Source organism: Battus philenor, unplaced genomic scaffold (assembly GCF_028537555.1).
Source record: "Battus philenor isolate CCGP_79_NKW_IND1 unplaced genomic scaffold, ilBatPhil1.0.hap1 SCAF_28, whole genome shotgun sequence".
NCBI classification, from domain to species: Eukaryota; Metazoa; Arthropoda; class Insecta; order Lepidoptera; family Papilionidae; genus Battus; species Battus philenor.
Window position 1 is genome coordinate 8,444,917 of NW_027181691.1, and position 72,089 is coordinate 8,517,005.

The 72,089-nt window shown below is 32.6% G+C and overlaps 1 protein-coding gene across 1 annotated transcript; it reads left to right on the plus strand.

Moving 5' to 3' along the window:
- Nucleotides 1-23,754: 23,754 nt before the first annotated feature.
- LOC137925842 (myrosinase 1-like) lies at nucleotides 23,755-36,664 on the plus strand. The gene is made up of 7 exons (XM_068769303.1): nucleotides 23,755-23,798; nucleotides 24,416-24,543; nucleotides 25,119-25,786; nucleotides 27,179-27,487; nucleotides 28,249-28,487; nucleotides 29,462-29,612; nucleotides 36,602-36,664. Exons 1-7 carry the CDS (start codon nucleotides 23,755-23,757, stop codon nucleotides 36,662-36,664), a joined length of 1,602 nt encoding a protein of 533 aa, XP_068625404.1.
- Nucleotides 36,665-72,089: the final 35,425 nt, after the last annotated feature.

Consider the following 72,089-nt stretch of genomic DNA (forward strand, 5'->3'; position numbering starts at 1 on the left):
ATTGTACATTACATTTATTAATATTAAAGTAAAAGGAATAGTATAATACATTAATATGAAACTATTAGAAATATATGTAGCTTATTCGAAGTGGACTCCGCTGGTTGAAATACAGTCCTTTAATAGTTTTGGCTGGTTATCAATAGCACCATGCACTGTTTCTACGGGAAAATTCTTCACTTTTAATCGTATGAATCGTCCTAGGGACCCCAAATTATGTATGATAATGACGTTTAGAGCAAGCCTTAATACAGTGGATTAAGGTCAGGCCTAGATGACAGCAAGTCTTCAGCTCTGATGAAGTCCAGAATGTTAATTTCTAAGATTGGGAGGAACGAGCTTTATGACTCAGTTCCGAGTCTTGCTTAAAAGACCATTATAGGTTTCTGAACCTTTTGTTGTAAAGGGGCTTAACTACCTTTTTCAGAATATTATCTTGATACACATGTGTCGATGTTTTGTTACCTTTCTAAAAATATGGTTCAGTCACTTTTTCATAGCTAACACAACACCAAACTATCATTAAATTCGGATAAAATACAAGATAAGATTTTATTCATTCATTCAACATTGGAACTTTTAACAGAACTCTCATTATTCTACCATAAATCTATTTTATTTTTGTTCCTACTCTGCTTTCCAAGGTGATATAATCATGGAGAAGAAGCAGGCAGAAACTCTACAACAACACACCTTTTAATAGTTTAACAAAACAGATTTATACACGATACGAGATACGTTTATTAGATATAGCTTTAATAAAATCAGAATTATCAAAGGTCATCATCGCTAATGATTCTTGTCGTTTAGATATTCGTACATTGAATAATAAACCTTTTCCGTCAATTTTCTTTTTAATATGCGTTTGAATTTTGTTAATGTTAGTTCTATAAAGTTTTTCGGCACTTTTTGCAGTCGAAACCTTGGCATTGCCAGTTTTTCACGGTGCCTTGTAAGTTTATTACAGTCGTATCCTATTTTTTTTAATTTATTTTATAATGTCCACGTTGTATTCTGTTGAATAAATAGGAAGATTCTTTAGAGATTTAAGCATAAATATGGTCATTTTGTTTCTAATCTACATTTGCGGTCGGTTTAAGTATTTGTCATGATTTTAACCCGTTATTCTTTTTTTAATTATTAATTGAGAAACGACCAGTGCGTCGTAAGTCCTATATCATCTTTTAAAATACGCGACTTAGTTCTATCTTCGGCCATTGAGATATATTATTTTTTTGTTTTCGGAGAAGATTTCTTCGAATTATTTCCCTTACTATTTCCTTAGTATATTAACATTTAGCTATTACCAAGCGTATGAATGATTTAAAAAGAACTGTATTAGGCACCATATTTACTTTAGTTCACCACCAGATCCACACGGTTTGTGTCCAACCCCATACCTCTTCAATTTGTCAGTCCCCTATGCGATGTCTACGGATTTCCCCATTCTTTATTTGACCTCATCGATGACTACTCAATATAGACTCTCCATCCTCTGTATAAGAGACAGAAAGCAAGTGACGCCCTCAGTAAAAGATCACGATTCATTGCAGTAAGTCACTAATGGTAACACAATACTTATAGAACTTTATCTTAAGGCAATGAAGGATATTGGACGAGAAGATATTTCAAAGTTTCTCGAAGTTTCTCATTATATAACTTATGATTTTTTTTAAAGAGAGTTGACGATTGTAGTGAAAAAACAGGTTTTTCAGTGACGGTTAATGCACTCTTATGAGAGGTGGGAAAGTATATTGTAACAAAAGATGTTCATGATAATTAATTAGTTCTCTGTCGCAAGTGTATTTTGTTTTCAAGGTTTTAGTAGTTGCATTTGCCACTTTAAACTCCATCCAGCTGTAGCATATCATATGTACATGTGTGAAATGAAAGTATGTTTAGACTACAGACAATGCATAGTTAACAGAGACAATATAGAAAAGAACAACGGTTCTCGGAAAGCACTCTGTACAATTCAGATGATTCTAGAACAATGGTCGTACATTAACGGTGTCTATTATACATTCTCATTCTACCTTTATAATTCGATGCGAAAGATGTTTGTATTTGATTACTGCGTATTAACAATTATAAGAAAAATATATAAACGCATTAACATGAACAATCATTTGGAAGATAGGTTAAGTAACATAAAAAAATGTTATGTCATTGACTTAAATACAATTTACAATAGACTTATTAATATCAAATATTTCATTCAACATATTCCAGAAATTCTAAGTTACCTACTTCAGATTCAGACTCGGATGTTTCTTTTGTTACTACAAGTGTCATTGAGGAATATGTCTATATTCCAAAAAGATATTCCTCTTTCCCTTCCTTATTAATGTTGCATTGCATCGCCCTCTACTTTGAAAACGATGCATCAATACAAGAACTCACACATTACCAGTATATACGAGTACAGGGGTGTCGAATACTTCACCAGCGATAGCTTTCACCATCGATGACTAAGTTGATCTCGCTTTTTTTACTTAACCATCTTAAGCTTTAACAATCTTTCCACTTAGCTGTCATACAACGACAGTAGTATTTTCTGTAGCTCAAAGTAGAACATAACTCTAAGTAGAACTAGCCTTCCTGGCTAGTTGTTCTTTTCTGCTTTCTCGGTTTCATTGGTAGAGAATGCCTATAAGTTTTAAGTCTGCCATTGCACAATATAAAAATTTTGCTTCCGTGTAAACATATCCTTACCTTGTTATCACTGACCAGTATTGTCCAGCGAATACAGTATACAATTTGTGTAATATTTTCATATTCATATTGTCTATTGAAAAACGCTATTCAAAGAGAATCTATTTGTAAAGGTCGCTAGTTATATCCGCAATCTAATTTAATCTATTACAAGGCTTTTGATAAAAAGATAGTAATTTTGCGATCCCGAATCAAGCATTTATATAACAAAACAGTTTATTTCATATTGTTACACATCTTTTTTATTTCGTTACTTGTGTCCCGAAAGCTTAAGGTTCTTATTTTATTAAGGAAACTTTTTATATTGTGTTCTCCTCGCCGAAAATAAAGTCTCTTTATTACGTTGACCGCCATACGTAGCACGATGTTGCTATAAGGAAAATAAATAAGTTCCTTACAAATGTTAAGTAGTCCGTCCATGAATGTCTTTTATAGAATCACACAAATGAAATTTTGTATATTGTTTTATTTATTTGAAAAATCATTACAGAACCAAAAAGAACTAACGCTACAGACGTTGCTAGAATAATTTCTCTATATAGGGTGTCAGTGGACGGGACATATTGCTCTTTCGACTTATGCGCGTATCGACCGAAAGGTTTTCAAGTGGCGACTATAAGCAGGTAACCACGGCATAGGTAAACCCTACACTGGGTACACCGACCGAAACTTTGCAGGCTATGCCTTACAGGAGGCGTCTGTAGCCTGAAAAGTATAAAAAGAAAACCAAACCTTTTATATACGTGTACGATTTTGCAAAAATATACAAGTTATTATCTTATTATGAGAATAATTAAAAAACATTAATGGTAAATTGAATAAAACTGTTTGTATCTAATAGATTCAAGCGTTATATTGCGGGAGTCCATTCTAAGTAAGAAAAGGACTAATATATAGCTACTTCCGCTATGTGCACGACTAAAACTGTTTGTGTTTAGTGGTATTACCTAAGATATTATAATTTATTTTTTATAAACAATATATTTATGTTCATTACAATATTAATATGTAAAAAAAAATGCAAAGTATATAAGATTGTTACTAAAAATTTATATTAGTTTATAACTTATACATATGTCTAGGCAGTATCTCTTTTGTGTAATACGGTATAATTTTATCTTGCACTTGGATAATGTCACTGAACTTTCATGTAATAAATTTAAAAATCTGGGAATTATCTGCTTTAACTATGAAAGTATATTAAAAAAAAAAGATTACGAAAAAACATATCTAAGTTTTTTTGTGGATGATCTCATCAGAGCGCTTTTGGAATCCCCTAGATTTAAGTTGAACCACGCCGCTATAAGGAAGTTAAATTTTATTTAAGTTTCTATTAAAATGGGCTCCAATGGCATACTTCCCATAGCGTTATCAATTGATCGAAATCAATCAAATGAAATGAATAATTAATATTATTGTCTTGTAATCTTCATGTTATATGTTTTTATTTTTAGTATACTTATATTATTAGTTCCAATAAGGACAAAATTTTTGTTTTACCAAATTTGAGTGTAGATAGTTATAAACGCATCAGACCGCATCATGTTCTTCGTTCATCCCATACACGCTCACTGCAAAGTACAGACACCCAAAAATATACATGAGATCGTTGTGTGGTATTATGGTACGCAGGGGACATTGCTGCCCGTCCTCTGAAAACTTTGCGAACAGTGGCAATCCATATATATAATTAATGCGCGAAGTGTCAATAATATAAGATTGTGTACCAGGAATCGAACCCGCGATCTACGATCTGTGGTCTTAGTCTTTACCGCTAGATTACCAGATGTCTAATTAGAAATCAATTTACAAACAAAGCAAGAGATAACATGCATTTTCTGAAGCGAATGCTTTAGTAAGCTGTGTCTAAGATTGTGTATGTAACCGAGGTTCTGTTTGAGAATAGCTTGAGGGGCACCAGACGATGCTTCCATAAGTTCTAACTTAGATTTCGGGGGTATCGCTACTATTACTTACGTCGTTATACTCACAGAGTCTTAAAATAAAAAAAAAAAACTCGCGGGATTTCTCCATAGTAAAAGAGCACATAAATCGGTTCTTAATAAGTTTATTTAAACAGTCTTAAAATTTGACTAGATATTGTGCACTGTTATTAACGTATGTACTTGCTTTAAGATCTATAATGTTTTTCTATATGTTTATGTTTACGTTTTTGACGTGCTTCAGAAATAAATAATAATAAATTTAAATAAAATTTAATTTATTAGAACCGCAGTTTGTTAAATAGTTGGGTACACATAGTTACGTACGATTTAATAAAACAGCAATGAGTTGCATTGGTTGAATAATATTTGAATTAAAACTTTCTTTTGGTCTAAAACTAAAAAAGATGTCATTTTCAGTGAATAGCAATATCAAAAAATAAAAAATATGAATTAAAAAGTATAAAATTTAAGAGAAATGTATTTTCCTAGTTGTTCTAAAAGTTGATAATGGAATTTTAACCTAGAAATTCGCACAGCCTCGACTCAAAAAAGTTGATGTAATTGTACGAGTTTACTGGGTGATCGTGTACTACCATCCGAGCTAGAATCTGTACCTTCATAAGGGCGAAATGATCACCCCTATTTGTTATTTTAAATCAAACCCAAATGCAATGACAACGGTCACATCACTTCGGCTTTTGAATTCAAATTTGCGTTCGAAATTGTATTCGAATTAGCAAGAACGATTTAAAAAAAAAAGTATTGTTGCCGTAGTAAAATAATAAAAATAAAAAAAAGTTAAAGATTCGTCTTTTATTTAAAAAAATTACCAACTAAAATAACTTTTTATTGTATGAACGAAGCATCATAATGATGTACCGTGTCGAATCGTATCGAATATACAATTGACCAATTAAATTTTGTTTCGTAATTAAAGCCAAAGTATAATTACTGCGCCTTTGCTCCTTTTTAATTCACAAAATTACATTAACTTGTTGTTTTTAATCAAACCTTGCAAATTCCGAACGTTGTTTAAAGTAAATTATAATTTAATTTTTATTAGTAATATAAGTAAAAGCTTTAAAGTTATATTAAAGTTATATATTTCCAATCCTCGTATAAAGTGGTGATATGTTACATTAATTAATTTTTAGTCGAATATGTTAATCTAACTGTTCGCAGCACAAAGCCGGCAACGACAGATTATCAATTTCATCATCATGTTTGCTGATAGACGCTCACAGCCTCCCTTTCCTTCCATAGATCTCCACGATGACGGAACCGGTAATAAAAAGTAGTTAATTTTAAAACTTAGTAATCTGGATATCTAATAGATTTAGGCGTTACTTTGCGGAAGTCCATCCTAAGTAAGAAAAGGACTAATATATAGCTATTTCCGATATGTAGTAGTAGTCATGCAATAAAGTTCACCGCCTGCCTGCTCGCTTATAAATGCGCATGCGGCAAACAATGCGGAATGATAAATTGTCGAGTCAATGAGTCGGATTCACTCTGTGTTTGGCACTAATCGGTGTAACATTACTCCTGAGGATAGTCCCGTGAAGGGGTGAAACACGTGTTGAGTGATTTAACGGTGGTAGTTGTGTAATTTGCATTGTTTGCCGTTTGCACATTTATAAGCGGGCTGGCGGGTGGTGTACTTTATTGCATGATTACTGCTACATAGCGGAAGTAGCTATATATTAGTCCTTTTTTTACGTAGTAATCTGGATTTAGAATACGTTCTTTCTTACTATATAATTATTAAATCATTTTTTATTGAGTATAGGCAAAGCATTTAACCTCTTTCTTGCCTTATGTAAATTGATGACGAGGTCTACAATTCTACTGAGAAATCTTTAGTTATAGTTAGCCGGAAACAATAACATCAGTAGTTTATTCCATACCTTGGCTGTTCATATAAAAATAGTATCAAAAGTGCAGATCGAAGGACTCAATCGTGGATATAGTAAATTTATGCGTCATCTTGTCTTATGGAAGAAAGGAGATAGGTAAATTAGTAAATTGACAAGTTATTATTTTATGAAACTATTGCTTTTTGTGTGGGTGTACCATTGATGCAAATGAACTATACTCATACATTCAATTCTAAAGCTTTTATACCTGTAACTGATCATCCCGTATATAAAATACCTAGTTATAGTGAGTGATATGATTCTTATTTAATAGTACTACATATGTTTAATCAAAATCTCGTAACTCTGCATCTGAATTTCTTACACATTTGTAGCGTTCGCGCCTCGCATTTCAGGCCACTACAACCGCAGTGCTTTTATGATAAATCACTCTTGCGCGTTTAAATTTGAATTTGAATTCGATACTACGAATTGAAATTCGAACGCCGTTATAAATTTAGTATGAATAAAAATAAAAAAGATGGCATATTGTAAATACGCTATATTTATGGGAATACATCTCGATATCTAATTTATCTCCGCCAGTAAGCCGCGTGTACTTTTATACAATAGGACTTTAGTTGATTTCCTTTTTTAAAAAAGGAACTAATTTTTGTAACTAAAAAAAACAGTTGCGCACGTTTTGAAAAGACGCCATTATACTAATAAATCTTTAATTAAAATTACATTTATATTTTTAGGTTATAAATCATATTCTATTGCAATATAATATAGTAAAAAATGTAGGTGAATGTATTTTATTTTTGATAACTTTCAAAAACATTATGTCAAAATAAAGCCGCTGTATTTAATATTGAATTTTGATCGAAAAGGCTTTTAGGCCAGCCATCGTGTATTACATCTGAAAGCCTTGTCGCACGAGATTGCAGTGACATGCAGCTGGCTGTCATTGTTGTCTCACTATAGTGACAGCTCGCATAGTGATGATATATGAGCAAATATTTCAATGTAAAATTTATAATAAACTAAACGTAAGTAAACATTGTAGAACATGGCATCTAAGTGACCAGTGGTCTAAAGAAGACCATTGTGCCGCGAAACGTCCCCTGTATGTCCTAAGAATATATTCATATGTACGCACACATCGCATTAGACCACACACACACATATATAAAATTATAATTTATTTATCTATTTATTTACTTTATTGGAGATAGAAAGGCAGTAAAAAAGAACAAACTTAGAAATAAAAGGCAGTAAAAAAAGTACAAACTTAGAAGCTTAGAAATATAAAACTAGTTACAGTTGTTACCTTATAACTATCTCACTGAGAACATATATTGATTTATAGTCAAACAATGAAAAAACAAATAAAAACATTACTAAACAGGGATCAAAGACTATGGTTTATATATTTATATTATGTATGTTTATATTATAGTTTAAATTGCATTGTATGTACCCAATAATTTCGAACGAAATTGTTTTTTAAAAGATTCCAGAGAGCACGAAAATATATCAATATCACTGACATATGAATTGTGGAGGTCACACATTCTGTATAAGGGTGGACGTTTACCTATATTTGTCCTAGCCGTTGATAAAAACGTTAATGTAATGAACGTTCTTTCATTCTTCTTTTTTGAAATTTCATGTGTATTATTATTAGTTTTTTTTTTCTTGTTTTCAGCCGATAGACGCCCACTGCAGAGCATAGGCTTCTTAGGACTTCCCGCGACCTTTATTATGTCGTCGGTTTACCTAGCGAGAAGTCTACTTACACAAACTTTTTATACTATTCCTAAAATTGCTCTAACTTTAGATGCTTAGATTAGTTTAGTTCTTTAAGTGCTATTTTGGTTCATTTTAATCTATTTTTATCGTTTTTTTTTCCTAAATCTGTTGCCGTTGTGTGTATTGTATGCTAATAAATATTACTGTTGTATATTCTTAGTGTTATGGTTGTACAACAGTTCTTGAAGTAGACCATCGCTTGGGTACCGCTTTCAACCGATCCTTGGAGAGGAGTCCGATGTCCTTTTTTATGGCCCCCGCTATTGGGGGCCTCTCGTACCCCTAATTTGTTGGGATCAGGGACTTTATTTACAAATCAGTTTTTCAATTATTTTATCTTTATTCTTCACTCATTTATATACTTCTAAATTTCTTTTGTTCTTACCTTTTATCCTTTGGAGTCCTGTGTTCAGCGGTGGACATTAAACGGTTGAAAAGATGATAATGATGTTCATAAGGATATATTAACATCGTCGAAAGACGTCATATAGGCAATCAAAATGACATGTTAAAATTGTGGTGCTAGCCACATATTGCGCAGAATTGATGGCAGCTGTGGCCCTAATGTTCTGAAATAGAGAGCACAGACCAACAAGCGCAGTGTAAGACATCCTCCCCTAAGGTGCGCAGTCGATCAGTAAAGCTCTTCGGATGCTGGAAGTAGGCCGCTTCCAATTGGTCCTATTGGCCACGCTGATCAAAGACAAGGAAGCAAGACCAACGTTCCTGAAAATGTGCAGAACGATTGCGTAAAACGTAATAAAAAGAAACAGCAAACAAAAATATGTAAATGAAAGTGTAAAAATAGGCAATTAAATAAATAAGTAAATATAATAATACATATAAAAATGTATACTTAGAAGAGATAGAAAATGTGATATGGAATAATAACAAAGAAATTGTAATAGTTAAAGTATAAGGAGAACAAAAAATGGTATCGGATAAAAGGACAAATAGATATGAAAGAGTAAGAAAGCAGAATTGCAGAAAGAAAGAAAATAAAGGAATGAAAGATCACAGGAGTAATGACAGAAGAGCGCGAAAATAAAAATATTACATGAAAAAATTAGTAAACAAAAACAAAATCCCTATCCCACAATAGATAGGGGTCACAAGGGGTCTCCATAGAAGGGAACATTATAAAAAAACTAGTCCTATTGGAAATCTATGGAAAGCTCTATGTTATTATAACCAATTCATCCTTAGAGGAATGATTATAATAGTTTATAGAATTTAATTAATTTGAATATGAATGAAAATTTAATAAATTATAATACTGGTTAACAAGAATTTCCAATGCTAAAAAGAAACGCATCATTTGCGAAATAAAAAGCAAACAGAAGTTAGAATGGATCCCCCCGACTGAGACTGGAGAGGGTAACTTGTTAGTGCAAATATTTGTGAACACCTCGCAATGCTACGTTACGGAAGTGAGGTTTACCTTGTCCCCAAACAAGCGACGGCTTTAGTTTACACGGACTTTTATTTGGCGCAAAGAACATCGTGCACGAACGCTCCTACTTAAATAAAATCAGAGTAATGTTTATACGGTAGAGTGTGAATTCTATTCTTGTGTTTTTCTTTAAACATTCAATAGTTAGCAACAATTATTTGTAATTTATGGCCATAAGAATGATAATCAAGTAAGAAAAGGACCAATATTTAGTGCCAAACACAGACTCTGTGTGTGGCACTAATCGGTGTAACATAACTCCTGAAGATGCCCCGTGGAGGGGTGAAACACGTGTTGAGTAGTTTTGGCGGTGGCGGTTGTGTGATTCGCATTGTTTGCCGCATACGCAAATATCAGCGGGCTGGCGGGCGGTGCACTTTGTTGCACGACTACCACTGCATGTGCGAAAGTGGCTAAATATTGGTCCTTTTCTTACTTAGGATGGACTTCCGCGAAGTAACGCCTGATTCCATTAAATAATGATAATCAATTTAGCAGGAAGTGTAATCTATACAATGTGAACATGAAGCAAAAACAAATCTGAATCTAAGACTTGATATCATCGAGTTAGCAAGTCATTCTACAGGGAATGGAAAAAAGCATTCATTTCTAGATTTATAAAATTCGTCTAAAAACGTTTGAAATATTTCTTCGAAATAGTAAAAATCTCACAGAGATTCAAATTTGAAAACACAAATACCCATTATTGTAACCATCCTTATTATTTTAGCCGTAGGACGTTGACATAAGCTTGCCCCTTTCGGAGTCGCGAGAGTTTAGGGTGGGGGCTTTAAACTTCCACCAGCTTCGGCGACTCTGAGGCGGACGATGGTTCGACGTGGTCTCGAACCATCGTGATAGCACCACGAGGATTTCGGGGGCTGCGTGAACAATACACGTATACCCCAGAACAGCCTATCTAAAAATAGCACGGCGCGAGGGAAGATTGCGTGGCTATCCCCAACCGGGAGATACCGCGGTCCCCCGCAAAGCGCAAAGGGTGACGACCGGGGGGGTTTTAGTGAGTAGGAATCCAACATACCCCTGTCTTCCCCCAGAGGCGGGGCATCTTGAATTACCGGAAGATCCCCCCCCCCAAACCGAAAAAAGGCTTGTCCCTTACAGGATGCCTGGCATGGCAGTCCGAACTACGGATCCTAATGGATGAGATTGGACACAACCTTTCGCTACTCGAGAACCAACATTACAATACATAACACTTTCTGTTTTCATTTTAAAATTGTATCATGCTCCGGTCTCTCGGAGCGCTTTCTTTGTATTGTGGAGCACTCGGTCCTTCTCGTCGCCCTTAAAGCTGAATTTAAATAATCTCCGCTCCCTCTTATCAACGCCAGGACACACGCCTCACATCGAGCCCCGGTGGTCTCGATGCACATATCATGCACTATTCACCTACACATGATACGGCGGCCGCGTCCGCCAAACCCGCGTTCAAGCGAGGGCGATCTGGAGAGGCCCGTGTCTCTCCCGACCGCCGAGTAGTCCTCGCTTCGTGCTACATACTCAACACCCCACTCACTACACTAAACACCTACACGGTTATAGTTCTCCGCGTGTCGACGTCTTCGTCGTAATTGAGGTATGAGGGTGGATCCCCAGCGTAAAATTTTTAGTCCGTGGACCTCTGTAACCACGGGGTCAATTTCGATGAAGCTGTACAAAGCCTAGACTGGCTAGCAGCACAACATCTAATACATCAAATGTCAAATGTTACTCTCTCTCGAACACGGTACCCCGTAATATACAATGGTTTGAATTGTTTTAATTTTGTGTGTTTGCCAAGCCATTAAACGTGTTTGTTTACTTCCTGCTTGTTTCTTTTCGGAGATAATCCCACGTATCACGCTACAGTCCACTAAATGTCTACGTAAATAGCGCCTCAGTGGAACAAGGACTTAGGCGCAATAATCAGTAAGAAAAAAACAAAAGATTTTTTCATACTATTAAGTTAATGATGGTAGTTTTCTCTTTTTTTATTCAAAGTACTATGAGTGGAAACTAAAATATTATCGTTCTGAAATAAAGGGCTTTTGCTCTTTTTTGCGAAAAGAAATTGAATCTGATAAAGTGTTGGAAATAATGTTTCTTTTATAAGCATGATGTGTATTTACTTTACCACCTTACACCTTACAGAATAAGGATGATATTCCTTTGTTTCACTGGAGATGTGTGTAATATCACTCCAACTGTTTCCGATGGTATCACATTTTATTGTCAATAAACATTATGCATTGATACATTGTAAGCGGTCACTGGAGAAAGCTTTCGAGTTTTGAGTATATTTAATTTCGCACTATAATACAGAATGTTTTGTTACAAACGTAAAGGCCTTAAAGATATGTTTTTATAGCTCATTTAATGTCTATTAATATACGCTATACTGAAAGCTACTACAATATAGTATAAAAAAGCATTATAAAATTATAATTACTTCATATATAAATTAATTTTTGCCTAATATTTGTCCCTGCAGACTTTGTACGGCCAAAGGTAATTGACATATCGCATTACAATGGTAACAACATTGATGTAGCGTGTTTTTAGAATGATCACTTTATACAGTGTGATTAAAAATAAGTGTAAAACCTTCAAAGCTTTTTATTAAAACATGATCTATACATACACTCCTTAAAGCATTTATACCTATAATAAATCACCACGTATAACATTTTTAATGATTTCAATAATCACAGCATTATTTAATTTACTTGAATACCAATAAGGATTGTTAGCGCATATTAAAATGAGCTGAAAAATAAGCTGTCCGATCATCTCTTTAAAGTTTTCATCCACTCATATTTTTTTTTATGAATCCTAAATACTAATGAAACCTAAATAAGTTATAAATGCTTAGATATTACTCCTTTTTAGTACATATCTGTAATTATTATCATAAAAATTCTTAACAGAAGGTAATGTTTAAGTTTTTATTATTATTTATATGTAATATTTATGTATATAAACAAGTCATCAAAAGTGTTGCTAAACACATATCTCAACGAAGATTCGCCAATTCGGCTAGTTTTTTTTTTAATTAAGTCTCTAAAAATGTGCGCATGGAGAGGAATATTGAAAAATTTCCGAAAAATAATAAAGAAAACAAATTTCCATTCACGTACAAACCACGGAGAAAATAAAACACATGTGTCATACAGTTGAATATTTGTCAAACACGGTAATCAAAAATGTAATAACATTTTTGATTAACGTGTTTTAAGAAAATATGTTAATATTATTACTAAAGTTTTGCAGAAAAAAAACTTATCGGATCATCATATTATCAGCTGATATACTCCCACTACAAGGTCTAGGCGTCCCCTAAAAATCGTTAAAATAACCGAACTCACGCTACATAGAAGTGGCTGTATGCGAAGCCACTTCTCACGACTTTAATTATGATGTTGGTTAAAAACCTTGTTTCCAAGAGAAACAATAGATAGAATTTATTTATTCTTGTCAACCGATAGAGGCTTTCTGCAGGGTTCCGCTGCCCCCACCCGCGAGGATAACCTAGCCCCAAACTAGGTAGACAGATGTCATAAGACATCTGTCTACCTAGTATGGGGCTTCCCACGCCGCGTCTATCGGGCAGCGTTCGCCACTCGTGAGTCCTTCGGCGCTAGCAGCTGTTGGATACACGAGCAATATAATGTCTGATATGATAGAATAATTACTCTTCAAAATGTTCTATTTTTTTCATATTGAACTTCAGTCAGTGCAATAACATAACAGTACGAAGTTTTTCATCAAGGTAATTTACTTTAATAATTTTATGAATTTTTACGTCGCATCAAATGTGTCAAAAGTGCCAGGACGAAGTAACTTCATTTACGTTCACACTTGAACCTTGAAACATAATGAATGTTTACATAAGACGGCCAGAGAATTTTGAGCTGTTCTGTTTAACTAACCGCTTTGATCTTTACAGTAACAAGGTGAAATGTATCTTGTAGCTTAATAATTTTTTTTTCAGCGTGTTAGCTCATTTACGTCTTTACAATTGATAAAATCGAAAATGTTTTGATATTTTATGTTGTTTAGTATTCACATTTATAAAAGAATTTTATTTTGTTTTGATAAACTGATTGCACCCAAAGATTTATTTATGTTCCTTTATTTATATATTAAACTCCACTAGCGACAGTAATTATGATTACTACAGCCGATGAATTTAAAGTTAAAATTATGTTTATTTATGCTGGAATTTACATGCACTTTTGAATCGTCGATTATTTCAAAATTATAGGTAGTAAGCTACCGCTGACTCGTTATGCAGTTCTGCTGAAAAGCGCTGGCGAGAAACTCAACAGTTGCTCTATTTAAACGAAAGTTAACAATTTCTGATTTATACTTTATAATATTAACCATGTAAATATATCAGATTAAGTTCCACTCGTTTCGATCAATTAAAAACTCTTGAATGTTATTGTAACATTTATTTAGTGATATACATTTTATTTTAAGTTTAACTTGAAAAATCTAAGATAGTCTATATCTTGATAGTAGATATCTTGCCAAGTTTTAATATATATGATACACCCATTCAGGATTGGTTAACATTTTGAAAACGATATTCAGGCTTTACGAGTATATTGTTATTTCTCGTATTAATCATTGTGTTTTTGTGACAAAATTTAAACTTTAGCGCATTTATAATATGTTATTAAATATGTATTTAAGAAAAGGACCAACATATAGCTACTTCCGCCATGCAGCAGTAGTCGTGTAATAAAGTGCATCGCCCGCCAGCCAGATATATAACCTCATAGATATCTTTGGGGAAGCCTAAGAGTCAGCGCCTATAGGCTGAATCGACGACGACGACGATAATGCGAATACAACTATCTAATGGATTTAGGCGTTACTTTGCGGAAGTCCATCTTAAGTAAGAAAAGGACCAATATATAGCTACTTCCGCCATGCAGCAGTAGTCGTGCAATAAAGTGCACCACCCGCCAGCCCGCTGATAAATGCGCATGCTGCAAACAATGCGAATTACACAACTACCACCGTTAAATCACTAAACACGTGTTTCACCCCTCCACGGGGCATCTGATGATACTATCAAAATAACGCCTGAATCCATTAGATATTTAAGATCAGCATGCGTAGCTAAACAGGCGCATTTGTACATCAAATTAGCCAAATTACATCGGGTGGCAGCTTAAAACGTTTGAAGATGTGCGCTTTTATAAAAAACAATTAATTAGAAATTTTTATTTGTAAAATAAATTACAATTGAAAACTTATTTCAAAGTTTGAATATGGAACGTCGTCTTAATTTCGATTCTTTTTAATGTCAACGGTCATGTATTGCGGCATCATTGGTTAGCTCCTTGTGTTGCCACGCCTCGTATCTTTGGATCAGAAATCTACTTACTACCTATAAGTGGATATGATTATGCAACAATTTAATTATAAAAATAATAATAATAATATAAATAGGAATATAAAAATTAAAATTTCAATAAATTATTTTTGTAAAATGACCAAGTATTTTATTATCTATGATCAAATTTTCAATCATATGACGTATAATTGCGGGAAATAAATTTTTAATAGGGCGGATTGGAAGTCGTCATAATGTCTTGTGTTAAGCTAATACGTGAATGTTTTACTGCGTTTGTGGGTTCGTGATTTTTACTGCAGAACTTTAAGATCCCAGGAGACATCATTTCTGCGCGCTATTAAATAAATTCAATAGCCCAGTGGTAGAGGTCTGAGACCTGTCAGTGTAATTCGCGGGTTCGATTCAAGGGATGCAATTTCATATAATTCACACTGTGCATTAATTATATAGGATTGAGACTGCGTATAAATAAGTTTCCATAGGATGGGCAAAAGCGTAATCTGCGTAACATAATACCACACTGCAATCACCAACTCGTCTGCCAAGCGTAACGATTATATTATATACCCTATAAATATCTTTGGCAAGTCATAGGCCTCTAGTCTATGGCTTGAAATAAATTTAATATATATCAAAAGATGTGATCAAGAGAAACATAATGAAAGTTTGCAATTAAATATAACTTTGTTTACAAAGAAGCTCGGCAAAATAAGTTTTATACACACCTCTCGAATTAATTACTCGCGTATTAATTTTATTCTTTATGTACATACATACTTTATAACGTTGCAAGTTAACGTCCAATAAATCTTAGTTAAAATTTTAACCAAAGAAATATAATCACGAGAAACGTCTCATAAATCTCAATACAGCAAAAAATTGTTCAAACCTTAGCGGGTAACGGTACGTCTCAAGTGGCGTGGGGTCGTGGGAGCGTGCTATTGGTTTAACGGATCTTTGTTTTTATAACAAAAATTCCTATGCGCCCGCGCACCAGCGACAGCAGTTCACATTTGCCAGGCAGAAGGATCCTGGCCTCGGTCGCGTTCACTAGCTAGGTGTCGTCTCACGCACCGACGCACACTCTTTGTGTCGGTTGCGTTCACCAGCTACGTGTCTTCTCACGCGCCGGGGCCAATTAGAATTTACGTTATAAATTCACGCCTTGGTCCTATTCATTCTCCGGGCATCATTTAGTTCACGCCACAACCTTTACATCGTCTCGCACCCCAAGGGGTAAGTGTTGAACAAATATTATAAAGACATCATTATTAAGTAGCGTTCATCTATAAGTTAGAGCTCAACATTTTGTCTGTGTCCATAGTTCCATCATTATGTATTCATTATTACTTTTCAATTTGTTTATTTATTTATCTCTTCTATTATTGTTTTACATGCTTTACATTTTGTAACTCCGTTCTGACAGTAAACAATCACATCAACTGCTTTCGGTTTCTGCCCTTACTTCATCGCAAGCCATCTCCGGGTTTACTGTCAGCGGAGCAAATTGTACATATACTTATATATGTATATCATAACTGTGACATTTATTCACAGGTGCAAAGTTTACACTGCGACTTTTATACTGCGAGTTTATGCTGCGACTTTTATACTGCAAGTTTTACACTGCAAGTTTTACACCGTTGAAATTCATATCAACTTTCACCGGAACCATCACATCCTGCTACCTACCGGCGCTCCCTGCTCTCGACTTGCTGCCGCCTGACCAGTCCTGGAAGATCGTGCGGCTGACCACCACCACCATCAGGGGGGTACCGAGCTGCGGTGTAAAATTAGACCAGGCCTTCTGCCCACTACCCTTAGTTAATTAAATAAATACATATATATTTTTCTTTGTGTGCCTTTTTTTGTGGCCAACAATCTCTACCCTTTATTAATTCAAAATATATATTTATTTTGCAAACGGCACAACTTTAGTAAATTTTAGTTGATCGTGAGATGTAATATTTCTTTTGATATGTACATATATTTAAATACTTTTTATTTAAGATTTAGTTAAATATGTAAAAGCTGTAAAGCAAATGTATAGCACGCTTTTAATGTTTGGTATACGACATACTAAAACTAAATGGCTTCAGAAATAATTAATAACGTAATTGTTTCCTATCTCTCCCTACAGGTATTGTACTGCTGAAAGAAGTTATTATTAGAAAAATAATTTAATATAACATTTCCTAGAGCGATCACTTTATGTAGGATTATAAGAAATAGGTGTAAAAGTTTTAATTTTTTTATTGACATTTAAACCATTACACCTAGAACCGATCACCTTGTATTTAACTAGAGTTTTACGGAGTATGAACTCTTATGAAGGAGTCTGTTATTAAATAGAGTCAGAAAAATCGAGCCCACTGCGGTCTACCAAGCTGAAGTCGCAGTAGATAGGTCATATTGCGCGCAGAACAGGAGCCCACTGTGGTCTTAATGGACTGTGTCTAGAGTGGATACCACGGCATGCCAAGCGCAAGCATAGCACGTCCAAAAAACGACCCACAAGGTAGACATACTACATTAGTAAGGTCGTTGGAAGACGTTGAATGTGGTCTGCTTCTAACTTATCCTATTGGAAATCTTTGGGGCGGCCTATGGCCAGCTGTGGACGTGTAACGGCTGAAATGATGATGATAGCAATGGAGTCTTCTTTTACACAACTATTTAATCTCGTTAAGAAAAGAAAGAAGCTAAGAAAATTAGGGAACATACCTTCCTTTTATTTACTTTCATTATGTAAACAAATACTGATAATACAGGTAATAAATACATTTAAATTTTTTTTTAAGTTAAACGGTTTTTTGATACCCATATTGTGGTGGTTGTGGAAAAATATGTACCTAGTCCGCCATATTGGAACGGCGTCCATCTTGAATTTTAAATTTTGACATAAACATCGTGTTTTACTAGTGTAGCCCTTTCATTTGATACCCATATTAAGGGAGTTAAGGAAAAATACGTAATCTGCCATTTTGTATCGCCGGCCATCTTAGATTTACAATGTTATTGATTTTATTATATTGTATTGTCATCTAAATTAAATGTGTGTACCAAATTTCAGATCAATCTGATAACGGGAAGGTGCTTAAAATTCAATTTCTACTTTTGATCTAAATAAGTTTCCGTACGGGTCGAACAAAATAAAAACGTTTAAAAAATTAAAAGTAACCATTACCTTGCTGCAAGTAAACACGTTTCGGTAAAGAGTAACTTTGAATGAGACGTGCACTAGGATAAAGCAAACCGGTGAAATGGATTCTTAGAAAAACAAATCCGAGTGGACAAATATTTTCCCAATTTGCGTATCATTAAACCTTCGGATGCTTTGAGACGGCGCGCTCGTAAAAAAAATACATTAAAAACAGTTTCACATCGTTAGGTAATATCCGGTGAAACGACAGACACAGACGACAGTTTTGCTATAATCAAAAAGCTTATTTACAAAAAAGAAAACCAAAAAATATTAAAACCAATGTTAAAGGCAAAAGGTACAGTAAATAAGCAATATGGGGAGAATATATTATTTCTTAACAAAATAAACTTTAGCATATATATATATATATATATATATTTTGTATCATTTTTAAAACTTGTTTTCATATTAATGTTTTATTATTTTATTAAATAATTAAAGTAGACTAAATTAATAACAAATATCTCTTTATTACCGCTATTAAAGGTCACACACGTACCGTTTCACAAACAGGCTTTTGCGGTTTTCTTGCGATGACAATTTTTTGCTATTTAACACGTGTGTAAAACGAAATGTTATTTGCGTAAATTAAAATTCGTCTGTAACAATTTCAAGTGAAAAGGTTATCTGATATTAGTTCAATAAAACGGTAAAAATATTATTCAAGTATTAAAATATACAAATAATTTATTTACGTGTTAGAAAATATTTACATATACACCAATGCCTCGCTTTGCGTCGTTTCGTTTTGCGTTTTTTTTCAAAGTTGCGTCGCTGCTTAATTAAAACTAATTTTCACTGTGCGTCGTTAGATTTTCGAGGTTGCGTTGTTTTGGGTTCGAGCCTTCATTTTTTTTTTAAATTTTCTTTTTTTTTCCAAAAGATGGCAACGTTTTTATTTCTAATTGCGCCATGCCATCAAAACTCGGGGATTCCCTTTCTAACTAAAAACAACGCAATTTAAATACAGTTTTATTTTCACTTTGTTTTGTTAATTTTAGAGTTCAGTTTCAATTACGTAGTGTGTTGTAATGCAGTGTGTTGTGCTTTTTTAAAAATCGAATAATAAATTTATATAAATTTTTAGGTGTTGTTTCTGGTTACAAAAAAGATAAATATTTTTCCCAAATTATTTATTGCCAGAGTTATATTATTTTTTGGTTTTTAAATGTTTACTTTGTTCAATTTTTTTAAAAAGTAGAATTTTTGTAACACTGAAACCTATCTTCGATCTTTACATGGTTTGCTATAGAAAATTTTAATTCTCTTTGCGGCGTTTCAATTTGCGTCGTGTTTTTTTGCAACGTAGCCACGACGCAAAGTAAGGTATTGGTGTACTTGAAGGAGATAATGTGATCACATATGTGGTTATTGGCATCTTTTTAATGAATAAATTATTAATATTATTATCATGTCAGCCGTCAGACGCTAACTGCAAGACATAGGTCTTCCCTCAAGATCGCCACTTTGATCAGTCTTGAGCTGCCACCAGCCAGCGACTACCCGCGACCCTATGTCATAGGTCCTTCGCGTGGAGGACCTATCCACGGCGCGTTTTCCGAGTTGTGGTCACCACATTGTACGATCAATGTGTCCAATTTATTGCCAATTCAGACGAGTAATTATTTTGTCTAGATTGTCTACAGGTAAGGGCTTCTTTTTATATATATATACATATATATATATATATATATATATATATATATATATATATATATATATATATATATATATATAACATATATATATATATATATATATATATATATATATATATATATATATATGTATATAGCTTTTAGACCAATTTTCAAATTCAAGTAAAGTTGATTATTATTGAAACTCTATGGAATGCAACAAGCAAACTTCTAGTAATATAAAGTCTGTAGGGACATATAAGTATAGTAAAAAAAAATTGTAGTATGACGGAATTTTGAAAACACTTTTTCTTACTTAAATGCATGTATCTAGTATATTTGTAACCATTGGTTTTTGGATAGGTATACCCTATATTATTGTCAGCAAATGAGCTATACTTTCACCCGTTTACAGCTTTATGAAAATGTATTAGGGGGACCGGAAAGTAACGTTGTTTCTGTCGAAATGTTTTATAGAAAAACCAATTGATTTTTACCGCTCCGGCATTGAAAATTTGTATGCTAAACGCCAAAAGGTTGCTGATAACGAAGGTGAATATATAGTTTATTAAAAATAAAAACTTGTTAAAAATGTTTTAGTGTGAATTTAACTTAAGAAAGGGACATTATTTTCCGGACCCCCTAATATATTTATATACATATTTTTTTTAAATAAATAGGACTATTATTTACTTATATATTTATGGGAAGTGTATATACATTTATGGCATCTTTAATTATATTATTATTGCTTGTTTCTCCAAGTAACAGTAATTACTTAAACATTTACATATTTAAGTAAATACATTGTATGTATTCAATCTAAAATAATTAAATTATTCATATTTTTTATAATCAAAACATTTTATAAAGAATCTCCTAAAATAAAATTTCACTAACTTTTATTTATTTAGACTGTTAACAAATTAAAAATACAAGATAAAACGAAGTGGTTAAAAGATACGGTCGGGGTTGTCGAGTCACTAAATCAATAAATCAAATTAAAAAGGCTTACTTGGCACCGGTTGATTAAAATTAAAACGAAACATAAATATGAATTAATCAATCAAATTTGCGAATTATTCAGAATTCTCTCTCTAAAGACTGAGTAATTGAAATTATAGAATAGCCATAACTGGCGTTATAGCTTTCATGTTTCTCCGCTGATATCTACAATTCTATGTACCATGTTTTCTTATTTCTTTTTTCTTTTGGCAATTAATATCGTTATGTATAATATCAAATTAATGTAATCAAAAGGTGTAACTAATATTTAATGGAATCAGGCGTTATTTTACGTAAGTCCACCCTAAGTAAGAAAAGGACCAATATTTAGCCACTTCCGCACATGGAGTGGTAGTCGTGCAACAAAGTGCACCGCCCGCCAGCCCGCTGATAAATGCGCATGCGGCAAACAATACGAATTACACAACTGCCACCGTTTAATCACTCAACACATGTTTTACTCGTCCACGGGGCATCTTCAGAAGTTATGTTACACCGATTAGTGCCAAACACAGAGTCAATTTAATCACTGCACGAAGATAACAAATTGTCACGAACGTATACTGATTGTTAGCGTTAAATTTCTTAACTAAGCAATCGCTGAATCGTAACTCCTGGGACATGTTTAGTATTCACGTCTTTTTCAACCCACGGTAATGTGCCGACTATCGCTTCCTTCTTACCCGGAGTGGTCAGATGAATAACTCCCGGCCTTCTTCGAGACCGCAGGTAATTTGTAGGAGGTACGACGCTGGGTGGTGTGGTAAAGGAACAATAAATCTACCTGAAGAAGGAGCCTCTATTGTAGTTTGTTCTTTATTTCACCTCACTCTCAGTTGCGATGAAAGATGCCATAAAACAAGAAACAAACAGCAGATTCCGCATCACTATATAGTGTTAATTATCCCGCCTGTACTTTTTTGACGTTTCGTCGTCAGCCCCGACAGGCTCGTTCATCGAATTGGTTCTTTGTTCCCGATGGTGTCCTTTGTGTCAGATATTTTAACACAATATCTATAGAGATCACTCGCTTCAGTTTTTCTTGTGCCTCGACTTATGCGTTTTATCGACGAAGACTTTATCACTCGTTTATACAATGCAATCAAATGCTGATTTATAATTATTAATATAAAAAGCAAAATATGTAACACGTACCTGTCTTTCTAATTCTATATTCATTATTATCATTACAGCTGTTGGAAGTCCACAACTGAATATAGGCCTTTCTCGTAGATATCTAACAAGACCATGGAAGTGGCATGCATCGTTTTCTGACAACATTTGTGAGGTCTGTCCACCAAGCCCAGCCCTTGTCGATCCGTGTCTATCGGCGATCCTTACACTGACATCGTTCCGCCTTTACATCCTAGGCTGTGGTCTGTAGTCTCGACTTCTGGTTATCCACCTTAAGGTTCCACAGACATCGGTCCTGCGCGCTATTTAGCCTTCTCTCTGCCATTTCAACCTGCCAATTCACATGGTCATGTCGAATACAATCGTTCTTGATTCGACTCCTAGAGAAATCCTACAAGCGTCACTTTTATTTCCAAGGTCACTTTTTTTTCGTGATCCTGTAAATCACCTGTAACGAAGTACTTCTGTAATCTAATCACTAAAAAAAGTACTATTTATTGGTAGTGATATAAAGATATACACGTTTCACCGCTATCGTTAATAACAGTAACAACAAATTATTGCACTAATTGTATGCGAGATAGCATTGGTAATGTTTTTATCGGAATAAGACATAATAATAATAAGAAATAAGACATATAATAAGACATAATATATTAAATTAAAATACGTAACTATATACGAGAAAATTAATTACGTACAAGTTTTTATTTCCGTTTTAAATTATAAGAAAAATACTTTACAACTTACAATGTTGCTTTTTCCTTTCTTCACACTTCCATTTTCACTTTTCTTACATCCCTCACACTTTCTTTCATTCATTCTGGTTTTCTTTTACACATCACCTTTTTTCCTTTATCTTAATTTCTAGTAAATTTTGGTTTTTATTACAGCTTCTTTCTATTTTTTTTATAATTTTAATTTATAATTTTTATATGTACTTTTAGTTTTATTTATTTAATTACATTTATTTTTTATCTTTGATCTTTTTTGTGTTCTTGTACTGGGACTTTACCCAACTCTTTATTTTTATATTTTATTTTTAATCCTTTCAACAGTGCTGCACTACATGTTTACAATACCTGAGAAATGTAGGGCGACATTTATCGTCTCCCATGAGGGAGTCGACAATTTCTTGCTCTATTTTTTTATCTATTTTTAACTCGAGATCATGGTGAAGTCCTTTAAACACAGGACAGCCTGCGACATTGTGCACCACGGTATGTTCCATCTCTGGGTCACAGTCCTATTGTTTACAGAGCTCATTTTAAAAGAATTTGTATTAAAAAAGGCGGAAGAAAAATTTCATTAAAACATCTTTACTCTCAGGGCTTACAGCCTATTATATATTATATATATATACATATATCTTTTACTATAGAAAGATTAATGATCAAAATTTTTATATTAAAGTCATCATTATGTGTTGTTTATTTACATGTAAAGAAATAGGTATTTGTTTAAGTGCAAAAAATAAATTTTTATCTAGATCCCCCAGTGACATGATAAGATGTCCTCTTTATAACTTTGGTAATAATCATTACTTTTGCTTATAATGTTTACTTACAAATATATCAATTAGTTAGATTTCATTTTAAGAATAAGACGTTTGAAAAGATGAAAATTACGAGTATCTCCATTATATTGAGCATAGCATTCAGGTAAGTTTTATATGCTAAGTGGTTGTAGCCCATAGACACCCACTGTAAGGTATTAGCCTTGGATATTATTTATCCTTTATAGGCATTTGACCTCTGAATTGCCTGATTTTAAATGATGACGAGAACTACGGTGGTACATGCTTGCTTAGAAGGAACCTATATCTCCCTTTATATATCTATGGGAGCATATACCATCATCGCCACGCTTGCAACGCGAGTTCGCGATCTTAGTGTGGTATTGTGTTACGCAGAGAACACTGCTCTCCATCCTCTGAAAACTTTTTTGAGAGCAGTGGAAATTGTATATAATTAATGCACAAAGTGTGATTTATATAAGATTGAATACCGTGGATCGAACTCGTGATCATAAGTCATAAGTCACCGTCCTGTACCTACTGGCTATCATTGCCCATATACTAAGTTAAAATTATTCACAGGCCGCACATGAAGTAACATATATTAATAATTTAAAAAAAAACTTAACAATAAATATTACATACATAATTTTTATTGCCACATAAATACAAAAAGGGAACAATCAGGAAAACGAAATTAATTGAAATTTTGAAACGGAAATTTTGAACATAAAAGATGTGCAGCTAAAAAATCTTTCACAGTCTATGTTCACTGGCCGGAGGAGCAAGCCGAAAACAATTACACTATGGATCAAAAACATTTCCTGAAGACTTTGTTTTTGGAGTTTCGACTGCTGCGTATCAAATAGAAGGAGGTTGGAATGCAGATGGTAAGTATTTTATATATTACACATTGCCGCTTTGAGTAACAAGTCTCTTTATTTGCCTTGTTAACGTTGTTACCTTGAGGTTAAGAGTATTTCGAATTTACACGTTTAAATTCTCACTTAGTGCATCATTATAAACTTGTGAAAGTTCTAGTAAAATCCAAAATGTTTATAATATGAAAATTATGTTTATAAAATTAATAAAAAATTAATATAAACTTATCAACAAAAGTTAACGATAGTTATATTTTCTTTCGGTTAGACTTGATGTAGGAAAGAAACAGTTTTCAACAGAGTCAATATGCAATGAAAAACTTTTTTAGAGTTCAACGTTTCGGTTTTTATTAATTGAAGATGACGGTCACGGTGATGATCATTGGAGAAAGTCTGCGCTCTATAGTGGGCGTCTATCGGCTGTTATGAAGATAGTATATACAAGAAGATCATAACATTCATGAATATTTAAAGAAGGGAATGAAATACTTCTAAAATAAAATCGATAATTAATTACTTGTTAACCCGATACATCGATATTTAGAAGTAAATACGATATTAAATATATTTGAAATTTCTTACAGGTAAAGGATGGTCCATGTGGGATCACCTTGTTCGTACCGACCCAGATTTTATTACGGACAATACAAACGGAGACATAGCCGCAAATTCTTATTATTTATATAAACGTGACATTGAAAAATTAAAACAATTAGGCGTCGATATATACAGGTTTTCTATTTCATGGCCGAGAATCTTACCAAACGGTCGTACGGACTATATAAATCCGCACGGTATCGCATATTATAATGCACTTATTGATGAACTTTTAGCCAATGGTATTACACCATTTGTGACTATATATCATTGGGATTTACCACAAACTCTTAGTGAAAGAGGCGGTTGGTTAAATGAAGAAACTGTGGATGTTTTTGCTGAGTACGCTAGAGTTTTATACAAGCATTTTGGTGATCGCGTAAAACATTGGTTAACTATAAACGAACCGTACATTCATTGCTACCAAGGGTTTGTTATGCAACGTCACGCTCCTCGTGTGAATTTACCCGCAATAGGTTTCTATGAATGCGGCCGACACTTACTTTTGGCGCATGCGAAGGCGTATCATATTTATCAAGACGAATTCAAATGGCAAGGTGGAGAAGTTGGAATAGTATTGAGTATGGAATGGGCATATCCTTCTAGTGATTCCGTTGATGATTACGAAGCGGTTCTTGATTATTTTGCTGCCCATGTAAGTGCTTTTAATCAATTTCCTTTTTTTTTCTCTAAAATGTTTTTTTTAATGGAAAGCATCACGTTACAAATATTTAATTCATAAGCAGAGCCATAATCTATATTTAAATTAAATGGACTGTATCCTTAAACTTCTGAGATCATTTTATCTTGTTCAAAAGTTCAAGAGTTATGTTAGTGCCAAACACTCTGACAATCTGTGTTTGGCACTAATCGATGTAACATAACTGCATGTGCGGAAGTGGCTAAATATTGGTTCTTTTCTTACTTAGGATGGACTTCCGCAAAATAACGCCTGATCCATTACATTATTTAATTGTATTTTGGCTGCGACTTAATTTTGTATTAATATCGCCTACAGCAAAATATAAGAGTAGATTATATATTTTTTTTATAAAAAAAAGTTCATTGTTATTAATAACTGCGATACTGATATAGAATATATTAAAATCCAGGCCTAAAATCTTAAAGCTACGAGGGTTTTAAAAGGGCCCTGATCTGCGAAGAGCATGAAACAATATCAAATAGAGTAGTGGTACAGAAATTTATGCCCAAGTTTTATTATTATTTGCAACATCCTTTCAAAAATGTTGAGATTTTTGACGAGTTTTTTTTGTGAAATTTTCAAATTAATTGCTGATAATATAGGTATCTGATGACGAAAAACACATACATAAATCATCATATTTAACGTGAAGAAATGCTCAATAAAGAAATATACAATACCCTAGATAAGGGCTTATAAGTGACTGTACTGGAATTGTTAAAATAGAGAAAATGCGCTCAATAAAAATTTTGTATAGAATTATATTTTAAAATTAAATTTATGTCCATTTTACATTTACACTAAATCATATTGATATGAATACAATATGATAAATTGGAATAATCTATTTTTTATTTCGCTATCTAAGACTCTATCGCCTAATAGCAGTCTTTTTTTTAAAGTATGATTTTTTCATCTTTTTTTATTTAAACATAATTTTACAATTAATTATTTACTATCACTAGCCTTTCATATATTATAATTTTTTTACTATTTTCTTTTTCCATTGACAGTTTTCTTATTATTTTTTTTATTTGTTTAATTTTTAACCGAACCGAAATAATCTATTGAATTATATCTAGCGTGACATTCTCCGACTTTTGATTACCGAAGAAAAAATTTTCTAGAAATTAAAACTCTGGAAATAGAGATTTAAGCGCTGGAACATTAAATTGTCTAAATATTATTCCAGCTGCAGATTTTGCAATTTTATTCTTTACATTCCGATCTAGCAAGCGAGATACCATAGTCTATATTTTAGCTTTCTCAATTTTTTTAATCTTTGTTAAAATTTATACCTGTTTTAATAGCATTGGATAAGTCATTTTAGAAAATTTCTTTCAGCTGGGAATGTTCATGGATCCAATTTTCACAGCACAAGGGAATTATCCTCAACGCTTAATAGATCGTGTCGGTAACGTTAGCGCAAGCCAAGGATTCCTAGCTTCAAGACTACGGCCGCTTACACATCAGCAAATAGAAAATATTAAAGGCACCGCTGATTTTCTAGCGCTGAACCATTACAGCTCAGATATGGTGTACAGAAATGCTTCTGTAGTTGGAATGTATGAAGTGCCTTCCTTTAGAGATGATCTAGGGTTTGGTACATACAAAGATCCAAGTTGGCCAACTAGTGCGAGCCCTTGGTTACGGGTTCGTATAATTATTTTATGAATATCATCACAGGAAGACTAATTAAAATGACTAAGAAACGAGTCGTTGAACAGCCTAGTTCATTTCGAACATATTAAAACAAAAAACGATTTGAAATCATTTATCATAAAAGTTTTTTAACATGTTGCTATCAGGTTATTTACTTAAAACTAACAAAATAATATTTAGCCTATAATATCAATATTTAGTAAAGTATAATCGAGCCTTATTTACCTAAAATGTCGAATGGTTTTCTTTACTCCTACTATTTTAATTTCACTATCGTACGTTAAGCTCTGATATGATATTTAGTTATCACCAGGTTAAAATTCTAACAAACCACTGCTTTTATACACGTATTAGTATATATGATATATCACAGGAGTTTACTCCTGTGATGAATTATTTATAATTCAAAGAAGTGAAGAGTTAAAACTTTTATACCTCGTGATCTCTCAAATATGTCACATTAATATGTTTATACCATTGGAATGCAAAAGGCCATATTTAACATTATGAAACATGTAGTGATAGAAAGTAAACAATAAGTAATTAAAATTCTAATTCTGTTGAAATTTAAATTTTCGTAACAATTTTTCTATTTACATTATTTTTTTTATCTTTACATTATTTTTGAATTTTGGATTAGATACAACATACATTAATTGACAGTAAATAAACTAAACATTCACCAATTTAAAACTTTTATGTCCAATAACAATCACCTGTATATTTATTAGTCACTCTTTTTGTATTTCAAGGAAAATGCAGACGGATTTTACAATCTACTCGTCTATATAAAGGAAAAATATAACAACCCCACAATGTATATAACTGAAAACGGTTTCTCCACTGGTATGGGCCTGAACGATGACGGAAGAGTTCAATACATAAGGAATTATTTGAATGCTTTACTAGACGCAAGGGCACAAGGCGTTGATATTAGAGGATATAGCGCTTGGAGTCTAATGGATAACTTCGAATGGGCTGTTGGTTATACGTAAGTTAATAATAATAATAACATTTATTTTTAAATTTCAGTACCAGACCTAGGGTGTAGAAGTATTATTCACTTTAGCACAATGTCTTCGTAGTTATAACTAAATCTCGGTTTAAATTACAAACAATTAAATTATGTAACATCCAAAGATTATTAAAACAGTACAAAAGAAAGAAAATTGTAGTTATGGTATGCGTTCGTTTGTGTGTATATTCATCCATTCATGCGCCCCCGTCGGGCACGATGCACCGAACATTCATCACACCTATACTCATGACGCAGCTACCGCGCCCGCCTACCCCGCTTTCAAACGAGGGTGGTCAGGAGAGTAGTCGTCCTCACTTCGCATAACTTACATTACACCTCATTCACTACACTATACACCCACACAGGTATAGGTCCTCTTCGTGCGTTTGTCTTAGTCGTAACTGGGATATGATTAAGCAACGTTAATTTTTAGTCCGCGGACCTGCTGTTTTCGCGGACTCAATTTCGATGTAGCTGTACAGAGCCATAACAGGCTAGCAAAATAACTTTAAACACATCAAATGCAATACTTTAATATGTATGCGCGTGTATGTTTTTACGTTAGCTTTGTGATTTGAGGTAACCTTTCACTCATAGCTCTATTCCACATCCATCTTCCTGTGTGGCTTTACGCGATCTTGACTATATCTTCGGTCCACCTAATGAGGGTGCTATCTTTCGATCCCAAAGTTTGAAAAGAGTAACAATGTACTTGGCATAGTATATAAAGCTTTCGACCTTCAAAAGTATATCATAAGACATTGCGATAAAGATAAAAATACAATATCTACTTTATATTACTTAATCCGTAATATCATATTACATTGTCTTATATTATAAACAAATAATTTACCAATCATTTTATTTTACGTTTTAGTGGAAATAAAAATAAATATATTGATTATAATAGAAGATATTTTATGTGATATAAAAATATTTTGTTACAGGCAACGGTTCGGCCTTTACGAAATAGATATTAATGATCCGGAAAGGCGTAGGATACCAAGGAAATCTGCGTTGGTATATAGGAAAATTATTAAAGACAGGGTCATTGACTGGGAGTACGATCCAGATCCTTACACAGAGGGAAACGACGCGGTTCATTTTAAATCCAGCATTGTTACAATCACTGCGGCTTGTGCACTAAATTACGTTTTACAACATACGAAATTATTATAAATTAAAAACTTATAAGGTTCAAATTATAAAGTTAATAAATCTTTATTAATGTACAAGGTATATTTAATTAAATATATTAACCTACTTTTGTACAAGAAATTAATATAATGTTTTTGGTGTTGATCGTATTTACGCCTACAAAATAGCCAAGAGGGATCGAAGAAGGTGTATTCACATAGTATGTACAATAAACATGACAGCGACATCAATAATGGCGACCGAATTCAATTCTGCGTTCGAAATTCAAACGCCCAAGAATGTTTTTACATAAAAGTATTGTATCCGTAGTGGCCAGCAATATAGAGCTTGAATGAATTCGCATTAGCGTTTTTTTAAAGACATAGTTTTATTATAATTTTAATTGAAAAGCAATCTGTATACATGGTGCTTGACTATAGCTCCAACAGCATTAATATAAATAGCATATATAATATATTTGTCAGGAAAAAGTCCAAAAGCTTTTACGTCTATTCCTTTGAAATAAGTTACATTCGTTTATATATTCTATTGAAATTGGATAGTCCAATATCTTGTATGTGATCTGTAGACAATTATAAATTTTAATATGTAGTAATTCCACCAAAAGAAACTAATATTTTTTTATGCTGTATTAAATAAAAACATTTTATTTTTTATGAAACCAAATTAAATTAAAAAAAAAGATATAATATAATTAAAAAGATATATTATAATAACATTATTTATAATTTATGAAATTGATTTTTTGATAAGTTGGACTATATAATTATTAACTGCATGTGAGCCATATATTTACCCTTTAAAACTATTTCATCTATATCTAATCACCGTCTATGTAAAAGTAATTTTTTTAAATAAAGATATAGATTAAAAAAGGTTCTATGCAATTTAAAGAAGCAATGAAAAACATATAAACACACCGAGAATATTTAAAAGATTAAAGAGCGAATTAACAAACATTTTAACAAGAAACGCGACGGCGGAGCGTAATGGAATGTAAATTGAGCAAATATTTGAATCTGAGACATTGGAAATTCTTAATGTACACAATTCTAATTCTTTTGCAAATAGAAACGAAGAAAAGAATTGGTTTTTCCGTGTGATACATTCCTCAGGTATACGGTATGACGTCGGAGTCGAAACGCCAGAGCAAGCATACTAAACATTAAGTTGGATAAAAAAATAACATTTGTATAAATAATTCTTGGTATTTTAATATGAGAAATAATAAAATATATTCTTTAAGTATGTGAGAATAAATATAGTAAAATAAAAGGAAATTTGGATACGAAAGAAGGTTATATTTCTAACCGTTTGCTTGTTTCTTTTTTTTTCATTATTGTAACCATCATCATTATTATAATTTCAGTCGTAAGACTTCTAGTGTACTGCCTTCATAGATTTTTAAAAATATCGGTTGGAAGTGACTACATCCAGCGTATTACGATGATCTTAACAAGTTCGTATATCCACTATGTATATGTACTATGCATTCATGGTCAGTAAATGAACTATATATTCATCTCTTTTAAGCTATTTGACCCATAACTGACCTTGTATTTATTAAATACAAATTTGATGCTTATAGACTTACTAAGAATTGCTTATGTTGCAATAATTTTATATACGAGTACTATCATTAGAAAATGTAATGGGATATGATCCCTTTTTATTTGTTCGTCAGCTAGTCAGGTCTTGATATAATTACGTTTAACATTTCAAAGAAATTGTGCTCTCGTTATGAGACAATTGGAAATGAAACAGATTGTCTACAAAACGATTCTCTGATAAATCGTATAATGTTAAAGCGGAATTTTCCTTTTGTATTTACTTTGTCTACTGGATAGATAATTATGATATGATTTTAACTGCGTACCTTGAGGTTGTTTGTAAATAATTGTATCGAATAATTCATTTTATTTCAATAATATTTTAAATGAATTTATTTTAATTGTATGTTCCATTCTTATAATTCAAATTAAAAGTCTCTTTTTAACATTAGACATATCTATCTATTTATCAGCGTTTATATCTACACATATATATACATATTTATCTTTATATGTATATGTTTATAATGAAATTTATAATTACATTTTCAAGCTATATTCCAATAGCCAGGAGGTGTAAACATTATACCTAAGGTATGCTGTCTTACAACAAATTCTTAATAGCACATTTTTTTTTAATTTGACGATAGCTTTCTTAACATTTTTTAAGATAATTGTGTAAATGTCTAGATATCACATATAATAATATTTAACTCCATGAAGTGTATTATAAAGCACTATAATACGTATATATATATATATATATATCTTTCGTATTCTTTAGGCCGATATATCAGGTAGCTTACTCAGGGTAAAAGAGTTTATTTATTATGGTTAATAATACGTGAACATTCGTTATAAAACAATTCAACAAAATTATGTATTCCCATTGGAAAACATCGCTGATAGTACAACAGCGATATTAAACCAAACCTCAATATTTTTTGCATTAAATTCTTTATTTCTTTGATCTTTTTTTACACATTTCTGTAATTTTATAGAAACGATATTAAAAAAAATTATGCTATATGCTACATATATATGATTTCGTGATCTTTACGGGTTAGATATCTGAAAGTTTGAACATGCTGGCCTTATTCACTATGTATCTAATGGATTCAGGCGTTACTTTGCGGAAGTCTATCTTAAGTTAGAAAAGGACTAATATATAGCTACTTCCGCTATGTAGCAGTAGTCGTGCAATAAAGTACACCGTCTGCCAGCCCGCTGATAAATGCGCATGCGGCAAACAATGCGAATTACGCAACTACTACCGTTAAATCATTCAACACGTGTTTCATCCCTCCACTGGGCATCCTCAGGAGTAATGTTACATCGATTAGTGCCAAACACCGAGTGAGTATACTATGAGTGGTCTAGTTAGATACTATCGTGGTGTTTATATCTCTTACAAAAAAATTGTATTAAGATTACATAGTCCTTTGATAGCGTGTTGGTAGACTATAGGTGAACTGATGGCATAGTTAAAGTCGTGGAAAGTCGGTAGCTGCGGTCAGCGCTTTATAAAGGCCTTTGCTTCGTAATAGTCGTCTATCGATTAAAAAGAAGAATTCTTTCAATATAAATTTGGTGAAATATTGGCCGAGGAACTGTTGGTTGCCAAATGCAAAACCGTAGTTACATTTAGCCGACAGACACCAGACTGACCACCAGAGCGTGTCCTTACAATTATTGGCTTTTCTCAGTATATTGTAGTGGATATGATTATTGGCTCTACCGTCAACGTAGAGAATGACTGCTACAGTCAACCGCCGCTGCATCCTAGGTGCAAGCTTGCTTAGTCTCTTCTCTCCGCTCCAGTGACTCTTTTCCTCGGAGACATACGCGCCAACTTTTGCTACTTAACACTCCTACTTGCCTCTGAAGTATCATTGAGTCAATTCCGAATACCCTCCTCGGATCTCTATCTCTTCACCTCTGCCATGAAAGTTAGGCCTCTTAGGTTCAGCGTAGGTGATCATGCCATTGCTACTGAGACTAAGTAAGTAAAGGACCAATATTTAGCCACACGAGATTAAAGTCGGCAATATCGTATTTTTAATGACCGACGTAGAACATCGCCCCGAATTTCTCAGATGTCACAGTGATATATCAAGGAGTTTATAAATAGGAATAAATATGGTCAAGTAATAACTACATACCTAGTCAGAATATAAGTGAAATGAATGTAATAATATAATAGAATGTACCAAAAATAAATTAAAATTCAAAAATAAAGTGACATACAAAATAAACCAAAAATCATAGAATAAGGAATATTCCATTTATGGAAATTGTGAAGAAGAGAGCGAGGTGATGTATGGAGGAAAGAAAAGAAAAGAAATTGAACTTGTTTCATTAAAAAAATATTAAATTCAAAAATAAAGTCCCAAGATAAAGGTGCATGAAAGGTCCCTAATACTGAGGGTCAATAAATAGGACCAGTAAGAAGCAGTCTACATTCAGAGTCTTCCAGTGAATCTAGCGGGGTCATATGTCAAGCTCATGGATGTACGTGCTACACTGTATTTAATGGAATCAGGCGTTACCTTGCGGAAGTCTAAGCAAGAAAAGGACCAATATTTAACCACTTCCGCACATGCAGTGGTAGTCGTGCAACAAAGTGCACCGCCCGCCAGCCTGCTGATAAATGCATATGCGGCATACAATACGATTCACACAACTGCCACCGCCAAATCACTCAACACGTGTTTCACCCCTCCACGGGGTATCTTTAGGTTATTATTTTACACCGATTAGTGCTAAACACAGATTCTGTGTTTGGCTACTAAGATTGTTCCCGCTTGAATTAGTTAAGAGGTAAGGGTTTAAAATATCTGATGAGAAAATTTGTTTAGATATCAATTAAAACAACAGTTGCTGCAGTTAAACATACATATATCACCCAATTAATGTCCCGATCGACGCTGCAGATCTAAAGAAAAAAAAAGAAAAAAGAATTATCGCCTTTTCGACAGACAATGGACTCCGAATATCGCCTATAGTACAACTGGATTTAGAGTTGGTACAACGACCCACTCACATCTCAAATGACTGGCAATCTTCATTTTGTTTTTGCCGGTATATAAATTGCCGTGTAACTTTGTCAATACAAGCATTCCGTAATAGCGTTGCGTATGGAACACTTATGCGGTTTACTTAACACTTATTTCGATTAGGATAGTAATTATTTTTTAACTTCTAAGGTTTTCTAAATCTAACTATAGCGCCCTAATAATATAGGCGGGCGTCTAATTTTACATAAAACGAAAGCCTGGTTGTCAATATATTCTAACGCAAAAGAATAATAAAGGCTTTATAAATAACTGGTATGTTAAATAAAATATGAAAGAGTATTATAAATTAATTCACTTTTTATTACATTGGAATGAATAAATTGTGACAATCATGATAAATTTATATTAGACAAATGTTCAATTCCAAATGACTGAGATTACGATGCTTTCAATAAAAATCTCAATCATATTTTTGGAAAATGGCTGGTCTTTTCGTAAATAACATTACAAATGATAGGTTTTAAAACTGAAGCTAATTTATTGAGCTCCGTCTAGGCTTTTTCTTTGAAGTAGTTGTCTGAATTGAATTTCTGTTTGCTATAAGAACGCCATTTGAACTTTCATTACCAATATGTCGTGATTTTTTTTGATTCAGCGTCTTGATGAGTTAAATAAATAAATTAATACTGTAATAATATTGCTACATAAAGGGCCGCCATATGTAAAAAATCCTCGCGGACGTCGTCACAACGCTCAACCGTTCACTCGTCTCGCCCACTCGTCTCGCTCACTCGCATGGCGTGCGCTATACGCGCTCTTGCTTGCGCCTTGGCAGGTAACCAAGGCGCAGCACATGCGCGCGCGGCCGTTGCAGTTCTCAGGGAGTCGGATTTGAACTATGGAACGATGCGCAACAGCTCGTAGGCGTATTATTTATTTTCCGGGCACAAAATAAAAATTATTCAATAAAGGTTTTTCACATCACAATACTAAACATTGATGTTCCCGCATGAAATTATTTAAAGTAAGTTTTATTATTTTTTTCTGCCTATGGACTTCTACTGCAAGGCAAAGCTTCCCCAAAAAAACGCCACGACATCCGATTCTGCGCTGCCAGCATTAAGCGACATACCGCGACTTTAACTAAGTTGTCACGCCACTTAGTGGGAGGCCTAGCCACGCCGCGTCTGCCAGCTCGTGGTCGCCAGAACCTTTCTACTTTAATGGTCATTGGAGGCACGAGCTATGTGACACGACCACTACCAGTTTAACGAGCAATTCTTCGAGGAAGTTGAAATTTCAACAAACGTCATGTGGAAATAACATCACAAGGGACTAGATCAGAGGTGTTTAAACTTGATTTAATCACAATACAATAAAAAGAACACCAAAACGATTTAAAATAGATATACTTAAATCTGTTTAAAGAAAAGAAGATTTGCTTTAGCGAAATAAAAACAGTTCGCAAATTGCGAAACGTTAACTTCTGTTTGCTCTAACGAAGCGGAGTGAATTGTGCTTTCGTTAACATTTTCCTTTTCTTTAAATTTCGATTCGAGGAAATGTTTTATATTTGTAATATAAAACAAGATGCCATTAAAATACTTAGTTATATTATACAGAGACGACAGATCATATTGTGACCGATATTTTCTATTCGTAAAAACTGTGCTATTGTCTTTAAAATAAAGAAACTAATTATAAGGAAAAAATATTTTCAATGTTTATTTCAGAACCAAAAACGGTAATATTTTATGACTTATTCTATAGATGAGCTGAGGTAGCGTAGTGGTAGAGTACTGAGACTCGGGATACAAAGTTATATAATTCACACTTTGTGCATTAATTAATTACATACGATTTTTACTGTTCACAAACAAGTCTCCAAAGGTTCGGTAGCAGCGTTATTTACCAATCACTACTGTACACTACTAATACAATACTGGGATCACTAACTCGCTTGCCAAGTGTTGTTTATCCAACCTTAGATATTTTTGGGAGAGGCCTTACAGTGGCTATCTTTAGGCTGACATAATGATGAATTTACAGCACATAGATATGTGTTATCGTAGTCTAATTAGCCAAAAACAAATCAATATAAATAAATTAAATGTTGATAAAACAATAGAAACAATGCCAGACCTCATATAATTTACCTGTATTTTTAAATCAACAAATATAGTAAACTTTAATTTTCTTGACACAAAAGAAAATGGACTTACACAACTTTCAAAATAAACGGTCCATATAATCTTTGACAAGTTTTATTTATTTGATGTTGTCTAGCACGTATTTTTAGTGTAGAAAATCCATTAGAACAGTATTGACAATTTTTTTATTAATCTCTTGTATTTGTCCGCAGTCGACGGCACCAATTGGATTTTCAACAGTGAAACAGTTCGTAACGTTCACCGACGACTCGTAACATCTGCTCGCAGCGTTATTTGTAATAAATTCGCTTTATTAAATTTGAAAATACTGCGCGATCCAAACGGTTTGTCGGTTTGCTTTAAAATGAAAAACGTTTTGTGCTAACTTTGCCGAACTTTTTAATAATGTTATAATTTTAACCTATCATTTCGCGTGGTTTTACTCAGACTGTTCGAATAATATTTAGTTTTAGTAATTTATAAAGAGTATTCTGGTGAAGATTGTCATTGATTAAGTTTCCCTTTTATTCTGTTGTGGTCTAAAACAATCTGTCTCGGTCATTAATATCAAAATTAGAAAAAAAAACAAACAGGAAAAAAGAGACCATATTCGAGTGGAATTGGACAGGACAGGTCTGTAGAACGAAGAAAACCCGATAGGCAAAATGCCTAACAGAGTGTGCAAAGAGACACGAGAAGAAACTGACTCTTCAAGGTCGTTGGAAGACGCTGGATATACTCCGCTTCTAGTGCTATTGAAAATCTGTTGGGGAGGCCTGTATCAAACAGTGGATGTCGTAAAATGACTGAATGTACAATTATTGTCATCGACAACCCTAGGATAACCTTTGCAAGACATAGGCATCCTCAAAAGATATCTATGGGGTGTATACCATAATCGCTAAGTTTGACAGGCGGGTTGGCAATTGCAATGTGGTATTATGGTACGCAGAGGATGCTGCTGTGAATCCTATGGAAACTTATTTGTGAGTAGTGGTATATAATAAATGCAGTAATTGTGAATTACATGAGATTGTAGCCCGAGAATCGGACCCTTGATTTACAATCGTAAGACCCAGCCCTCTACCGCCGAAATACTACTGCAACAACTGTAAAACTTGCTTTATCTAAATTAAAACCCTTTAAAAAAGATAGATTGTTTAATATTTAAGTTAAATTGCAAAAGAAGAAAATTATAGAAATGAAAATCATAAATCTTGCCTTGCAGAGTTTGACCATTGCAATGTATCATAAAAGATCTGTAAAAGAAACGTATAAGGCAAAATAATATTTCTGTTGAAACTTTTGATACGTCAAATAATAACCGATCCGGCGTAATTCATTCAAATTTAAGAGTCGATGATATTTCGGATTCTAAAATTTATTTAAAATTGAAATTTTAATTTATTACGCGGTATTTTTTATCTTGTTTCCGGACAGGGATATATATCTTCCTATTTTCACTCTCTTTCTTTCATTCTTCTCAATTTCTCTCTTTATTCCCTCTTTTATCCTTCATGTTTGCATATATTCAACATATAGCATTCACCCACATTACTTTCACGAGTTTTGCCAGATTGTATTCAGTGTTGATTTATTTAATATGATATACGAGGACAAATTCACAAACACGAAAGTCGTGACATTTGATCCATCACTCCTGAGCTATAAATGGTGTTACTAACACTATATTTTTTATATACATATATACGTTTAAACATAAAAGGCTTGACTGACGTTTGGTCTAATTTTTAATGATAATAATTTTATTATTATATATGAATATGTTTATCACAAGTGTACGGAGGAATTTAAAAATTGTTCTTGGCACTATATCTACTTCATGTAATGTAACCACAGCCATTCGGTTCTCTTAAACACCCCACTCCATTATATATAATATCACAAAGTTTTTCAATATATTGGCGGCAAATGGCCGATTCCAAATTCAAAAGTAATATTTTTTTTTATTTTCAATTAAAACGGTATTTTCGGCTAGACTAAATATATGTGAATGCAGACGTTTCAACTTATTTTTGATGATAATATTTTTATTGTTATATATTAATATTATTATTACAAGAGTATGGAGGATTTTAAAACTTGTCCTTGGCATCATATCTACTTTATGTAATGCAATCCACTGATTGCGGTTTCTTTATCACCTTACTCCATTTTAATTTATCAAAATACAATATGTGGCGCGATAATAAAAAAACACAATAAACAATCATGAAAAAATAGTTCCTATTTCAAAAGATTCCTAATTCAAATATAATATTTAGTTTATTTTTTATTAAATCAGTATTTGCGGCCAGACAAAGTATACATAAATAGCTAGACTGTCAAAATATTTTACAATATATTGGTGCGAAAATAAGAAATCACAAAGAACTTAAAAAATCACTTAAAAATGTCAGGTTCCAAATTCAAAACTAATATATTTTTTATTTTTTAACGGTATTTACGGCCTGATTAAATATATTATACATGTGAGCATAGACTGACATTTCGATTGATTTAATGACAATATTTTAAAGTAACGAATATCATATTTTAATATTTATAATTCAATTTCAGAGATAGAAGTCAAAAGCAATTAAATCACAAAAACTAACACAAATTTATTTAATGTAAATAGATATAGATTACAAATCAAAGAATGATATCATTAATTTTTCGAAAACAACATCATTTGATTCAGGCAATATATTCAGTTCATAATTGTAATGCCCGTGTATTTCGAAGTCCTCTGACGTGGCGGAGATGGCGAATTGCTTTTCAATTTGCTCATGCAACGTCCATTACACTCTCTGAAATGTACCTCACTGTAGCATACACAGAATGATTTGTTATAGCTGTGAAAGCTTTAACGGGTGAATGGTTTGCTTATTTGCCAGTTATTGTTTTTAAAATAATAGACGATATAATGGTTATATCGTAAGAAAAACCATTCGCATAAATCAGAGTACTATATATTTAAATTAATAATTTGTTACTTTCTGTCCAAGCAAATTTTGTAATGCCATAAAATTATTAGCCTATCGTATTTCAACAAAAAAAAATTGTAACATATTTCAGAGTGATCACTTTAAACGATGATTAAAATAGGTGTTAATGAAACTTTAATACTGCGAAGCAGAGTCAAAAAAATAGATAATAATAAAAACAGAAAATCAGTTGACGATCAACAAGAGCTCCTATGTTTAGAACAATATAAAAATATTATACAATTGAATGTTAACCATAAAGAATAGTGCTTACATAAATCGACAAGCGCCAAACTTTGTTTCCAGGCTTTAAACCAACGTAGAGCTTTCATTCCGATGTTATCGCATTAATCAAAGAAAGTAGTATCCGACTACGTAAGCTTATTGTCGATGTAACGATACTCCGGAGCTTTTAATGGAAGCTCTTAAGTCTATAAGTAAATTGCATTTTATTATTTCATTACATTGTTAACAGTAAAAATAATCCAAACGAAATATAAACGAGTGTACCGTTATGAAATAGATGATATTATTATGTCAAAAATTTACTTGTAATGCCTAGGAGAAAATCCCATGTCGCCGACGTTGGTCGAAGAATTGCTCGTCTGAATTGGCAGTAAGGTTGGAAAAGATCTCGAGTGGTAGAGGCAGTGTGTGTGTAGGCAGCGCATGACCGGTCATCGAGACGATCTATGGAGGAGGTAAGAAAAGGACCAATATATAGCTACTTCTGCTGTATAGCAGTAGTCGTGCAATAAAGTGCACCACCGGCCAGCTCGCTGATGAATACGCATGCGACAAACAATGCGAATTACACAACTACCACCGTTAAATCACTCAACATGAGTAATGTTACACCGATTAGTGTCAAACACAGAGTCATACATAATTATGCTTGAAGATGCCCCGAGGAGGGGTGAAACACCACTACTACTGCATTGGCGGAAGTAGCTATATATTGGTGCTTTTCTTACTTAAGCTGGACTTCCGCAAAATAACGCCTGAATCTATTAGATACCATGGAGGAGACTCATGTCTTACAGTTGCCTAGATCGGCTGATATAATATTGATTAATATTTACTGAACTTTTATTTTATATACACGCGTTTAATTATTCTAGCAATAAAAATAATACCAAACTTATGAAATTACTTACAAGAATAGGGTTGGTAAGTGCCTATAAAATTTAGATTGCCTATTTGAAATCGTTCCTTCAGTTACCTCTTTTAAAGGAAATTCCGCACAAAAAATAGATTTCTTCGAAGCTCAACCACAATAGACAAGATTTAAAATGTGTACGTTAACAAAATTTTAGCGAACATATATTTGTATAAGAAATACCTTTATGATATTGCCTTAATATAATAGTCTGGCGTGTTTTGTTAAAATAAGGTTCTAAGGCATTCTGAAATAATTCATTGTTTTCAAGTATTAAAGCTTAGCTTAGCCAAGCTTATTATCTAATAAATAGAAATTTAATTACTTTCAACTACAGTTATATATTTTAAAATTTTCTCACACTCAATTAAATCCTTTTTTCCTTTCTTTTAGTCTTTTGTTAGGCAGTGAAAATTTTATTCATAAATTAGTTTATCATGAATTAACGGATCTTGAAATCTAATTACGTTGTAGGCAAAGTTCTTATGAAATAATAACAGAGAATGTAAATATGGAGCATCTCAAATATAAACATGAAACTTGCATGGGTAAGGAAGCCTGTTAGTACAATAAAGTATACAAAGCAACTTATGATTTTATTTAAGGAGTACGTTTCTCTTTGAAGTCCTGATCCTTCTTTGTTCTTTTCTGGAAAGCTTTTTTATATATGTGCAAGTTTGAAAATACAATCACCGTGGTGAACTACCCGTGAATGTATTTGTTCCGTAAAATCAACTCAAATGCCGTGACTGTGGTCTCGTTACTAATGGCGTCCAAATTTAAATCCACGTTCGATTTTGAATTCGAACGCGCAAGAATGATTTAAAATATAAAAGTATTCTGGTCATAGCGGCCAGTAACATTAACCGTTCACATGTGACGCTGCTAATATATATATTATTTATAACTGTTACATTCAATTTTAAATATAGCCCTGGAGAACTAAAGATACACAAATCCTCTTTATATTAGGGTAACCAAGAATCTTTTTGCACCGGAAACGAAGGTTCGGATATTCTTTTACATACAGACATATATAATTAAAATAATTAATTTTTATTATATATTATTTATCACATTTAGATTCCATTTATAATAGTATTTATATAAATTGTCTATTCTATATATAAGCATATATAAATATGTAAAACTTATAAAAATGAATGTCTTTTTTCAATATTAGATCATTCGTATTTGTCTTCTTATTTTCAGCCGAGAGATGCCTACTATAGGGCATGGGCTTTTCCCAAAGATAATCACGATGAGCGTAGGGCTTACAATACCGAACCAAAAATCTTAATCCGGTATTATTTGATATTTTAAATTTGAAATACCGCGATACCGGTATTAAAACCGATATTATTATTAAAAATTTACTAGTTGTATTTTTACTTACTCGTACCTAGGATGCTGTTATAGACCTGTTAAAAAATAATATATGAAATCTAATAATATCTCTCTAATAAATTATGTTTTACATTTGAAAGTATTTTTGGAATAATATTAATAACTTGCGTTTTGTTTATTAAAGTATGCTTTTATAAAACATAAATAATCAATCGTTTAATTTTTACTTGTAAACACTACAGCTGATTTGCAAAATGAAACAATCTAATCTAAATTATTTAGTAATCTTTGCGTTACATACTTTATGTATTTGTATAAACGAGACTTATTAATTGGACAGTAGACATAAAGCGTAATTAATCGCTTTATAGTGCTGACACCGCCGCTTCTCGATGGTGCCATACTCGGCTCCGTTTGTGTAATAAATATGCCTGATATAGATTTTATAACAATGAAATTTTTTGTATATTTAAAAAAATATACATTATTTTTAATTGGATTTATATTGTACATAAATTAAATTTTCATCGACTAATGTAATACCGAAATACCGATATTTTGATATAAATACCGGTTTTTAATACCGGACAAAAATCGTCGCCCAGTATTCGGGATCCCGGAATCCCGATATTGTATGCCATAGATGAGCGGTTTTGTACTGCCCGTATCCAGCGACTCCTCGCGACCTGGTTGTGGGTGCTGCCTCTACCAGCTAGAAGTTTCCTCGAGGACCTTTCGGGCTCCAACGGCTATCGGTTGCACGAGTGATAAGCCCCGGCGACTGCCTGTACAGAACAGCATTTCTTCGAGCTATGACAGTAAACTTAGTTCTAATGCTAATGTTTTCATTTCTGATTTGATCTAGCAGCAAAGTTCCGAGCTTATCCCTCACCATTACATTTAAATAATACCTTGACACAATGAATGGTACTTTATTTCATAACGGCATACTCAATTATATTTTGTTTGGATCAAATTTATTGTCATCAGTGTAATAAAATAATAAAATGCAATTTACTTATAGACTTCTAACTTGATTTCGTAGCGAAACTAGATTTTCGTAGCGAGACTAGATTTGATCTTGGATAATATATTATTTATTTTAATTAAAAAAAGGACCAATATTTAGCCAAACACAGAGTTCACTAATCGGTGTAACATAACTCCTGAAGATGCCCCGTGGAGGGGTGAAACACGTGTTCAGTGATTTGACGGTGGCAGTTGTGTAGTTCGCATTGTTTGCCGCATGCGCATCTGTCAGCGGGCTGACGGGCGGTGCACTTTGTTGCACGACTACCACTGCATGTGCGGAAGTGGCTAAATATTGGTCCTTTTCTTACTTAGGATGGACTTCCGCAAGGTAACGCCTGATTCCATTAAATAATTAATTTATTATAAAAAGTAAAAATGTTTGTTTTATCTTACAGACAATCCGTAATAATATACTCGTGATAAAAAGTTTTTGATTATTCACACAGAACATTTGAAATGAGTATAAGCTTTGATAATAAAAATGAACTAATTGAGTTAGCTCTAGTCGAAAGAGGTCACATTTGTTTAACAGTAACATTAAATTTAAACGGAGTGAACGCTTTAATTAAAGCTAGAATCAGAGGCGGCTCTCTCATTGTTTGTTTTTGTTCATTTAGCGACCGTGTCGAGGGCGCAGTGCTTCCAAACGCTAATGTAAACGATATATACATTCAACTTAAATTCGTATACGGAAGCTAGTCGTTACAATACGATGTAATTTACATTATGTAAGATAATATTCGAATTTACATATGTTAAATAATCACTTTTAAATACTCTGAATCATAGGTTTATCATCTTCTATAGTTTATCACGGTATGATTAAAAATTCAAACGAAAAGAAAAAAAAATATATTTAAAAAGACTAATTTCATGCAAGTCTTCTTACTTTACGTCTTTGCTTACTTATTTACATAGATTTTGTAATTAAGAGTCTTTACAATCAATCGGTTTATATAATTAATGCATATTAATAATACTTATAATTTTAAGCTTAATTTCATATACGTACATGGTATATGTTGATAACCTTTTACAATAAAAAAATGTTGTTTGATTGTGTTCAGAAAAAAGCCTAATTTTGCTTATGATATATCTCTGGTTAAACAACTTTGTACACTGCATTTTGATTACAGCATAATTGTTTGTAAGTGTTTGCATTAAAGTGGTGAATGTAATGTGTAAAAAGCAATGAACTTTTTTCACTTTCTTCTAACTGCCTTATAAAGTGATAAATCAGAAATTTATTACATTACTTTTTTTTTATTCAACGGGGATATATTGCAAACAGTAATTAATTAATATGTAGTAATCAGAGAGCAATGGAAGAAGCAAATGTATGTTTTATCAGACAGAGATAGACATTTAGGAGGAGATGAAATTTATTTGGAAGTATTAATGAAGAACTTGCTAATAAATTCATTTTACTTTTTGATCAAAGCATTATGTTATCGTCTATTTTTTAATCCATTTACATCCACTTGTTTTAGAATATATATACAAATTGTATATACATAAATCCTATATAGCGCATCGTTATGTAAAACATACGTTTGGCATTGAGACTTTTAAACTGAATGCAATTGATTGTCATGATGCGGAATTGAACGCTGGACCCCTCTATGCACGGTCGGTCAGCTGATTGCTATGATTGCTCGTCTATTGTAGTTAAATTGAAGATTAAATTAATTGCACTTGAAATGATCAACATTGCTTAAAAGCTTTTCAATTAATATCTTCCTGATTGCTGTAAGTAAACGAAATAACATTTCATACAGAGACGCTGGATGTATGAGACCAGATGACCTTGTTAAAGTCTTCAGATGACACTAGATGCTGTAAGAGAGACATCTATCAAGCATCGGGCATCCAATAGCTGAAATGATTATACTTAATGATATTTATACGATATACCAATTTATTGTAACACTAAAGAATTTAACATAACAAAGGATTATTTTAATAATATTATAGTTAATCTTCGTTGGTTCTTTAATTTTAAAAACTAGCTTAACGTTGCAAAGGAGTTGAAAAAAGAAGCCTGCGTTTAGCACACGAGCATAATTGACAATGAACGTTCGTGTATCGCCTCATGATCATGTAAATAGATCCCAGAACACCAAATATTTCTTCAAATATTTAAAATAAAAGAAGTGCAGTTTTTTTAGTGTTTTTGTCTCGACGAACTACCACAGAACAGAAGAGACCATTACACGCAATTTTGTTGTTTGAATTTACAATTTTATATCCTACTTTACTTTATATTATGTAAGGTAATAATAGACGTAAGAGCACACAGCGCTCACGACGCTCGGCTATGATTTTAATGAGAATCATTATGAAAGATATTAAATACAAGAACTGAAACCTGAAATAACGTAACTATGCGTTAAGACATAACCTTAAAACAGCCTGTTCTTTAAGAAATAGAATTTATATTTACGAAAGAAAACAGTATTACATGCGACGGCTGCTTGATATTCGAATTATTGAATAAATAAATAAATAAAGAAAACTACAGTTACGGGTGAAGTATATAATTATCTGACCTTTTTTACTATCAATACTTATTTCTTGCTCGAAATTAAATGTACAAGCCTGTGTGAATTTGGCCGCGGGAAGATGTATAAGCAAAATTCAACGTTTTTCTTATTTTATAAGTAGAGTTACAGTAAAATAATTTTGGTTGTATTTGCCTAACATAATTGTATTTGCATAATATAAAATAATCTTAAAAAAGAGTGTTAAACTAATTAAAAACGATTAATCAAGATTTGTATATTGTTTTCTTATCTTTCCGAATGAATATTAAGCAATTGTTACATTTTACGTTCTTTTATTAAATACGGTAAAAATGAACCGAGGCGTTTAAAAAAAAATTGAATGAATTCGAATAGTGAAATTGATATATTCTATTTTAAAATGAAACGTTCCTCCAAAAAGGCAACGATTTAACTAAAAGTCCATGTTAAAAATTTTGAATCTGTATTTACAATTTAAATAAACCTTTACCCCGACTTAACTGGTATATATATGTATATATACACACACACACACACACACACACATACACATATATACATATAAATTTATATGTATATATATATTTATATATATAGATTTATTTTGAAGTATTTAAACGACAGTAAGAGTACAATAATATTATCAAACGTTTCCGTCGGATCATTGTCACCGAACGCCGTAACCGTTGACCCGGTAAAAGAGAGGAAATTGGAGTCTTTATCTTCATTGTGTCACGGATGATCTAATTTTACGAACCCATTTGCTATTATTTCAAAAGTGTAAAATTTATCCGCCGTTAAAATATTATTTCAATTTTACTTTTACAACTACTTACGCTAAAGTACTTAATGTATATACGTATGTACAAGATAACGTTAGAAATAATTGTAAATTTTCATATTACTTTTCCATAGAATACTCTAGAAGCTATCACTTCATATTATTTTAGGTTATATTTATAAAATTGGTAGTGTAAAAGCAGCAATGTTAGAGGACTGAGATTTGCGATCGTTTGCGGATTTGATTCTCGTGATACAATCTCATTTCATTCATATTTTGTATATGAATTATAGAGGATCGCCACTACTCTTAAAGAAGTTTCCAGAAGATGGGCAGCAGCTTCTCTGCATTCCATAACTGTATACTACGATAGCTAACCCGCCAGCCAAGCGTGTCAATTATGATATATAACCTCATAGATATCTTTGGGGAAGCCCTCGAGCCAGCGTTTATAGGCTAAATCCACGACGACGACGATAATGCGAATACAACAATCTAATGGATTCAGGCGTTACTTTTCGGAAGTCCATCCTAAGTAAGAAAAGGACTAATATATAGCTACTTTCGCTATGTAGCAGTAGTCGTGCAATAAAGTGCACCGCCTGCCAGCCCGCTGATAAATGCGCATGCGGCAAACAATGCGAATTACACAACTACCACCGCTAAATCACTCAATACGTGTTTCACCCATACATCCTCAGGAGTATTGTTACGCCGATTAGTGCCGAACACCGAGTCATACAAGTAACATGTCTCCTTTTCAAAACTAAGAAAAGATAAATAAAGGTATTTTTTGTTCCCATTTAATACACTGCTAGTTTGCATTGAAAATGTTTGATCTGTATGTACCGTTTGCGCACTTGTAGTATGTTAAATTTAAATATTTTTCGCGAATCGCTGGTCTAATACTGCGTTATAACTCACTGATATTATAGACGTGACATTGTATAGTACAAATATGTCATATTTTGTTTTCCTGTTAACAGAGATAATAAAAGATGAAGCCAAACTATAAATATCAATGTACGTCCGACTCGGTACTTGGCTTTTTTCACATTTACGAGGTAATAGAGCGCAGTTCCCATGCGGCTTGCGTCGGACGGAGTATAGACATGTATTTTATACGTACTTGCTTCTATAAAATATTATCTAATCCCATGTGCTTAAATTACCTACGAGCATAAACTATTGTAAAAAATTACTTGTTTTACAAAAACTTTAAAGTTATGAATGTATTATTTTCTTTTAGTTCATGTGTGGTTTCTCCTATCTTATAATTAATAAGAAAAACCACATGTAATGAAGTTTTAGAAACAATAAATAACATAATGATTATATAGTAAGAAAGTACGATTTTCTACTTTGAATTATTACGTATTAAAATTAATTATTTGTTACTATCCGTCCCTGCATACTTAAATAACTTCTTATAATTCAATTTAACTCCTGAAGATGCCCCGTGGAGGGGTGAAACACGTGTTGAGTGGTTTGACGGTGGCAGTTGTGTGAATCGCATTGTTTGCCGCATACGCATTTATCAGCGGGCTGGCGGGCTGTGCACTTTGTTGCACGACTGCTGCTGCATGTGCGGAAGTGGCTAAATATTGGTCCTTTTCCTACTTAAATAACTTCTTATAGTTATTGGCCTATCGCATTTCAGTAGAAAAAATTAATTATGGTAACCTATTTCAGAGTGACACTTTACATAAGTTGATTAGAAATATCTTTATTGGTGAAGTTTTTGTTCTCAAATGCTAGCTAAACGTTCACCCCTTTAAAGATTTACACGAATAACTTTTCAACTCGTACAATTTAAAGAGATATATAGACCAAGAAACATTCCTATCTGTTACTAAAAATGAAAAACAAAATAACATTTTTACTTAAGACGATCTTACCTTAATGAATTTTACGACATCTTGTTTTAAATAGTAAAGTAAATTGTATTAGAGATATTTTAATCACATTTACAATCATCATCATCATATCAGCCGATAGACGCCCACTGCATAAGCTTGTCCCATGATGATCGGTCTTGCACTGACCATACTCAGTTACTTCCCGAGAATTTAACCATGTCATCTGTCTACCTAATGTGACGCCCATTGCATAAGCTTATCCCATGATGATCGGTCTTGCGCTGACCATACTCAGTTACTTCCCGAGAATTTAACCATGTCATCTGTCTACCTAATGTGATGCCCACTGCATGCTTGTCCCATGATGATCGGTCTTGTGCTGACCATACTCAATTACTTCATGCGAATTTAACCATGTCATCTGTCTACCTAATGTGACGCCCACTGCATAAGCTTGTCACATGATGATCGGTCTTGCGCTGACCATACTCAGCTACTTCCCGAGAATTTACCCATGTCATCTGTCAACCTAATGTGACGCCCACTGCATAAGTTTGTCCCATGATGATTGGTCTTGCGCTGACCATACTCAGTTACTTCCCGAGAATTTAGCCATGTCACCTGTCTACCTAATGTGGGGCCTACGCTACGTAGGCCAAGATATTATGTAATGAGATTAAAATATCGCGTTGAATAAGATGAATGAAATTCAATTCAGCGTCGTAGTTAAAGTGACTTGATACGGTGGATGTCAACCTAAGCCTTTTGTGTTCTATTTAGAGTATATTCTTGAAAATATTTTATTAAGTAGTAAATACTTTATGCGAAAACTCAGGTCAAATCCTTAATATTTTTTTTTGATTAAAAATTAAATATGTTTCTCCTCCCTAGAGAATATCAATTAGGGTTGTTATATCGCAAACAATAGCAACAGATTTTTTCAATCTCCCCGTTTTTGTAGCCTCACCTTCAACCCCTATTATGGGTGGACATGGTATTTTTTATATAATAATTTTTTGACCTAATTTTTTTATTCTCAACGTCTTTCATTCTTTCCTCTAATTTACTTCACATTATCTTATATTCCTTTCTAAACATTGCTTCCGTACATCGCCTCACTTCCTTTGTCTTCCCTCCAGGGTTCTACAATATTACATTTTTATTTTTATAGTTCAGATTCCATTTTTGTTGAACAATTTATTTGTTCTTTACTCTTATCTATTATCTATTCTTTCTATATCTTCTCTTATCTATTAAGGAAGTTAGCAATATAGCAAGTAAAAGGTGACACCTTTGGTTTCTTGTCCTGATCTTTTCAGACCCATCCACCGGGATCTTTAGGCGGATAGTATTAATATTAATATTTCTTGGTTCTCATATAAAAGAGGCTACAAAAACATTCTTCGCATCTAATTCTTTTTTCCAGAGCGTATAATTGGGTATAACATGAAAATTGCCGTACATAGGGACTGAAGCTGTAATGATGGCGTCAACCTGAAAGAAAAAATTACCGAACTCATAAATATTTAAAAAAATAATTTCAATACATAAAAAATATATCTAATTATATAAAAACTCAGTATGAATTAACATCTGTTGCATGTCTAGAATAAGCTGTCTGATAACTGTATTATACAGGGTGATTGGTTACAGGTGTAAAAACTTTAAAGGAGCAAATGGTGCAGGGACAAAAATTTAATTTAATGTGTAGTAATCCGAATTTGAAAACGCTTTATGTTACTATATTACCCTTTATGTTATTTATTATTTAAAAAAAATTATTATATATATATATATATATATATATATATATATATATGTATATATATATTTATATATTTATATATATATATATATATATAAAGCTTTATTGTGTATACTATATAGATATACATTCACACATTTAAAACTTTTACATATGTAACCAAACAACTTGTACAATAAAACGCTGCGCTAATATAATATTTAATTACGTATTTATCTTTAATTTCGGTTTCTGTACTGCAGGAGAATTTACGAAGGTTAAATTTATAGCCACAAACTGTTGGAGTCTTTAGATGCCAGGTATATTTACCGCAAGAGCACGCTGCATTCTAGAATGTTGCTTGAATTTTCACATAAGATTAATGTTACAACTATTAGAAGATTTCTGCGTGTATTGTAATACCAATATGTAAGTTTTGGCTACATTAACGGTATTTTATATTACATGCATACCTTATTTTATACGTATATTGATAATAACAATTTTTTTCGTATATCTATGTGGCAATAGGTATAGGGCAATGAATGAGTCAGTTTCTACTAAACTTCTTTACCGTGAATACCGCCGGCGAGTAGCTAGTCTGAATTTTTTACAAGATTATTTTTGCGGAATACACTGCGGAAATTCAAGAAGGAACTCGACTCACTACCTCTCTTACACTGTGTAGTTTTCTTGGAGGTCTACCAAGCATTTCGATTCATCGTTTCTGTATTTAATGGAATCAGGCGTTACCTCGCGGAAGTCCATCCTAAGTAAGAAAATGATCAATATTTAGCCACTTCCGCATATGCAGTGGTAGTCGTGCAATAAAATGCACCGCTCGCCAGCTCGCTGATAAATGCGTATGCGGCAAACAATGCGAACTACACAACTGCCACCGTCAAATCACTCAACACGTGTTTCACCCTTCCACGGGGCATCTTCAGGAGCTATCCTACACCGATTAGTGGACTCTGTGTTAAGCTACTAATACGCTAATAGCTACGATAGTCTTGGAACTAAATACGGATATGAATCATAACATATGTCCCTTTAAGGTCCTAGTGAATAGGTACCTGATGAGTCTGCGTACTTCATCTTCGACTTTTACGACGCGGAAAAGTAAGTGTTAAAAATAGCCTCTGGAGCCTTAAAGTTCTGGAGAGGAGACTATGAACTGGCAAGCGTAGCGTAGAACGTCCCACACAAGGCGGATAGATGATTTTGCTAAGATTGTCAGTTCCCCCAAAGATATCTTTCGGACATATTTTTTTTGCCCCTCTTTATTGGTTGCCTCTCATGCTTCCCTAACATCTGTAAGGTTAAGAATGTTTTTTTCCAATGAGTTATTCATAGTCTTAATTTATTTCTTTTGTCATACTTCACATTATTATTCATTTTCTCTACTGCCACACCTCACAATATCTTTCACTCTTTATCATTTATTACATTCTTTTCTTTCGTCTTCTCTCATTTTTCACCTCAGTTCTTAATATTAAAGCTATGATAAGTTACATTTGGTTATTTTACTTCTTTTCTTAAACTGGTACTATACTGCTATATAATAATATTTAACTTATACTATTTGCTTACATTATCTTGTATTAGTGGTAGGTTAAGTCTTATTACAACTCACTGTTTTGTTTATGGCATATTTGCAGAATTTTAGGAGAATATTCCGTGACTGATCGTCGTTTATTAAAGAGGAGATGCTTTCTCTCTTTATGCTCGCATACAGTTCCATCTCACACTCATACCTCTGCCTTCCATTTCCGGCATATATTATAATCGGCGACTTTGCGATCGTAGTGTGGTATTATTGTACGTAGAGTATGTGTTTTTCATTTTCCGGAAACTTGTATATGAGTGGAAATCCTATATAATTAATGCAAAAAGTGTGAATTACATGAGATTGTACTCTGGAAATTGAACTTTCGGCGTTCGATCATAATTCTCAGTCCTCTACCACTGCACTCCCACTGCTCGCCATAAATGTATTGTGTGCTATAAATATGTTGTATAATAAGACGTTCGATAGAATTTTTATCGACAAAAATATATACCATAATTATTTTACTTCAAATTATTAAAATTTTTAATGTAAAAGTTTTAGGTGTTACAATTATTTATATTAATTAGTGTATATTAATGAATTAAGTGCAATATTATCGTATAGGATTATTGTATAGATCGCAAACTATCTTAGGCTATAGATCTGTACAGTCAGGTAAAGTTAGTGCCGTATGAATCCCAAAGCGTCATCGGCGGCAGTAGACCGCGAGGCGCCAAAGAGAACGCCCACCAGTTGAGTGCGTTCAAAGTTCATGATCGTGAAACCGTACTTTACAAATGCATAACATATCGTCGCAAATAAATAACATATATATTCATAATAGTCATTAAATTTAGACATAAAAGTTCAGTGAAGTTTATATATTATTTAAGTGTAAAACAATATATATATAAATAAATTAGTTTGAAAGTAATTATTATATATTTAAGAAATAAGTTTGTAGAGGTAAGTATTTATCTACATTACGCTTGTCGATAAGTCATTTATAATTAAATTTTCATTAAGAAACTTTTCGTGACTCCGTTTTGAGTTACCGAGATCCATTGTGCTCTAATCAGCTCGTGTCCCTCGGCGGAGATTTATTTGATGTTCAAACTTGTTTTAATTAATTCACATCAAACTTTGATTTTTACACGGAATTGACGAACTTTATTATTTTTAGGACCCTTATATATAAGAGTTCTTATCAAACTAAATCAATTTACGTAATTAAATTGTCTTGAAAATTTGTATTAAAGGTATATTTTTGAGATTTAATAAATAATTAAAGGTATACTATATTATTTTAAAACAAAAATGTTTAAACATATTTAACATTGATTTAGGTATATGTATTATATAAAAGTATTATTCTAGAACACTTAATAATAACTTGGAATAATATACGTCTAATTATAAGCTTTGCTTAAATTGATTCACGTAAAGCTGAATGAATTTACTAACTATATATATTTTAAAACATACGAAGTAACAACTTCTGAGATTCTTTTTAAAAGATGGTTTTTCAATACGAAAATTATTTCTATTATTTGATCAATTTCAGCTGTTAATAATTGTTTTTATTGCGTTAATTTCTAATAACAACCAATTAAAACAATTTGCAGGTAAAATAAATAGTTTGGTTGAAGTTGTCATTTTTAAAATAAATATGAAATATGTTAAACAGATTTTAACGTATAAAAATTAAAAAAAGGTCTTTTATTTTTATTATATAATTAAAGATATATGTAAGCAAATTATAAAATAAGCACGGTCTATCGATCGAGATTGACAGCGAAGGTGTGACGTGAAAATGAAAAAGCTCATCGATACAAAGAGATATAGCTTGCACCCCAGGAACATAAATACAACTAGGTCAGGCTTTAGCGCGAAATAGACAAGTAGACTATTAATACATTTAATAACCTATTTTCCAACTTATTAAAGCGTGTGTTTTCAGGCTGTATGTGACAAAATCTGTAATTAATACGGTATACATAAACCATTATAATTTTTTAAATAACACTCTTATTTCTGTTTTTAGTATTTAATTAAAAACAGTATTAGATTTTCTCAAAGAAAAATGTGTTTTAAAAATTGAAATAAAACAAAGACTTCATCTAATAATCATATATTTATACTACACGAAAAACGGTAAGGTTTTGATATAATAAATTTTAAAGCAAAATTTTAGCACATTGGCGGCTCAATTTATCAACCGTATGCCAGATTTATGGTTTTAATGCTGAACTTATACGATTACTCTGAATAGATTCCATTTTAAGCTATATGTGCCGACAGTTATTTTATAATTTATATTACTGTTTGTTTTCTGTATCTCAATTAAATAATTTAAATAAAAAAAAAATTCTAGAAATCCCTCGATCGTAAAATTTGGTCTGTTATATTTTCAGTTTCGGAGGCTAAGGGGTTACATCATACTATTAAATTTCTTGATTTGTGAATGTATGTGAATGTGATCCGATAGGTTAATACATATTTCTTTTTCTAAATTGTGTGAACTTAACAATCAAAATGGTAGAGTTCCTTAAGAAATAAAAATAATACATTTATCAACCTAACAGTTTCTCCTTTAAAATATAAGAAAATCATAAAGACATTTAAATGCTTTGACATCGCTGCTTTGCTAGTTTTATGAATTTCTTTGTCTCTTTAGCCGTTTTAATAAAACGTTCCCTAAAATTTTCTTCACTAAGAATTGAAATAACAATGGGATTTAAAGCTTTTTCGAATAGATACGTCAAATGCTTGAAAATACGGAACCGGTTTTTATTATTTCTTTTATAAAAATCAAGAAGGAAATTTATCAATTTTACTTCCTTAATAAAGTTAAAAATATCTTTTATAAATACATGATGATTGGTTATAGGTGTAAAATCTTTAAAAGGATAATATCGCTCATTTTTCATCATTTTTTTAAAGATTTTACACATATCTATCAACTTATATAAAGTGATCGCTCTAAAATATGTTACATTATTTTTTTTATTGGGACGTAACAGGACAATTAATTATGGCAGAACAATTTCAGCGGGACAGATAGTAAATAATAATTAAATTTAAAATGTTGTAGTTTAATTTTCAAAATACGTTTTCCAATTATAATATCGCCCTTTAAAGCTATTACATCTATAAGCAATCATACTGTATACAAAACTAACGAAAAAATCTTTGAATTGCGTTGCTTACAGTTATGGCGATAAGCTTTATTAAAGAAGAATATTATATGATCCCCCTGAATAGTTTGCATGACAAGTTGGAAGGAATGCGGGATTTAAATTTCAGGTGCCTATTACGTTTACGAAATATTTCATGTTTATAATAAGGGGAAACTCTAAATTATTTTGGAAAGTAATTCAGTGAACAGATAGTGGTTTCAAATAAACTGTTTATTAAAATTAAAATTTAGAAATTTGTATCAAAATGACTTATTTAGTGAATTCGTAATATATAGTGACTCATACAGAATTAATAAATACATAAAATAAATCTACGACTGAATGGAAATATAGTCAATAGGTTTTAACTTACTGGTATCTTAATACAATAAAAGCAATATTTCGCTTACTTGCATATTAAAAAAGGACTGAATATACTACTACCGCCTATCTCGTAAGCCTCCAAAATGTTTTAAACTTTAGACAAGTTTACGTAACCAATATCTTTGACGAAAATCGTCTTAAAACCCGAACAAATACTTTGCTTCAAGTTTCTGATAAATATCATTTAAGATTAGTAGGGATTTGTTTTAATTAATACATTTTATCTGAGTTATGGTACGCCAGCTGTAGAGAATTGAGACTTGCGATTGTAGGTCTCTGATTCGATTCTCGGGATTGGTTTCTTTTATTTTAATTTTGATTACAAAAAACATAATAATTTTAATAAATATTGTACCATATTAACTATTTGTTTGTTTTAGTGCACAAATTCGAAGCTCACAATTTTATATCATTCATCTTTGTGCGTTAATTATATACGACTGCCACTGCTCACAAACAAGTTACCGGAGGATGGGCAGTAGTGTCCTCTGTGTACCATAACAGCGCACTGCGATCGCTAATCCACCTCGTGGTGAATATAATATATCCCCCAATATATTAATTTGGGGAACCTTAGCTTTGCAGTGGGCGTATATGGGCTAAAACAACGACCAAAGTTATAGAAACCATTTAGTATAATAATATATTGACGGCTTACACATTCTATGCCGTATGTATATATATATATATATTGATTTATGTATATCAAAAAACTAAAAAGAGGTTATATATACATATATATATATAAGTATATACATAGATATTTTTAAATACGTACATATATTTGGAATATGATCGACATTTCATTGACTAAATATGTCTCGAGCTTGCTATTCAATGCAGAGCGTGCTTCAAATTGCGCTTTACTTTAGATTTTATAGCAATGCATTGGGTATGTTTTACTTTATATGTCATAAATACAGATGTAATTAAGAGCGGTATCTTCTATTCCTTTTTATATATATATATATATATATATATATATATATATATATATATATATATATATATATATATATATATGTATATATATATACAATGAACCTGCGTATCGATATAATATATATTTATATGTACATATGTATGTATGTATACACGTATATATTATTAAGAAAGTCAATTAAGAAAATAAGTATTACTATAAATGTATATTTGTTGTACTTAAAGATTCTTTAAAGAAATAAGGTGTAAAGTTATATGGTATTTTTGACTAAAGCTTTATATTAAAATCTCTTATATGTAAAAGTCAGATAAGATCTCATTTCTTCTTCATTCATTCTTCTGTCAATATTTATTCGTGTTTACGTTTTTTTTTACAATAACCTCTGTGATTCATTGATTTTCGTCATTTTCCTTCTACAATTAGTTGCTTATGCGGCTGTTTTCTATAATATTGTGTAAAGTAAAATGTATTTATTTTATAAAAGAACTAATTACAATTTTCCTCTAGTTGCTACTTGTCAGTCTTATATTTCCATACTATTAACTATCGGTAGGAATTGATTTGAGTGATAAGACAATTTTTTACAGACAACCATGTCTATGTATTTCTTTTCTTATTTGTACAATGAAGAGTACTAGATATAATAATAATAATAATTAGAATAAAATTTATTTATTTACACGTTTCCAGATGTATTATTTTATTAATAATTTTAAATACAGTCTATTTTTTATTGCATTTATAAAATAATGTTACGTAAAGGATTATGTAGGTTGCGAGCAGATGGGCTGTTATGCAAAAGGAAAGTCGTATTTGAGCATCGTGGATGAATTGGCATCAGGAAATATTTCCGATCTCCGACTGCGGCACGAATTTCGGCAGAGAAATATGCTAAAATTGCGTGATCGGACGGTACGGATCGGAATCTAAACCCCGCAAGGCATCGAAAGAAAGCGCACAACTGATATGGGAGGCTTTCGTTGGACTATTATTATTTCTCACTTTGTCTATCTGGAATTCTAGTGATGAATGACTAAGACCTGTTTAATTACTATACATCAAAATCGAGCGCTTTGTATGACACAATAAATAATTTCTGCAAAGAGTGCAATTGATGTGTTAGAAGTTGTGCTGCTAGCTGATTAAGGTTTTGTGCAGCTTCATCTAAATTGAGTACAGTCGCGCATAGACTCAAAATTTACGCTGGGCGATTGTTTCTCAGTTACATCGCAGACGTACACATGTAGGGGGACTATACCCGTGTAGGTGTAAAGTGAATTAGGACTACTAGGCGGTCGGAAGCGACGCCGATATTTCCTGACCTTTATAACGCGGGCTAGGAGGGCCACTGTGTCATGAGTATAAGTGTGATGATTGTTCAGTGCATCGTGCCCGAAAAAAATTACAATCCGAACTTTTTTTTTATAATTGCTTAGACACTTGCTTTATAAACGATAAAAATGGCATCTCTCTAAGCTTGTCTATGGACTTCGATGATGCTTTGATACAGTCAAGTCAATAATTGGATTCTCTATTACCATTGACCCGAGGAAAAACAGGATACGATGCCATGAAAAGAGCTTATCATTGATCTTATCAAAGTATTTCTAGACAGTATTTACCTTTATTAATGAAGAAAAAACTAAAAAGTCAGACTTTGATTTCGTTGATTTTTAAATCATTGTCGATGATTTAGTTGAGTAGAAGAAACAGGAAGAAACTCCGCAACAACACGTCTTCATCAAGTTCACAAAGCGGCTACAGGTGTTACAGGTGTACCGAGAAGGTATATAGGCCTAAAAGTCTGAGAGCGGAAGGGAACACGGGGACCCAATTTAACTATTTCCAAAGAAAACTCTCCCTTTTGAGGTCTAATGATCAGAGGAGAGGATCACGGCCCTTAATTATTACGTCACGAAGAAGAGAGAATTAAATTTAAGCTTACACTTTTACCACGTATTACGAATTTCGTGTACGAATTGAATTGTTAATAAAAAAAAAAACTACATCAGAAGTTGTATTGAATTAATCTGAGAACACACAGGTCGTGATTCATTTGCATTAAAATGGTATACGGGTTATTTATATGACGCAATTATTAAAGCTTTTATCAATGCAATTTACTTTTAATACCGGCACGAAACGGCAGCCGTGGAATTAAAGGAATTGAGCATTTTATATTTACGTATCGAGCTTTTTAAATATCAACTCGTTTATCAGTAATATAATTATCAACGTAAATACTTTATATAATTTTATTTAACTTCTTTTTATCTTCACAGATGGCTAGGATAAATGTTATCGTTTAACCCCTGGGGTGTTGTAAGAAACGATTTGGGGCTCGATATAAAAATCTTATGTCTTCCAACTAATGGCGGATTAACTATCACAAATGTTCCGTAGCAACGAGAAGGTCGTTTTAAGTGGAGGGCATCTGTTACGACTGCGGCACACTTACTAATCGTTTCTTTTACGGTCCACGATAAGGAGTAGTCGTAGTTTATGTAGATACTTCATATTGCTGGTCTTCCATATACCGCTGAGTAATAAATAATGCTAGTTTTTATGAAAATAACGCTTGGTTTTTCATCGCTTTTTTATTTTTAATAATAAACAACGCTTAATCATTAATCGCATTTTAATTATTTATATATTATATAAATTTCGCTTCTTCATTTATAGCCATTTTATTTTTATAAAAAAACAACACTTAATCATTTATCGCTTTTATATTTTTACATATAAATTATGCTTCTTCATTTATAGCTATTTTATTTTTATAAATAAACAACGCTTAATCATTTATCGCTTTTTTATTTTTATGAATAAATTACGCTTCTTTATTTAAAGCTATTTCATGTTTATACATATATATATATATATATATATATATATATATATATATATATATATATATATATATATATGTATATATATATATATATAAGGCTCCATCATTTATCGCTTCTTTATTTTTATATATAAATCAAGCCCCTTTATTCATCATCACTTTATTTTTTAAATATGAACGCTTCATTAGTTAACGCTTTTTAATTTTTATAGGTATAGACGCTTTATTATTTATTACTTTTTTAATTTATAGAAATAAATATAGTTCTAAATTTCATCGCACGCATCATCATCACTTTATCTTAAGGATGTCCTCGGCTAAACATAGGCCTCTTGCATTAATTTTCAATAGGTCCGTATAGAAGCGATCTGCATCTTTGTATCTTTTTTGACAAAGTGTTTTGTCTACCTTGGAACTACACTGCCCTTGCCGATATCTTTTTGGAATTTGGGCGTATATAGACTGAAACAAGGTCGACAATGAATTAATTATATGTAAGTCAGTAATTATACAATTACAATTATATATTACTTATACCGTGTACAGAGCAAATAGTATTGCAATGATATTGTTTTTCTATGGCATTTGCACACCTGCCTATTGGTAACAATTACGCACTTATCTCCGCTTCACTTTAGCTTGATTGGTAGGTAATGCCAATAGGGCACACGTGACGAGAGGGATTAAATAAATAAATAAAATGCTCAACAGTATCGTTAAATTATCCTAGGATTTTCGAATAAAATATCTCGTGCAAATATAAAACATTTTCTTAGCCTATTCACAACCAACGGTTCTTAAACCAAAACGAACAAATGCGCACTAATGCGCCGCAGCAGAAATAGACTCAATAACAAGGCGTTTTATAAAAATAGTTAAGTTCTTTTTTAACACATGTATTTTTTTGTCTTGATATTTGAAATTAGTTGTATAGATACCATAATGTACGTACATATATATGTATATATATATATTTTATTTCATGTTTTTGCGAACGATTCTAGTTATTAGGTACGCAGACACATGGCACACCTTGTCCAAAAATCAATGGTTTCTGATGTAATAAATAATGTATTTATTTATTTACTTTATAGGAGATAGACAGTAACAAAAGGCAGTAAGAAAGTACAAACTTAGAAGCTTAGAAATATAAAATTAATTACAGTTGTTACCTTCTAACTATCTCACTGAGAACACATAATGATTTATAGTCAAACAATGAAAAAACAAATAAAAATAAAAACATTACTAGACAGGGATCAAAGACTACGGTTTATACATCTATATTATGTTTGTTTATATATTTATATTATATTTATATTATGGTTTAAATTGCCTTGTATGTACTCAGTAATTTGGAACGAAATTGTTTTTTAAAAGATAAGAGAGAGCACGAGAATATATCAATATCGCTAACATATGAATTGTGGAGGTTACATATTCTGTATAAGGGTGCACGTTTACCGATATTTGTCCTAGCCGTTGATAAAAAAAGAGAGATCTAGAACGCGTTCTTGCTGCAGGAATTCGAAAGTTTACCTTGGACAACAGTTCCGAACGGTTAACATTGCCACCACAAATGTTTTATGATGATATAGTTTTATATAATATTAAATGATGATATACCAAGAAAAAGGGTTTTATAAATGTGATTACTATATATCGAAATTATGTAATGTTTAATATCTGTCTCTGCAGACTTTGTGTCGCCAGAGATACCAGCTTATCAACATTGTACCCACAACACCTAATTTCAGAGTGATCATTTTATACAAAGTGATTCGAAATAGGTTTTAAAGATTTTTTGATAACAATTGAGCTACTTATCACTCTTTTAAAGCTTTTACACCTATAACCAATCATCCTGTAAAGTATGTTTAACATTTAGAATTTAGAAATAAGACTTTGTGTTAGTAGTTGTTATTTTGTATAAATAAAACTATTTTATATTTTAGTACGCCTTTAATAACAGTTATATAGATATAAATTATCATTAATTGTTGAAGCCTGTCGTTTAATCACATGGCAATTAAAACAGTTGTTCTCTAGTTTCGTTACACACACGACTGCAATATAAATTCATAATCAATGGACTTAGTTTAAGCCCCGGCGACTGCGTCGGTCGGTCTGAATAGAGCGATATCAAGCTCGAGGTCGCAGAGCTTCTCTCGATTGTACTCAAAGACTTGGCTCAACTAAGGTTTGTTGTTGAGATTAAATTGTGTCTCGGGTTACTCGCTAGCCATATCGTATGCGCGAACGTGTATCGTATTTGTATAAACTAACTCTGTGCATTAAATATTTACTTATTTTTTTATTAAATCATAAATTGTAAAATTTATTGTTACATAGTTTTGATCGGAAAAATTTTAGGAAATTAAATATTTTAAATATAAAGCGACGAGACAGGCCTTCAAATAGTTGTATGTAAACTTTACAAATAATTAATTGATTATTTATGAACACAAAATCTTCCGTAGCACTCCGTAGCATTGCGTAGTATTGCGTAGTAGTGCGTAGCAATACGTAGACATTGGTAGCAATTCGTAGCATGTGGGATATCGCAGCATCGGATAACATTGCACTTCTACCTTATATAGTGTTTTAAAGCATTTTAATGGCTTTAACTTCATAATCGATGTCATTTCTGCAGCAGGATGCCTACTGCTGGACTTAACCGACACTAATAGATTTCTAATAAGACCGGTAAAAACGGGCTTCAACCAACGTTTTTCAAAGACTTTAACAAGGTCTGTCCACCTTTTGAGTCAATCCATTGTCTCTGCTTCAAAATTGTCAGGCCCTAGCTGTCATCTGTTTCACGTGATGTTTGCCTACTGCCAATTTTAGTAACCAATCCAAATCTCCTAAATACTGATTCAATTTTGCAGAAAAATCCAGAGCATAACCCTTACCGTGGATCGTTGAAAGATTATGAATTTGTTTGTGATGGCTGAAATATGGCACTAAGTTGTTTTGACAAAAGGTATCCAAAGAGGATAAAAAAGTTATCTCGTTAGTAGCGTATCCCATTTAGAATGAAAATAATATCCCTGGCTTTAGCGGTTTCTGGACAATAGAAATTCAAACCGTATACTATTGACAGCAGTCAAATGAGGATTCGTAAAACATAATGTTTATTATGTACGTGGTAGTTTTATTTATGATAGTACGAGATTTATAGTTTATAAGCCTATATGCGTAGAAAATAAATCATGATCGGGGAAAGACCATTAATTAATAATACAAGTGACGTACGTATAAATCACTTTGCCGACCGCTAGCGGTTCATCCGCATAATCACGACCTACGGCTTAGCCGCAGATTCTGCCTGGCTGTTCTGAATAAACTTAGGCTGTTTGCGGGGCCGTTAAATAGCAAATGACTGTGCATATATAAAGTGGCTGTATATGATAAGAATTATAGGTTTTTGTTCGATAAATGTTATACATTACATATTGCTTTCGACTTTTACATATTTATAAATTACTTGCAGTCGTCATTAGAAGATTTTCAAACTTCTATTTAATGTAATACATGAACTTAAAGCTATATGGGATCCAAAGGCGTCTCCATCTGAGAAAGCCCACAAGAAATGTCGTCACATTTTTATTGCGACCAAAACTTAATTATTTTGCTACTGAGGAGATCGCAACGAGGTGGGGGGCGGATGATAAAACTCATAGGCTAAATACTTTCGGAACATAATTTTTCATTTATTATTTACGTGATTCCCACCAGCAATATTTAGATCATATTCACTTGTCTTGTTCACTTTAGTATTATTTACGTCTAAACTTTCAATACAGTTACATGATGTACTTTACATGCGTTACTTTGAGTAAATATTTTCCTCGTGAAATGGTTCGTCTCATGGATCGAAAATTAATGTTTTATCTTGATTAATTGTGCCTAATAATGTAGTAAACTTTTCAATTTTATTACAAGAAAATTGAGAGTATTTTATTATCACTACATGTAAGTTAAAGTACTATATGTGCATAAGTATAGATACTTACGTATTCATCTACTCAAGTACATTATACATTTAACATATTCTGAACTATCTCGTACAATGTGCGTACATACGACTCTCTTCTATTATGATTGACGTATAAAATCGCCTTGAGTAATAATTTGTGTTATTGTAACCCTTTGTTTTTCATTCTGATCTTACGTGTACAGTAAAAAGTGTTAAATTAAGATTGTTTTATAATTTGTAAATACGTTATATTGCTACTAAGTACGTTATAGTACCCGGCATATGATTTGTCACTTGCAGATAATGAACAACTGGTTTACTTACTCTATTATTACAGAAAAAATACGAGTATATGTGTTTAAAGTAGGTAAAACTAGTTGTCTTTATAACCAAATTATATTTCCGATACACACAGAATTATGTATAAAATATAGCACATAAACATTACATATATAGAAGATATAGTGAAGGTCGCGGAAAGTCGCTTGATGCGGGCATCGCAACACGGATTAGGTTGATTTTTGGGAGAGACCTATACCTTGCTGTGGGAGTCAATATACTGAAATTGTGAAGACGACACATGTAGAAAAACGTATCAACGTGAATTTAGATTAAAAAGGTTGTATTTAAAAACACTTTGTTTATTTACTGGCAAAGCGTTTAGCTTCCGTCTAGTCTGATGTTAATCGATGACGAAGTTTACAATGGTATATGCTTGCATAGAAGAAACCTGTTTACCTTTGTCTTTGGGACTCCTAGGTTATAATTGGCTAGAAACAATGATGCTGGTAGATTTTTCCACTTCTTATTTGTTCGTAAAGATTAATTAAACACTGTACTATAATATACTGTTTGTTTTATTTTTAAGCATTAACATTGATATCTCAATGACATGTTTGAAAGAACGCAACGTATGTGTTATGTTTACGTAGACAATACACATACTTGAACACTAGCGTAGGGTTGGTGCTTGAAAGTTGAGCGATTATAAGAATGGGTCGTGTATTCATGAATGATTCAATACGTCTATATATAGTATTAAAATGTTTCTTAAAGAGGCCTTATAACGTGTAGAAGTAGTTTGAAACAAACATATTGTATTATAAAAACAATAGATTTAAAATCATAAAAAATTAGAAATAAATTGGTTAACAAACTAATCCTTGATTTACTAGATTTGTTGTTGTTTCCTTTTTTCGTATCATTTTTGGTATAGTAAATCCTTTGCAGACTTGGCCTCCTCCATAGAGAATATTTGCAAATGGTTTATATCCAATGTGGCAACCGTGTTACTCTAGTTAAGCGTTAGTTTAGCGGAGTTGCCGTCAACGAAGTCAGGTGCAAAGCGCAGAGCCGTGTGCGCAGGCGGGGAACATTGACGACGTCGGTGCCCGCAAGCAGCAATGATGTCGATGCTCGAAAACATCAATCGTCCTTGTGAGAGCTTGAGCACGGCGGCGAACGCGTGTTCATTTGTTTATTTTCTCACCGTGTGATCTATTAAAAATTGTCTGGCATACCCAATAAACTCATATTCACAATAGTGTTGTTCTCAGTTCATATCTGATGAGTTATGTCCTATAGTTATCCTACTTCCAACATCGTTCGCTGACTTTCACAAGATCGTCTATTCGCGTTCTGAGTGGATGTCCTAGGTTTTATTTACCAAAACCATGGTCTCCCTTTCAGAGCTTTAAGGTACCAGTGGCCATCTGTTTTGCGCGCTATGTCCCTACTGCCACTTAAACTTGATAATATGCTGAGCTATGTCGGTCACTTTCCTTATTTTTAATTCGATTTAGACAGTTAATCCTGTGTATAGCTTCCTACAAGTATTTTTTGAAACTATTAAGCGAAGCCTATTCCCAGCGTTGGACGACCCTCAGCTTAAATGATGATGAATGATACAGATTACCAATTTTTTTATAAAAGTTCCATTCATCACATCAATGTACTTAAAACGAGACATTAACTTCATATATTATTCCGATTCTTCGCCAGCTTTCAATGTAAAAGTATTTCTATAAAAAAAAACATAAGAAATATTTAAAATTAAGAACACTTACGTCATTCCTGTGATACAAAGGAACGAGTGAACAATAAAGGTACACGTTTTTTATTACACACCCTTTGTTCGGGACAAAAAAAAGCGTACTGCGTCGTATACTTTCATTGACATATGTACATGTTATTACGTAATTGCTGTCATTACGTCAACGTTTCGAACCTTTCGTATCTTTACTTTGGAAACAAAGGGTATATAAATATATCGTAAAAATCACTACATATTGTAATAAATAAATTGCGCAGTTAAAACACAACACATTTGTGTACCATGCAATAATCATAAACATATAAAAAATAAAAATGTGTACGTACTTAATAATTTGTGAATTAATTTTCGACAAAGCTCGCTGAGTAAATATAATTTGAAAATATTTTTATTTGTATATTATGTTTAATTAAATTATTCTAATGGCGTAAAAGGCAATAGTCAAGCTTCTCATTAGAAAACGAATCTAAGTCTGTCCAGGTTCCCTTATGACATAATAAGCAGCTAAGCTGGTATTATCAAAGAGTAATAGTCCAAGAAGAGATCCCCTGGTGGGAGCATTTGGGCCTAGTTTCTCTACTAAGCATCCGTCAAAGGATTCTAAGAAATCGAAGGCCTTGTAATCAAGTGAAATAATAATATATGACAACCCAAGGAGGAGTTCCTCCGAGAGAACTTTTTCTTCGCTATTTGTTAGCCGCCCTGTACACCCTACCTCCTCAAATCCATAGAATCTAAGAGTGTAAATCTAGCCAAAAAAAAGGCCCAAAAAGTTCTTCACAAGTTTAAAAAAGTGATTTCATTAAAATTAATGACTTAACAGTTATTGGTCTGTTGCAGTAAAATAGAAAAATAAATAAAGCCCCTTAACAATACCTTGTTCGATAATCAAGACTGGTTCTGTGAGTAAGACTCGGTGTCGTATTACTAAGCTCGATCCACCCAATCTTGGTTGGAAAAAAACGTTCCGGATTTAATCAGAGCTGTAGACTGGCCGCCATCCAATCCTGATCTTAATCCAAGGATTAAGACTCATGATCAGATTTAGAGAGCTTGAATATTTAATGGAATCAGGCGTTACCTTGCGGAAGTCCATCCTAAGTAAGAAAAAGGCCATTATTTAGCCACTTCCGCACATGCAGTAGTAGTCGTGCAACAAAGTGCACCGTCCACGCAGAGTGAGTCACTCTGTAATTGGCACTTATCAGTGTAACATAACTCCTGAAGATGCCCCGTGGAGGGGTGAAACAAATGTTGAGTGATTTAGGCCGTAAATGCCGTAAAGGCCGTAATAATTTGGAGTTCTTAAAACAATCCATACGATTGACAGTGAAGAATTTTCCCATAGAAATAGTACGTGCTGCTATTGATAACTGGCCGCAGCGTTTCCCTTCAACGTTCTTAAATCGACATCGAATAAACTTCATATATTTTAACTGTTTTACACACTGTAATAATAATAAATGTTGCGTTAGCTAAAAAATGTTGTTATTCTTTGTAATAATATGTTAGGCAAGATTACGTAAAGATAAGAATAAGTTTGTTATCAGTGAATTTGTAATCTACTTAAGTTTTATTTTAATTATTAATTATTTTTTCTAAAAATTGTATAACAATTATTTAAACTTTAATTATCTTAATTTTTATTCAAACAAAATTGATAGAGATATCTTATGTTTTTATATTGAAAAAACACATTTGGCGATAAATTTTGGCGTATATAGAAAATAATGAAGTTTATAGCACAGAAATTTAAAGGAATTATATAGACAGTAAGTAGTTGATAGTAACAGAAAATTATAAAAATATAGTTCAAAATTTTCTAAATCGAGTCATTTTTTTAATTCTGTAAACGTTGTAGTTTTCCTCACTGCTAGAAGATTTATTATAGTATTATCTATATTGTTATATGATGGCAAACTAAGTGGCTATTAACCTTCATATTGTGTCTAGCCTCCACCATTTTATCCTAACTGTAACGTGTACAAATAATTATTCCCCAAATTATTTTATTTGTGTTTTAGTATGATAATTAATTTATATAAATTTGTTTTATATTACTGTTTGTTAGAAATCGCGATAAAATAATCCCGCGGTACAATTTTAATTTAAGGATTTAGTAACAATAATTTTTATTTATAATTCCTATTTGATGAATTATATTAACTAAACAAAGCACAGCTTTTATAGAGTGAACACAACAGATTAGAATAACACTTTTAACTGGTGCGCAGTGTCTAAATGAGTATACTTAAAGATGATTAGATAAAGATACTGTTCTACGTACAGACGATTAAAACTAATAAAGACAATGTGTAGTTAAATTATAAAGCATCAAATTTATAAAAAGTTAAACTGTTACGTGATGTTTTTAATAAAATATTCAGTGTACGACTAGGATTAATTTATCAGATCTTTTGTGATGATGTATATAGGTTACCAATAGTTTAGACCAGAGTTCCCCAAACTTTTTTGTGTCGTAGACCTCTTGCCATGTTTTTCCGTGTTGGGTAGACCCCCTACTTACCTGATATTTATTTCCTGTAAATTTCTAACTTTAGTGAAGTTTAGTGTTAAAAACTTAAAGTAAAAACACATGTTAATTTATACATTTATTAATTGATTTTATAATTAAAACTACTCATAATAAAATTTTGTATCTGTTATATAAAATATACGTAACATTAAATAAAATAACGTAAAATACATACTTCGTACTTTTATAAATAATGTAAGTGTTTTGATACTATAAGGTAGTATGATGTAAGTAAATAGGTACTATCAGTGTATGTGTTGAGATCCACTATCGTGGATCCCCATTTTCATTTCATATACTCCCAATTTTTTTTTTCGCTGACGTAGACCCCTTGCAGGTTGTCATAGACCCCTAGGGGTCAATATAGACTACTTTGGGAATCACTAGTTTATTTATTATTTTTAAACTTAACTATAATTATTACGTAAACTAATTTAAATAATTTAGAATTCCTTGTACAGCCGGCGGTCGTTGAGGCCGAAAGGTTGTTGAGTGTTTTCAGGTGCCGGAAGATGCGAGGTAGGTAGGCGCCCCATTAGGTGGACCGGACCGACTACATTACCAAGATCACGAAAAGTTCCTGAATGTTGCATAGCCCATAGAGGCGATAGGATGCCTATGATCTCGCAGTAGGCGTTTACAGACTTACATGATTGAATGAATGAACTGTTTCGAATTCATTCATTCAATCATGTAAGTCTTCAAAAGGATCTCGTACAGTAAATATACGTGTAGTGTATTCAGAAATAAAAGTAATTTCTCTATGACATTATAGATAGAATATCGGCCCAATATAAAGATATTAAATTCAATTTTTTCAATTTGGTAACGTATTTGTTGACATCGCAATGTTTAATTAACTGCAGTCCCTTTTCGTGTTTCCAATCAATACAAATAAATGTCCATCCATCGCCGTCTATTCTGACTTACGTATCTTGTACAAGTTTTAAAAAAAAAAAAAATAACATGTATACCTGATGTTAGAAGGCCCATTCTTCGAACAAATAGGCTATTTATCTTTCCGGATTAAGATTTAACGCCTCGTTGCCTTTAAATATAGCATCGTAAAATAGCATTTTGCTATTTTAGTGTTCTCTACGGTTACTGACACAAACTTGTGCCTTGGATGCTTATAATTTAAACGTTAGATACAGTACCCGACGATAAATATTGCAAATCGACTTTTGGAAAGAGACAATCGGCTAATTTTGATTTCGTAGAGCATTATCTCTGTCCCATAATACCTATGTGACGTTTTGTCAGTCGTGCGTGTCTTACGTAGGTCTTACAGAGAGTAATTTAACAGTGTTTGCCGCATTTCAGTGCATTTATCAGCGGGCTGGCGGGCGGTGTACTTTATTGCACGACTATTGCTACGTAGTGGAAGTAGCTAATATATTAGTCCTTTTCTTACTTAGGATGGACTTCCGCAAAGTAATGCCTAAATCCATTAGATATGAATGTGAAAGAGAAGAATAAGAAAGAGAGAAAGAACTTATATGACGTGCTTACATCAAACAAAACAGACGGAACGAGAGTTCCTCAATAAAGGATAATATAAAAAAAACACTTCATATTTATGATAAACAGATATCGCAGTTATTATAGATATATATACTTTCACAATTGAAAGCGTATTAATGAAAGGCATTTCTGATAATTAATTGCAAATTACTGTGATCAAAAAGTAGGGTGAATTTATTTTTGATATGTAAAATCATAATTCATTACAAATAAATATTATGTCCTTCAAAGTGATCTCCGTCAGATAAAATGCACTTTTACTAAAGATTTCCAATCCTTGAAACAGTCGGAATAGTATTTTTCTGATACAGCCTTCATTTCCATTCGGTTTTTATCTCCGCAATCGTGTAAAAATGGCGTTCTTGCATTGGCCTTTAAAGTTTGCTAAATAGCCAGTCTCACGGAGTCAAATCAGGCAAATATAGTGGTTCTGCAACGATGTGAGTTAGGTTTTTTTGCCAAAAAATTAGGCGAGACTTGACGCGTTTAAGACACAAAGCACTTTTCAAAATGGTTGAACCAAATAATATTCTAAAATTTGATAAACAAGCTTGGGAAATATTATACACAGTCCCATTGACCTAAGAAAAAAAAATTTACTTGCCTTCCTTACGCCCGAGGAATTTTAAATGATAATTATACTTTACTCATTTTTTATTTATATTTATTGATGTACACGAGGCAAGAGTAGAAGATAGAAAAGAATCAAGTACGTAACAGCAAAATAAAAAATCGAAATTGTGAAATATAAGAAACAATAAACGCGTATAGCACGTGTCAAAAACTAGTAAAGATCGGTATGCCGCCAAACGTTTAATTAAAGTAGACGTGGCCAGCCGCAACCCCGTCGCTGTCCCCACATATGTTACCAAGGCCGAACCGCAGTCACTAGCAGCGTTCGCTTTGCAATATTTTACAACCCGTCATATATATCATTTTCTCCTTATTTGACATCTGTTATACTTAGGCTTACCATAATTACGAAGAGCCAAACCGGGACGCAGAAGAGAAAGAGGCTCATTTTCATTTTGCTTTTCGCTTAGTTTGTGTTTTTCATATTTGAAATGCAATCAAAATTATTATGAATTGAAAACATATTAATAAATGTGAATATGTTTTCTATAAAAAAGAAAAAGAGACAAAGTTAAATTAATACAAACAACACTAAAAATTTGCCCGGTTTTATTATTCACTCATGCTTGCTTTATATTTTTCACTAGAGTGCACTTTCTTCAGAATCGTTTTGTCGTGCTTAATTCTAGAATTTTGGTGGCACGGGGGAACGATTGGTTGGGGTGTCGGTGCTGTTCAAGTTTGACCGGGACGCTAATGCAGACCGGCCAAGACGCCGGGACAGTGATCTCAAACCGGGACTATCCCGGTCAAACCGGGACGTATGATAAACCTACTAAACGTAGTGAAAACAGCTCATCTTATTAATAAATAAGTGAAAATTTCATCAAAAGATGTCAACGAATCAACAATATTATTTCTAGTTAAAAAGTTTTTATTTGTTATTCCCAACGACTGATAAACTTCGTGTAGTGTTCAAGTGAGATCACTCGGTATTACAACTGGACACAACTGCTAAAATATTATTAAAAGTTAAATTATTCTTAAACTCACCGATTTGAAATCGAACATCATTAGTGAGATAGTCGTTGACACTGTGTGTATTCATATAAATAGCACAAAAATTTAAATAATATTTCTATGTGGTGGTGTAAATTATATATATATGTATATGTATACATGTATATATTATCCTTACCTTTGAACTACGAATAAATATGCGAATGGGTAGTCTATCATCAGTACCCGCATAACGCGTGTAATCCTGTTATTTATCACAATAACTGATAAGTTGCTCATATGACATTTAATTAATATTTTTAATATAAGGTTTGATACCTTATTTCAAAATATTATTATAATAACACTACTGTGGTTGAGAAATATCTTTAATGAACTAATTAGGTACGCCTTTTTAAAGTCACATGGGCGGTTGACCGCTGGTGTCATAAGGTTCTGTAGTGGAGTCAATGAACCGGCAAGCACCGTAACACGTCCACCTACAAGGAGGACAGAGGACCTTGTTAGGTTAACTGCTTTTAACCCTTAATAACCTAGAGTTTAAATTTTGATACCAATCTTTTAAACCGAATGTTGACATTACTATTAGTTTTTTTATAGGTTGCCTGTACGTATTTTACTGTTGTATTATTCTTTCCAAAGAAGTTAAAAAAAAAAACTATTTTTCCCTTCATCTAGACCCTCAAGCAAAAGCAGTAATATTAAAAAAAACACTTTCGTAAATCAGGCTACTATGAGTTAATCGATACTCAGGTCTCGTGGGAGACCTATATCTAGCAGTGGACGTCTTACGGCTTAGTGATGATGAAGTATGGTGACAAATCTTAGCACCTTGCTCCGGATTTTTATCGTTCCTTTACACAACGCCATCTATGACAACATTTTGTTACTAGAAAATCTAAATTTTGTTTCACCTAGAATTGAGCACATTTTGGTGTGTTTTAATGTTTTAGACTTGAGAATCATTTAGTTCGCATAAAATTTCTAAAATAAAGGCTTAAATAAATATTTTTAACATGTAGATCGGACATTAACAAAAAATGAGAACAGATATTTGTAAAAGAAAATAAAATCTGTCATAAATACCACAGACGTAATTCGAAAAATTGTGTATCTAAAATGACAATCGAAAGGATACATCGTCGGCTCATCCGTTGTGGCCGAAATATTCTAGAGTGGTGACCACGTGCTAGTAGACGTTAGTAGGTGGACCCATGACATGGTCAAGGTTAGGAAGTCGGCGAATGAGGTCAGAGTGGTCACCTTGATGACTGGAATACCAGTCATCAAGGTGACCTTAAAGGGAAACTTTTTCTTTGCAGTTGGCATCTATGGGCTGGCATAATTCAATTATAAATAATGTACTATGTTATATTGTAAATGAAAGTATATGACTCTTGATTTGACATTTGACGACATAAGTCATTACCCACTAAACAAGCTACAAAATAGTTTTTAGTTGTTATATTCAATTTTATTATAAATAAACACTTAATATTATTTATTTATTTATCAATTCTCTCTTTATTGTATAACAAGATACAGAAAAAGAAAATTAATCATTTGGATAGCCAAAAAGAGAAATACAAACAGCGATCTTATCGCAAATGGCGATTTCGGCGAAGGATAAAATAGAACGGGCGGTCCTCAAGTGATAAAAGGGGTTTGA

What these genes read in the sequence shown, in the direction of transcription:
- LOC137925842 (XM_068769303.1), top strand. Translation starts at nt 23,755, where the DNA reads ATGAAAATTACGAGTATCTCCATTATATTGAGCATAGCATTCAG. An exon ending in ATATTGAGCATAGCATTCAG is followed by an intron (nt 23,799 to 24,415) that starts GTAAGTTTTATA and finishes AATCTTTCACAG; the next exon opens with TCTATGTTCACTGGCCGGAG. An exon ending in ACACAGAGGGAAACGACGCG is followed by an intron (nt 29,613 to 36,601) that starts GTTCATTTTAAA and finishes ATTTGTCCGCAG; the next exon opens with TCGACGGCACCAATTGGATT.